Here is a 71,544-nt window from a genome sequence, read left to right as displayed (position 1 = left end):
TTATGTGGGCAGCCTGTAATACACCAGGCTGACAGCCTGTAATACTAAGGGTGGCCTTTAGTGTAGTGGTTAAGGTAAATGACAGGGACACGCAAGGTCGGTGGTTCTAATCCCGGTGTAGCCACAATAAGATCTGCACAGCCGTTGGGCCCTTGAGCAAGGCCCTTAATCCTGCATTGCACCAGGGGAGGACTGTCTCCTGCTTAGTCTAATCAACTGTACGTCGCTCTGGATAAGAGCGTCTGCCAAATGCCAATAATGTAATGTAATGTCATATGTATCAGCAAACCAGACTAAATCGTGTCACAATGACTTTCATGACTGTTTAAGGTTCTGTTCAACTAAAACATTTTTAGTCAAATCCAACTTTTCTGTTTACTGCTGCAAATCATCCTTCAAATATTAAACTTTCAGGATAATACCACCTTTTGAATGATTACGCCATGTGTATGGTGAAATGAGTATAATTATTTACCATTCCTACCGTTGAGTCGATTTTTTCAAAAGCAGATTTTGGACTCTATTACAGGACTCAAGAACCATTTTTCTCAGTGCATAGTAGTCCTATCATCATGGAACTTTGCAAACCTTTCTCATTTCTCATTTAGAATGTGAAATAATGATAACAACATCTTACTTGGTTCAGATTATAGACTGCTACAAAAATGTTCACAAGTATGCAAATGAGCTAATTTACATCATTATAACTGAAGTATGTACCTCTGAAATGATCTGGAAGACCAGCGTTATTGTCTCCTCATTTTGCAATTGTTTAAAATAAATATCACTGATGAATTACTGCATTTGACCCTGTAAACCGATGTTGTGCAGACAAACTGTAGAATAACATAACATAACATAATGGCAAGAACAGGCCATTCAGCCTGATCGCCTTTTCCTACCCCTAAGTGTGCCTGAATAGAATCGAACATCATAGCACATTGACCACTCGCTGGGCCTCATTTATCAATATTTTCGGAAATCTGTGTGCAAATGTATGTGTGATCGGAAACAAACTAAAAATTTGCGCGGGATTCATGAAACAGGAACTCCTGACATCTTCTATGCCATGATGTTTTCTTATAATAAACTTAAACTTGAACTCGACGTTATTGTCCGTAGTTTATTCTGTTCAAAGATGAATGAGGAAATAAAGCTGATTGTCCTGGTGGAGACACATAAAGTGATGTGCCAAAACTGACGAAGATCCCCTGCGATCAAAATGTTGTCTACAATAAAGGTGTGTAAGGAACATATCAGTGTGCAGGCTTCCTTCTTTTCATCCAAACTAACATCTAAATATTAGTAATTGGCCTACATTTGTTTACCAATTGACTTAAGCTGAGGACGGAAAGCACCTGACCATTTTCTGGAAGTAAGCCATGCTTTAATTATTAAAGCAATACATTTAAACGTAATGTAAACAGAGTCTAATGCTGCCTTCACGTCATATCGGATTGACCGAATAGACAGTAGTCGTGAGCGTGAGGTAGAGGTTCAGAGAGGGGGTTCCAAGCGGCCTGTGGAGGCTGAACGAAGAGGTCTGGCAGGGGTTTAGGGTCTGATGATTTTTTGTAGGTAAGCTAGGGAAGACCCCTTAGCTGCTTGGAAGGCTAGCACCAATGTTTTGAATTTGATGCGAGCCATGACAGGCAGCCAGTGGAGGGAAGTAACCAGGGGGGTGACGTGTGAGTATTTGGGAAGGTTGAAGACCAGACGAGCTGCTGCATTCTGGATAAGTTGGAGGGGTCTGATGGTGGACGCTGGGAGGCCAGCCAAGAGGGAATTGCAGTAGTCCAGGCGGGACAGAACCATCGCTTGGACCAGGAGCTGGGTCGAGTAGGGGGTGAGAAAGGGGCGGATTCTCCGTATGTTGTATAGGAAGAACCTCATGACCGGGTCACCGCTGCAATGTTCTCGGAAAGTGACAGTCTGCTGTCCATCACCACGCCGAGGTTCCTTGCACTGGGTGATGGCGTGAGTGTGGTATCCCCAAGGGAAATGGAGAGATCCAGGTGGGGAGAGGTATTAGCAGGGATGAATATCATTTCAGTCTTGCCTGGGTTGAGCTTTATATAGTGGTTGTCCATCCAGCTCTGGATGTCACTCAGGCAAGCATGGCCCACATGCCATGCCACTTCTATACCATGATGTTTGAACGAGAACTCGCCTTTAGTGTTCATTGTTTCTTCTGCGAGCCTTACCAATTGACTTGGTATTTGAATATGCGCTTTTTCCGAAGTAGGCTACACCATGCCCCAAATCTTCTAATAGGCCAAAGTAATGGATAGAGAGGCCAGACGGCCTAAGCAGGCAACGCCCTATTTATAGCAAACTTTTTACGTGTTTTATTGAATTTATATTATACCCCACTTAACCAATAATTAATCAGGTTTACTGGAATGAAACATCACCCATTTTCATGTTGAATTCTGTTGCGTTTTTATATGATATGAATAATTACAACATTCAGTTGGCTTATTAAAATAATTTTGCCTCTCAAAATCAAAATAAAATACAAACGAATGAATGAATAAACGCACAAAGCACTCTTTACAATCGTGCGCTTTCATTTCCGCTTTCATTTTTTCTTCTCTAAATCCCACATTATTTGTGGAAATGCATTTCCGATGGATTTACTGTGAATTTCGTTCGGCCAATTTCCATTTGTGCCCTCTCGTTCTGCTAACCGAACTCAACCAGAAGAATCCCCTATAATTCACTTTGTTAATCCCTTTAATGAATTTAAATGCCTCAATCAAATCCCCCTTAAACCTCCTTTTACTAAACTTAAAGAGATTAAGCATCCTAAGTCTATCCTCGTAACTCTTATCTTTTATACTTGGAATAAACAAATTACCTTGTGCTCGAGCCATTGTAGTATGAAAAACGGTCTGTCAAAGCATGGTACTAAATGGTATGTCCAGTTAAAAGAAAGCCCATAGTATAGCTAACTGTAACCACTCTTCAGTATGGGAGATTAGGTATGGAACCTTCAAATTGCCTGCAGTGGTGAGCATTGAGTCTGTTTTGATGATTTAGGAAAGGTTACTCTCTGTGCTTCAGATCACTGTGTGGACTTCTCCAATCAAAACCTCACTGCAAACTGGACCAACAACTCATCTTCTGCAGCCATCGAGTTTTGGGAGTAAGTCTGCAGACTGACTTCTGTAGGGCTGCACCTCCTACAGCATTCGGGGTTATAGAACTGGGAAACCAGAGATTGTGGGTTCAAATCAAAGGTACTTAGCCTGAATTGCTTCTGAAAATATCCAGTTGTGTAAATGTCTGTAAATTGTATTAATTGTTCTGGATAATATTGTCTGCTAAGATTAATAAATTAGGTGATGTGTAAGGGTATAGCTTGCAAGTATATGTGCGGATGGAGCACATTGGCCTAGTTTCACCTTTTCACATTTATGCTTGCACAATAATAACTGCTTTCTGTCCTTCATTTTCTTGTTCCTTCTTTCTTTCCCTCTCTTCCCCCCTCCCAGGAGACGTGTGCTGCTGATCTCGGGGGGCATTGAGGAGGTGGGCAGCGTGAGGTGGGAGCTGCTCCTGTGCCTCATCACTATGTGGGTCATCTGCTACTTCTGCATCTGGAAGGGGGTGAAGTCTACAGGCAAGGTCTGTCCCGGATTTACTGACAGATAAAAGTAAAGAATTTCCTTAAACAAGGTCCCTCTCAGAAGATTGAGACCAACTAAGTAAAAGGCTTAACACGTAGTGACAGGTGTGGAATTTAACAGACTCAAACAGGGACATACAGTATCAACCAGACTGACATTTTGTATTTATTTTTTCATACTTTTTTATGAATTTATTCATAATATTTCTCCATAGAAATGAACCAGCATTTCTCTCTCTCTTTCTCTCTCTCTTCCATCAGGCAGTTTATTTCACAGCTACATTCCCATACCTGATGCTTTTGGTGTTGTTGATACGAGGGCTAACTCTACCTGGAGCTCTGCAGGGGGTGGAGTTCTACCTGTACCCTGACCCCTCCCGCCTGGCAGACCCACAGGTAAGTACTCCATAACACCAGCTGCACCCCATCACCTTGTCACAGTAAAATGTCTCTTTCCTAATTTCACCCAGCCAGGGAACAAATGAATTTGTTAAGCAACATCCAATATGTTAAACGTTTGTGATGTCACTGCAGGTGTGGATGGAGGCAGGATCTCAGATCTTCTTCTCCTACAGTGTTGGAGTGGGTACTCTGACTGTGCTGGGTAGCTACAACACCTATAACAACAACTGCTACAAGTAAGGCCCAAGCTTCGGGCAGAAACGCAGAGGAAAACAGTCAGGTTCTTAACCATAAATATGCAGCTCTGTCCAGTGTAATACTCAGATACCAACACACATCCTGCATACCACTTAGCAGTGAACACTTAATTTCCTTCACCTTGGAAGAAACTAAATGCAAAAATGAGGGCTGGTCAGAGAATGTTTAGCCTCCTGATGGTATTTCTACAGGGACAGTTTATGGCTGTGTCTGCTGAACAGTGGGACCAGCCTGGTGGCAGGATTTGTGGTCTTTTCTGTGCTGGGGTTCATGGCACATGAGCAGGGTGTCCCCATCGCAGAAGTGGCAGAATCAGGTACTTTGTGCAGTATGTCAAAACAAATTATGAAGATGTAACAAATATATAAAAATACAACAAAACGAGCTGCTGGTTGGATGATTCGGGTGAAGTTCCACACTGGGGTGCATGACTGAGCCTCATGGCTTTGCATTGAATCCAGGTCGTGACCCGTGTCGACTGTGCCCGGTAGTTGCACAGGGTGACACACAGTTGGCTCCCGCATTTCCCAGGGGATGAGCGGGGTCCATCGGGGAGGGATCCACAGTTAATCACTCTTGGCCAAGCCCCGCCGGTCGCTTGTATGACTGCAGGTGTCATGGATGTCCCAGCTCTCCCAAATCCGCACGGTGCCTTCTGCACGCAATGCGGCTGACAGTTGTGTATTCCAGATTTGGGTGAGCATTTGGTACAGCCCCAAGCTGGGTGGCAAAATATACGATGTGCTCCATAACACCTGGGACAAGGACATATTACTCTGTACTCTGCACCTTTGTAATCAAGCAATTCACATGTGGTTAGAGTGCACATTCTCAACTTTCTCAGAGTATTTATACACTTAGTCTATACACCATGTAGACATTTCAGCACGTTTGTATACATTCTCCCATTTCAGGGAAACAGAAAATTTGGGACAGACAGTCGGAGAAGAGTAAGCATTGTATTATTTTTTTTTCTCCAAATCGTTCTTTGTCCTTCAATCTCCTCCTGTCTCTCTTTCCCATGTTCTCCCCTGCTCCCTGCTCCCAGGACCTGGTCTGGCATTCATTGCGTACCCCCAAGCAGTAGCAATGATGCCCCTACCTCAGCTGTGGGCCGCCTGCTTCTTCATTATGATCATCCTGTTGGGCCTGGACACTCAGGTAATCAGTTTCCTGGCTGTGGCTCGCCTCTCCTGGCTGCTGAGTCTGTGATACTGCTGCCACTACTAATGTCTGTGGCCATGTTTACTTCTAGATCCTTCCAGTTTGGTTCTTGCTCGTCATGAAGGAAAGCTGTGCTGAGCAAGCAAGGCATCATGCTGGGTTACAAGAGAGCCCAGCACTTGCCAAGCTAACGGTGCCACAGTTCATAGTTAATTATGAATCATCATTTTCAGAGGAAGAATTGCGTGAGCGATTTTTTCTCCTTTCCTTTCATTTTCTTCTCTTCCCTCGCTCTCCTTTTCTCTCCCTGCCTCTCTCTGGTGAACCCTGGGCTGTCTGTCTGTTTTTAAGTTTGTGATGATGGAGGTGGTGATGACGTCGGTGACAGACCTGTTTCCCAAAGTACTACGGAGGGCTGGGCGCAGAGAGATCTTCCTCCTGCTCTTCTGCCTCACCTGCTTCGTCTTGCAGCTGGTGATGGTCACACAGGTGAGAAGACAGCTGGGATAGAAATACATTCAAATAGACACTATTTTACTATTAATTTCCCTCATTACAGACTCCTTTGGCGTACAGATTACAAAGATAATATCTTAATTACTACCAATTTTTTATAATGCATGATGATAGAAGTAGTCCGGTTTAATTTCCTTGTTCAAGACTACAGGCCATATGAAAGAATATTGCATGATACTAATCATATCCACAATTCCAGATCTCACAAAAAGCACACATCTCAGTCTCTTCCTGACCTTATTTTCCTATATCTGCTCTTGTCATTTCCCGTTCTGTCCAACAGGGGGGGATGTATGTGTTCCAGCTCTTCGACTACTATGCCTTTAATGGGGCCTGTATGTTCTTCCTGTGTGTGTTTGAAGTTCTGCCCATGGGCTGGCTGTTTGGTGAGTGCAGGACTTTGCTCAATGGATTTAGGAAGATAGCTCGCTGTATTAACACATTTCTGCGCAAACAACAAACAGTACCTTTCCAATCCAACACTGTATGGAAATAAAAAAGAAAATAATGGCACCAAATGGGAATGGGTTATGAACAAGAACCGATACAGAGTACTCGTAATGTACAGATGATGATAATGAAAATAGTTGCATATCTAAAATTACTTTTTTTTAAATATATGAAATTTATGAAATTCTAAATATGTACATCACGACAGAGAAATGCATAGCCTACTTAAAAAATTAAGACCATGATTAAAACATTTTTTTACCTTGGCCTGTCAATAGCCAATAAGAAAAAAGTGTTGACACTTAGATGGCAGGCCCAGTTCTACAGGGGGTGCAAAAAACCCTTAGATTATTATTTTGCACCCTCAGTTGAATATTGTAATAACGCTTTAAAAAGCGCTACAAATGTTCAGCAATGGAGCTCATATTATATGCAGCAGGCAGAATTACGTGATGGCATTACATTTGGTGACAATTCTGACCTATGGGGGCCGCAAAGTTACGGTCAGTTAGACTATGTTGCAAACCTTTTTAAAATGTTATCAGAAGAATTCATTATGACTTTGTTTGTTATAAAGAAATGAATAAATAAATAAATAGCAATCCTACAACTTAGCAAAGTACTTATTATCGTAGGTGTATGAAAATGAATAAAAACATTTAGGAAAGTAACCCGGGAACATGAATATTGTTTTACTCTCATAATAATATTGAGCGTAAAATCAAGCGTTGTGCTTTAAGCCAGAGAGCCATGTGAGTAACAAAGGAAAATGCAATTTTCCATTCCCTGGTATTTCATCTTATTTTGTTCCTCAGTTGAGGTTCCCTTTATACACAACACTACACTTGTTTGCCCTGGAGCAGGGGCGGAGCGCATGATGGATGTGATCGAGGACATGACCGGGGAACGGCCCAGCCTCATCTTTAAGCTCTGCTGGCTCTACTTCACCCCACTGGTGACCCTGGTGAGTTTGACTCACCCCCACTGTGGGATGTCTAGAGACAGAGCATCTGCCTGACTCACTTATTACAGGACAACCTCATCATTGCACAACTCAAGCATGTTGCATTTAAGATTTAATAAAACTGCAAATTTTAGTCACATTAATTTGCATGAATGAGAATAGCAGAACTTGTACTCACAAACAAGATGTGTTGTGCATAGGAAAGCTAACATTCACATGTGTAAAGAAAATGTCATATGTAAACTGGGCATTTGTAAACAGATTATAGGTTACGTTTTCCTGCTCTCATCTTAAAAGTGGGATTATTATTATAGTTTGTACATGCAGGCTACTCCATTAAGTCCTCCAGTCTGCGAGTACAGGGCAGACCGGAAATTTGAATTCCTGTGAACTCTGGAGAGGCTAAGGCTGCCGACTTGTATAATTGAAGGGGCCCCATGCTGAGTCTGAATGCACAGCATGTCAAACTTGTGTGTGGATGGGTTATGACAGTAGATGATCAATAAGTAAAAATTAAAGGTCTAGGAAATAATAAACTGGTCACTGAGTGTTTTTGACTGCATAACTGTGTGACCCAGTTTCAATAACTGAACTCAATTTCATGTTATTTCTACTTCTATGACACAATGGCAGTATGTTTGTAACATGTATTAAACCTTCCACTCTTCCTCCTCTCCCGTAGGGATCCTTCATCTTCTCTGTGGTGAAGTACCAGCCCCTGACCTTTAACCGCTGGTATGTGTATCCAGACTGGGCGTACATGCTGGGCTGGCTGCTGGCCCTCTCCTCTGTTGTACTGGTGCCAGGGTGGAGTCTGGTCAAGCTCTCCATCAGCACTGGCACTCTCAGACAGGTGAGGCCTGGATCCCTTGTCTCCACAGCTGTGCAGAAAGCTAGCCTTGTTTTTACTGTCCCACCCCCTTACCCAGGGTGTTTTACCGAATTGCACACAAACACACACATACACACACACACACACACACACACACACACACACACACACACACACACACACACACACACAAACACACACATACACACACACACACACACACACACACACACACACACACACACTCACAACATCAGTAGATATGCAATGAGCCAAATTCAAGGCAGGTGGGTGTGGATAGAGCTGTCTGTCCTGTACAATATGTAGTGAAAAATAGTGTAGAGTCTGTTTCCATTCTGTAGTCTGTTTCCATTCTTACTCCTACTTAGGCAGCACACTATCAGTCTTATCTACTGACAGCTTATGCTAGAAAAGAAAAATGTCCATATTTTGTATTTTTTCTTAAATATATGATGAGTATGCTATGTTATTGTTTTGGTTTGGTGCTGAATGGACCTAGAAGCAGATCCAAACAATAGGTGGAAGTATTTTACAGATCAGTGGTATTATTATGTAATAGTAATTACATTTCATATGTATATTTTATAAAACACTTGCTTAGCAAGATCCCTACCATTATTATTTTTCTGCTGACAGAGATGGTCTGATCTGTGTCACCCTGGTGATGACCTCCCCCTGACCCGGAAGCAAATGGCTGAGCGAGCGCTTGCGACTACTGCCACAGAAATGGAAGAGTTGAAGACCAACTAATTAATTTTGCAGATTTGTTTAGTATTTTTTAATGGGTTACATCCTGGTAACACACCTGATTTTGCTTCCCAACACTCAAAGTTCAGTAACACATTTGGAAAGAAAAAAACAAGAAATGAAATTAACCCTTTGCACTCTGATGAGCCCTTTCTCTAAGAGGCATACAATCAGAATAATAAATATAGCTGCAAGCAGCACCTGACAATGTCTCATTGTTGCTAATTACTAATAAACAGCTGCATATTTGTATGTGTATGTGGATTGCAGAATATAGGCCTATGCATTTTAACAATGCATAAGTATATGCACAATGTATAAGTACAACAACACAGTCCTGACCCAGCGTGCCTTCCCCTGTTCCCAGAGCATCAATGGCAGGTGCTCGTAAAGACTAGATAAGCTCCAATATATTGTACGTCTTTAAGAACTTTAAAATAAAACAAGACACATGTTAACCATGTTAACTCGATCTAATAAGTGCTGCATTCTTGGCTGATGCCGGCCATGTTTTTTTCATATATTGTTGTATATATTGTATATTGTCTCATATATTGCCTGTCTGGACCTGTGGCCAAGACACAAAATACACAATTTTAAGTTACTTAATAACTTGGTTCATTAGTTATAGCAATTTTCACATGTTTCCCTGTAATAGCACCACCTATTCACACAGTAGAACCAGATCTATTTCCAGTTTTGTGAGAATCCCATCTTTTCTGCTCGAAGTTATTTGCATTTATGAAATAAGGCATGCCCATTTCAATTTGCATTGGCTGTTTATTCAGCCATATTGCAACTTAGCTTGCTCTAAAGAGGTTATAAACCAAGCTTTGTGCAAGTTTGATAAATGACTGTAGTGCCCCCGACTGCAGAATCGTGGCAGAAATCACAGTGTGTACCCAGCTTAAGGGCAACAATTTGTATCACAAGCGGGATCCTCAGCCCAGCCGACTCATCAACATTATCAACAGCTGATCAGAATCCTGCAGCGGGACGGCGAGTAGTGTACTACGTCCTTAGTGTGCTGTAACAAAAGGAGGAGGAGGGTTGGGTCAATCTGATCTAAAACGTATTTCACAAGTGAACTGATGTTGTAAACTATGCAGTAAGTATATAAAAGGACACTTAAATATTTCCATCCATCCATCCATCCATTCATCCATTCATTATCTGAACCCGCTTATCCTGAACAGGGTCGTGGGGGGGCTGGAGCCTATCCCAGCATACATTGGGCGAAAGGCAGGAATACACCCTGGACAGGTCGCAGGGCACACATACCATTCACTTACACACTCATACCCACAGGCAATTTAGACTCTCCAATCAGCCTAACCTGCATGTCTTTGGACTGTGGGAGGAAACCGGAATACCCGGAGGACACCCACACAGACACGGGGAGAACATGCAAACTCCGCACAGAGAGGCCCCGGCCGACGGGGATTCGAACCCAGGACCTCCTTGCCGTGAGGCGGCAGTGCTACCCACTGCACCATCCGTGCCGCCCACTTAAATATTCGAAGAATTTAATTGCAAAACACAATAAACACCAAATCTGAAAAATGATTGTTGAACAGTGTAGAAACATCCACGATTCATGGAGCTATCAAGCTCCAAATAAATAGCATGGAGTATATGAACAATGTTCCACAGTCACTGCACAGAATACAGTTTGTTATTGCAAAGCACAATAAACAGCACTTTAATTTTATTGCATATTGTGATAGGCTATATCTGCACTGCCGACGTTCAAGAAAATAATGAACATTATTGACAGTTTGGAGGATAGGATAGTGTCACCTCTCCAAAGGAAGCAAGGAAGGTTGGTAGAGTACCATGACTGAGGAAAACTGAAGAGATTGTGATATTTGGGGGTCAGCAACATACCTATACATACACTGTGAGAGGCAATCAACCCAAACAATGTCAAATTCCTGACAAAGATGAAGAAGCAAGGAAGAACAGAACATTCCCTGGGAAGTATTCAGTATTAACAATGTGAAAGGAAGGTTAAAGTGTGCAAAGCAAGGTTCTTGGTGAGAGGTATTTTTTATCCAGAGATTTTAAAATATCTGAAACCCCCTTTCAGATTTCCCTTCTAATAGGATCCATTAATTTAACGGAAGTAAGATCCATATAGTTAATCGCAAATGATTATAGGATATAATGACAACAAAAATTTGCGTTTTGGCGACGCAGACTCCCCAATGCACAAGTATAAATGTTCTCCATGGCGTAGGGCCTACGCCGTAGCCTCCGCATAGACTCAACACAGAAGTATAAATCAGGCTTTAATTCTGCAAAGTGTTCGCACCTGTTCTCTATAACTACATTCCTTAAGTCTGTGCGATTGTCTACTCCCTAATCCGGAGCCGTTTGTATTACATGTGAGTCTATGTGAATCCAGTCCCGCGTCTTCGTTCCTCCATTATTATTGTATGATTGCCCTTTCATGTGTCTCACCTGATGTCTACTTGTTAGACCGCTCTCACTCCCATACCCATAGGTTGTCTCATTCCCCTGTGTATTTAAACCGGATTTACATGTGGCCCACAGGGCTTCTGAAGTTGAATACCCCTGACCTATGGTATTAATGTTTTAAATGGCTCTTGAATTGATTGTTTTGATCCCTGTAAATGTAAACAAAAACATAAACAAAGGACTGAAATGCCATATATATTTTTGGTCATGATTGCTTGTGGCGTTGCTTGTACAATCTAGGAGGCGCCCGAAGACGCTGATAAAGATAGCCTTGCAAACATGTTCCCTTCAAAATGCTCTTCTTACAATGATAGCGTGTTATTCAGTTTCCCTCCGGGGATCAATAAAGCAATTTCTTTTTCTTTCTATCTATCATTCACCGACAGTAACCTTGCTTACAAAAGTCACGGTAATTTCTGCTGCCCAGGTGGCTTACGTAGGCTGTGTAGGCCTACATGTCATCTTCCTAACTTAACCTTTTATGCTGCGTTCCAGACAACTCGGAAGTCGACCTTCTACTAGGAAAAGTGCAATAGAACGTCACTCAAAGTCAGAATTTCTACTTGTGAACTTGGGGCAAATCCAGCTTCCGCGACTTCACAAGGAGCGGTTGTTTGAACTCACACAACAATGGCAGCACCCATGGAGGCACACATCGTAAACAGCAAACCGTCAACTAAAAGGCAACGCAAAGTTTTTGTTCCTGCATGACATTAAACATACTGTCATATTGTAAAGCATGTTCTGCGTGTGAATTCACATGAAACAATGTTGCCAATGAGATTAGTAAACTGGTTTGGGCAAATTATCTCTGAAAGTTGCTTTGGATAAAAGCATCAGCCAAATGACAATGTAAATGTTTGGCTGCCAAATTCATCAAGCTCAGGCAGACTTCCAGAGAGTCCCCTCGGGTGCCAACCTCATCGGATTTACCAGTGGGAATAGGGTACGGATGTGACAATATAAAAGACGTCAAGGAAGCAAAGGCAAAAAAATGGGACAGTGAAATAATTTTATAACCTGTTCCATAATATGTAGAACCTGAGACAGAGTTACGAAACATTTTAATGTTTGCAAAGACGAGCTGTTACAAAGTAGCTGTAGCACACCTCGTCATATTATAATATTTAAAAAATCAGATCTGTTTAAATTGCCTGAAATGTAATTCTGTGGTCCTTGTAAGGTATTTTTGGGGCGTCAATTTATGGTAATCATAAGTTCAGGACATGCACTTTTTGTTTATGATGGATTGGTATGCGAAGAAACACTATGTTTACTCATTTGATAAATCCAGCGGAATTTGTTAGTCTGTTTCCGAGCACACATAAATTTGCACACAGATTTACAAAAATAAAAATGAAATAAATATTATTACCAGATTGTTGATTAAACATTTAAGTGCCTGCACACACAAAACCTGGAAGTTCTGTAGGTGAAAATGCTTTGTTAGTGAGAGAGGTCAGAGGTCAGCAGTTCAGGCAGACAGGAAAGTGACAGTACCTCAGAAAACCATGCATAACAACAGTTACACATCTCTGCGTAACTGCATACACATGACCCAATTTAAACGACTGAATTCTGCTGTACAGACAATTTAATGTAATTTCTACTTCTATGACACAATGGCAGCATGGTGTGTGTAACATTAATAAAACCTTCCACTCTTCCTCCTCTCCCGTAGGGATCCTTCATCTTCTCTCTGGTGAAGTACCAGCCCCTGACCTTTAACCGCTGGTATGTGTATCCAGACTGGGCGTATGTGCTGGGCTGGCTGCTGGCCCTCTCCTCTGTTGTATTGGTGCCGGGGTGGAGTCTGGTCAAGCTCTCCATCAGCACTGGCACTCTCAGACAGGTGAGGCCTGGATCCCGTGTCTCCACAGCTGTGCAGAAAGGGGTCATTCAAGCAATATCTCTGGGGTTTCTCTTTTTTTTATTAAATGTAATTTTCAATATTTCATAGATCCTTGGCATTGTTATTTATGTAGTAGTTACATTTCATATCTCTTCATATCTCTATTTCATATCTCTATATCTCCATTCTCCTCTGACGTTGCGCATCAAGATCCATACCCTTATTATTTTTCTGCCGAAAGCGATTGTCTCATCTGTGTCACCCTGATGATGACCTGCCCCTGACCCGGAAGCAAATGGCAGAGCGAGGGAATGCAGTTTCTGCTACAGAGTTGGAAGAGTTCAGGTGCTTACCAACACAAAAATGGAAATTGAAGTGTTAAAAGTGTGCATTTGAAAATCATGATCTAGATTACTGATTCTAGAGGGTAGTTCTTCTCAGGTATGGCTTTACAGTAACACAAATAACCAACAGTGGTATGCAGAAGAGCATCTCTGAACACACAACGCATCATAACTTTAAGTGGATAGGCTACAGCAGTAGAAGTCTAATAAATACCTAATAAAGTGCTCGGTATATACCTGTGTATATACCTGTCTGTTTTGTTCATTTGTTGCCATATTGTAATGTGCTCCTGCCATTCCCTCCAGTATTTTTCCTGTCTCATCTTCTTGTGTCCTGACCCCTTTTGTTTCCGACCACTGCCTTTTGCATTTCTCTTCTGATCTGATCAAATAAATACATTGGACTAGATTAGGGGCTAGATAAGGTTGTAAATTGGCCTACTACAAGGTGATATACTTCAGTGGGGGTTGACTGTACTGAAATTGGCTCCCATGTTTTCCAACATTCCCTACTTTTTTTAAATAAAGAGTGTAAAGTACAAATGTACAACAAAATTATTTCTTCATTACTATCAGTGACTTTCTCAGACTGATTTTTCAGATTTTTCAGATTGATTTTTCTCATCTGAGCAGTGTAGACAGACCCAGGGAGCTATTCACACCTCTCATTACATAAAAAAGTCCTGTGAGATGACTCAGAATGCACCAGTGATACTGGCCTGTCACAGGCAGACAATCACAAGTTACAGAATAGGTTGATTTATTAACAGTGTTGTACAGTCAGAACAATGAAATTTGGCCTGACACCTATTCGGTGTTTGCAGAGCAATCCTTTCCTAAGGCTCCCTTTGGGGGATGAACTCAGTTAAGACTCATTCAATGCTGTTAGACAGTCCTGGATCTCTCTGCCTATGTGCCGTCTGGTTGGCTGTGCACTCAATTCCCTATTAAACTGTAATAATAAATGGTGGCAGGTAGGGGAAACACAATCTTAAACTTAATGTTTACTAAACTCCAGAAAATTGGTCATCACCTGCCAGTAGTGCTCTGGCCACTTCACGTCTGCTGCGATTATACACACTGACAAATGGTCCAAGAAAATCAGTGGGATTCTGTCCCTCCGAAGGGACACAATAACCCACAGCTTTGCTTATTAACCTTAATCTTAACCTTCAATTTCCACGACCCTGTACAAATTCGGAATAGTAACCGATTGTCATAATTTACAACAGTCTTTGTCACTTGGTGAGTGCATTCACTGTAGCACTTGCACAATGGCAGTCAGGTCAGTAACTCAATCAACCTGCTGATCTCCACATTCATATGTGATGGCCCCATTAACAGGATTATATGTTTCACTTGTACAAACTCTGTGTGTAATTATTGGTGCTATTTTTGTCCCGAATGATTTAGTTGCTTTTGGTAATCTAGCCCTTCTGGAACAAAGTGAATAGAATAGATGTACTTCACCCTGTCTCCACAGTATGCTCCCCCTCTGAACTTTCATTATCACTTATCATCATCCACATCTAACAAAGGAGCTGCTGTGTTTACCTGTCTGACCCTCCATCCATCATCATCAGAACTGTATTCTGACTTAATCTGCTCCTCCAATGTCCCTAAACCAAGCACTGCCGTTTCATTGCAGATCCCCAAATATACTGGAGGAATGAAAAAATAAATAGAAGGCAACAAATACTAAATTGGAGAATCAGAAAATAAATAAAATAATATACACTCAGTGAGCACTTTATTAGGCATTTATTAGACTTATTTTCTAGACTTCTACTGCTGTAGCCTATCCACTTAGAGTTATGATGTGTTGTTTGTTCAGAGATGCCCTTCTGCATACCACTGTTGTAATGTGTGGTTATTTGTGTTACTGTCACCTTCCTGTCAGCTGAGACAAGTCTGGCTATTCTCCTCTGATGTCTCTCATTAACAAGGCATTTCTGTCTGCAGAACTGCTGCTCACTGGTCTGCTCTTTTTTTTTTTTTTTTTTGCACCATTCTTTGCAAACTCTAGAGACTAGTGTGTGTGAAAATCCCAGGGGATCAGCAGTTTCTGAGATACTGAAACCCTGTCTGCCACCAACAATCATTCCATGGTCAAAGTAACTTTGACCATGGAATGTCTGAGTCTGAATGTTTATGAGCCAGAGTCACTCCCCTGTCTGCGTGCTCCACTATTCGGGTGTCTACGGTAGTTCCGGGGTTCAACCTTCCTCCCAATCTTGCATTCCTTACTTCCTGCATTCTCTCCATTTCATGTTTGTAGATAGCACTAATATACTAATCCCAACTAACATAGAATTGGTACAATACTAATTATACTAACACACTAAAATGCTTGTCAAACTAACAAACTAACTATCACTAGTTTTGGGTATGTGTAATTGAAATCACGTAAATAACTTACTAACGCATCTCCAGTTTAAATTCTGTTCTGTAACTCCACCTCCCTATTCTATCACTGATTACTTGCTTAGTTTCAGCAAAGTGTTCGCACCTGTCTCTACTTATCACTACATCTCCTGATTCTGTGCAATTGTCTACTCCCTTGTCCAGAGCCGTTTGTATTTCATGTGTGTCTTTGTGAATCCAGTCCGCGTTTTTGTTTCCCCCTTGTTATGTGTCACCTGATGTTTATTTGTTAGACCACCCTCACTCCCATGCCCTGCCTAGTATGTCTCATTCCCCTGTGTATTTATACCTGTCCTTTTCAGTTACACCTTGCTAGTTCGTCTTGTCCTGGTTTGAGTCCCGTACCCATTCATTCCTTCCCCCGGTTCTAGCCCCCTTATTCCCGAGTCCTTGTTTCCTGGGACCTTGCCCTTCTGGCATTCTGTCCTGGTATTTTCCTGTCGGTTTGGTTTTGTTTCTGGAATTCCTGTTTATGACCCATGCCTGCTTTTTGGTCTCTTCTTTTGGATCAGCTCTAGTACTTTTGCCTCTGTGGACTGACCCCCTGGTTTTTGATCTTGGCCTGTTTTGGATTACGCTCTGTCTCTCCCTTCATCTGCCAGTAAACCTGCCTTTTTCCACACCCCCGTGTCTGCTTTTGGTTCCTCTGCTCCGCGTAGCATGACATGGTGATTCTTTAATATGGACCTGTCACTCATTAGTAAGGACAAGGCCAGCACCGGAGAGCACCGAAGAAGGGCAGACAGTAAGAGTGGAATATGACAGAGGAAGAAGAGATGAAAAAGGAGAGGAAGACTGCAGAAAGGCCATTGGAGGAGAGGGGTCAGTGGGGGAGTAAGGTGGAGTTCCTCCTGGTGGTGGCAGGGAACATAGTGGGGCTGGGAAAGGTGTGGAGGTTCCCATACCTCTGCTACAAGAACCGCGGTGGTGAGTGGGGATATTAGTGAGAGTAAGAGTGTGAGTGTGAGTATGAGTGAATCTCTGAGTGAGTACGTGTGAGGGTATGAGTGCAAATAACTCAGTGAGCGCTTTATTAGGGATCTTAAGTACACTACATTTAGAGAATATTTCACCTACTTAACAACTTTCTCATCCACTGTACTATGTAAGCATACTCAATCGTAGGCAAGTGCACTGATCCATGCACGGCCATTGTTTCAGATTGTTGGCTTCATGGAAATAAACATATTCATTTCAGTGAAATGTTACCTTTGATTGTGGGTGTATCTGCAGGAGCGTTCCTTGTGCCATATTTGGTGTTTGTGGTGACCTGTGGGATACCCCTGTTCCTGCTGGAGACTGCCATGGGGCAGTACACCCAGGAGGGGGCCATCACCTGCTGGAGGAAGCTGTGCCCATTGGCTGAGGGTGAGAGGCCAGAAACCTCTGGCGTGTCATAACGTTCAAACTTAACATAACATAACATAACATAATGTTCAGCCCAGCAGTGCTCACCGTTTCTTACCCCAAAGTGTATCTACTGCTTAGTTGCCTAAAAGCTCAATTGTATCTAGCAACGTACCAAGCCTCTTGAAAACCCCCAGTATTTCTGCCTCCACTACAACAACAAAGCCCTACATGGTACAGTTGCCAGAAAGAAAGACCTCCACACAAAATTAACCATCTGAAGTATGCAAAAGAAAACATTGAGAAGCCTGAAGACTTCTGGAATAATGTGCTTTGGACTGACAAAACCAAAATTGACCATGTTTACCATGTAGATGGATCCATTATGCTTTGGGGTTGTGTGGCAGCTGAGGGCACAGGAAATATTGTGCGAGTGGAAGGAATAATGGATTCCACCAAATATCATGAAATTGAAAGGTCAGTCCAGACATTGATGTTGAAGAGGTTTGGTATTCCAGCAAGACAATGATCCAAAGCATACCTCGAGAACAACCATCATATGCAAAGAGGTGGACTCTACTCTTGCAGGGAGAAATGGGATAATCATAAAGCAAGAAATAGTCACAATATATTACTGCCATTTGTCAGATGCTCTTGTCCAGAGTGTCTCTCAAAGCAGAATGCATCAGTGTAATAATCAGGAGTACAAATATGAAGAGAACCCACAGCAGGCATGTTCATAACCATTTATTGCACAAAGTAGCTGTTCAAACCAATGATTGGCATTGCCAGCTGTTAATTGAGTTTGTGTATGTGTATATAGCTATGTGTACAGTATCTGTTTGTGTCTCAGGGGTTGGCTATGGAGGTCAGCTGATCCTGATTTACAGTTGCATGTGCTACATCATCATCCTGGCCTGGGCCCTCTTCTACCTGTACTTCTCCTTCAGCTCTGAGCTGCCCTTGGCCAGCTGCTCCAACACCTGGAACTCAGGTAAAGTATGAAATGTGGTGTAAAGTGCTCTAACTCCACCTTCACACTGCAGACACGTAGACAGGAGGTCTCAAACTAAAAAGGGCCATGATTCCTACATAGATCACTTGATATGTCTGTAAATACCCTCAAACTAAAGCTGACCGTCTACATCGTTTCATTTCAAATGCAATGCTCTGGAGCCCCAACTACAAACATTGTGTCACTATCCAAATACTTACGGACTTCACTGTATATGATATACCATATTTGGATAAGAGTATTGATTTTGTAAGATATTAGTTTTGCATTGCTTTCCTTACACTTGTTAAATGTCAATAGCGCCGAACCATCCCACTAGCTGTGCCAATATTCACGATATACCACGGGTTCTTGTTCCATAACGCTTTCATACAACGGTTACCACATTCATCTTTCAAAAATTCACAAAAGAAAGACAATTTTTGTGGAACTACTGAACAGTTTCTTGGTTGCTAAGCAGCGGTATGGCTAAATGATGATAACATTAGGTTAGGTTAATTTTGGGTACAAATTAGATAACGGTGATCTACAAATGCGGAGTAATATTAAATGATTTCTGAACATTCCATTTAACGTGTATTGTGGATATTGGCTCAGCTGGGACACAAACTGACCATTTGAGACAATGGACCGGTCCTATCCATTGTATAAAGCCTGGTTTAATAATGGCTGTCTGCATATACTAAGTACATCAGACTCAACAGTATCAGAATGACTCGTTTGCTGTGACAGTTATGACTGTTTAAAATACCTCAGCTGCAGTGTGTGATGAGTATGTTTGATGATTTAGGAAAGGCTACTCTCTGTGCTTCTCCAATCAAAACCTCATTGCAAACTGGACCAAACAGCCCAACAACTCCTCTTCTGCAGCCACCGAGTTTTGGGAGTAAGTGTGCTGGCTGACATCTGTAACTCTAGAGAAGGGGCACATCGCAAGGGCCAATCCCTTTCAGGATTTTGTGCCAAATTCTGCTGTTCATTATTTAATTAACTAAATAATGTATTGATCAGATATTTGCAAACGTACCAGTTACAGCTTCAGACTGCAAGTGTATCCAAAAGATTATACTGTGCTCAAGTACAGAAGTGAACCAACATCATTTATAGAGCTGTCAGAAAAAGAAATTAAGGTAATTGCTTAGAACAAAAACCAGCTCAGAGACCGACCCTCCAGGAGAGGAGTACCCCTGCACTAGAGACTGTTGTCCGTGAAAATCCCAGGAGATCAACAGCTTCTGTGATACTCAAACCACCCTGTCAGGCACCAACAATCATTCCACAGTCAAAGTCACATTTCTTCCCCTTTCTGACATTTGGACTGAACAACAGATTCATATTTAATAATGACTTAATATTTAATCAGCCAATCATGCATTTAGTTGCTGCCACATGATTGGCTGATTAAATATTTGCATTAACAATCTGGTGTACAGGTCTATCTAATAAAGTGATCACTGAGTGTATATTCCATGTATGCCATGTACTTACTCTGTTATACATAGCACTTGCTCTCATCCATTTCCAGATATTCCCCTAATGAAAAAAATAGCTCAAGCTAGGTTTTGAAACCGCTGGTAGCTGGTTGAGCAATTCAGACCACATCTGTAGTTAACATGGTTTGACCAGCTCAAGATGTTTTGAAACAGCTGGTAGCTGGTCATTTCAAACTGGTCATAGCATTTACACCAGGGTCATCACGCATTAACTGTGTCATATGAGTTTAGTCAGACAACATAGAGACTGTAGACTGTTATATATATATATAGCAAAGACATGTACTGGATCTACTTTGTGGATGAAAGATATTTACTCTAATATACGCGTATATATTTTTATTAAGTGAAAACCTAAACTTGACGTTTGTGCCCTGTCTCCCCCTGAAACACGCCGATCAGAAAGATGATAATTGCCATGGCTAAAATATATGTCAGAAGCCTAATGTGTTCTCAAAAACGGTTCCATTAGGCGAGTGTAAGGAAGTGCTTTGCGATGTAAACCTATTGCAGTCTTTTCATAGGTTTACAGAACCTATGTAAACCTCAATTTATTAAATTTTTTAAAATTTTGGTAATTTATTATCATTTCAATGTTATTTAAGTATTTTGGAATTCTGGGAATCTTTTTTCATTACTGGAATTTCTGTAAGTTTTGTAATTTTCTACATTGAAAATAATAATTCTTTATAAAATTATAATAAAACATTGTTTGTCATTTTTGTCCTTTTTGTAATTTTCTGTAATGTTAGTCTGAGGGTTAGGGTGAGGGTAATGAGTTGAGGCTTAGGGTTAGGTTTTTTTTAGAGAGAATGTTTTATTTCCTAATTTCTTAATATTATTTATTTTAATGAATTTTTGTATTTTGAATTTTTTTTAATAATTTTATAAATTTTTCTAATATTCCTATTTTTTCTGATTATTTTTAAATATTTAAATGTTTGAACTTTTTATTTTTGATAATTAATATAAAATATAGTTTAAGTATTCTGGAATTTTGGGAATTTTTAGTATTTTTTTATTTTTTATGCCTTTGATCATTACAATATAATTTATTTTAATGAATTTTTGTATTATGTAATTTTTTTGTACTTTTTGTAATTTTTGTAATATTCATATTTAATTTAATTTAATTATTCTCTTTTTTACATTTTTAAATATTAAAATGTTCTAACTTTTTTTTATTGTTTAAGTATTCTGGAATTTTGGAAATTTTTCTATTTTTTCATTTCGGGAATTTCTGTAAGTTTGTAATTTTCGACATTAAAATCTTTAAAAAAAAAATTTTCCCTTTTTTTTCTAATTTTTGTAATTCATTATAAAATTATAATATAACATTTTTGTAATTTTCTTAATTTTTGTATTTTTTCATTTCTGGATTTTCCTACATTTTAGTCATTTTCTACATTTTTGATAATAAAAATATAATGTTAGTCTGAGGGTTAGGGTGAGGGTAAATAGGTTTTTTTTTTGATAATTTATATGAGTTATAGTTTAAGTACTCTGGAATTTTAGGAATATTTCGATTTTTTTAATTTCTGGAATTTCTGTAAGTTTTGTAATTTTCTACATTGAAAATTTTGGGGAGAATGTTTTATTTCCTAATTCCTTATTATCATTTATTTCAATGAATTTTAGTATTTTGTAATTTTATTATTGTTGTATTATTGTATTATTGTTATGATTTTATTTTTACATTTTTCATAATTCATATAAATTATAGTTTAAGTATTCTGGAATTTGGGCAATTCATTTTTTCATTTCTGGAATTTCTGTAAGTTTTGTAAGTTTTTAGATAAAAAAAGTTTTGTTTTTGTAATTTTCCTATTTTTTGAATAATTTTTGTAATTCATTATAAAATCATAATATAACATCTTTTTCAACAAATTTTCTTCATTTTTGTATATTTTCATTTCTGGATTTTATTTGTCATTTTCTACATTTTTGATAATTAAAATATAATTTTCAGGGTTAGAGTTGGTTGAGGGTTACAGTTAGGGTTAGGGTTTTTTAGGGAGATGTTAGTGTTAGGGTGAGGTGGGATTAGGGTTACGGTTGGGGGTGAGGGTACGGGTTAGGATTATGGTTTTTTTAGGGTTAATTTCGTAATATAAAATTTGTGTCATTTAAATGAATAAATAAAAATCTTAATTTTTTACATGTAATTTTTCTAATTTCTAAATAAATAAAATTTTTTACATTTTTTTGTAATGTTTCTTTCAATTATAATTTAAATGTCATTAATTATTTTGGAATTTTGGGAATTTCTGTAATTTTCATTTCTGGAATTTCTGGAATTTCTGCCATTTTCGTATATTTTTATTTCTGAATTATTTGTCATTTATGTTATTTTCTACATTGTTGATCATTAAAACATAATGTAAGTGTTAGGGTTAGGCTGAGGGTAATGGGGTTTAGGCTTCGGGTTAGGGGAGGGTTTTTTAAGGAGATTTTTTAGGAATTTTCTCCATTCATTATAATTTAAATGTATTTAAGTATTTTGGAATTTCTAATTTCTAATTTAGAATTCTACATTTATTATAATTAAAACGTAATGTTAGGGTTGGGTGAGGTGGGGTTAGGTTTAGGGTTAGGGTGAGGATAAGGGTAAGGGTTAGGGTTAGGTTTTTTTTAGGGTTCATTTCATAACATTACATTTTTGTACATTTTTAAAATGTCTTTATATGTAATTTTTCTAATTTCCAAATGTTTAACTTTTTTGTAATGTTTCTTTAAATTATAATTTAAATGTAATTAACTATTTTGCAATTTTTGGAATTTCTGTAATTTTCATTTCTGTAATTTCTGTCATTTTCGTATATATGAATTTCTGGATAATTTGTCATTCATGTCATTTTCTACATTTTTAATAATTAAAACATAATGTAAGCGTTAGGGTTAGGGTGAGGGTAATAGGGTTAGGGTTGGAGTGAGGGTAAGGATTATGGTTAGGGTTTTTTAGGGAGAATGTTTGCTATTTTCCTCATACACTTTTTTTTCTTTTAGGAATTTTCGCATTTTGTTCATTTTTGCCTCTTTTGTCATTTTATTCATAATTTTTCTCATTTCTAAATTTACATTTTTTGTAATGTTTTTGTATTTATTATAATTTCAATGTATTTAAAGAATTAGGGAAATTTTCCATTTCTGGAATTTTTGTAATTTTTGTAATTTTCTCCATTCGTTATAATTTAAATGTAATGTTAGGGTTGGGTGAGGTGGGGTTAGGTTTGGGGTGAGAGTAAGGGTTAGGTTTTTTTTTGGGTTAATTTCATAACATTACTTTTTTTAATTTTACATTTTTGCTATTTTTGTAATTTCTTTTTATGTAATTTTTCGAATTTTTTTGCTATGTTTTTTTAAATTATAATTTAAATGTAATTGAATAATTTTGGAATTTTTCCATTTCTGGATTTTTCTGTAATTTCTGCATTTCTACATTTCTACATTTTTGATAATTAAAACATAATGTTAGAATATTGAAAGAATTTTTGAATTTTTGGATTTTTGAATTTTTGAATCTTTGAATTTTTGAAATTTTTGGAATTTAAATGTAATTCACTATTTTGTAATTTCTGTAATTTCTGTACATGTTTTCAAATTTTTGTATATGTTCATTTCTTGTCATTTTTGGAATTTCCAAAAAAGGGTAATGGGGTTTCGGCTTACGGTTGGGTGAGAGTAAGGTTTTTTAGGGAGAATGTTTTATTTCCTAATTTTATAATATAATTTTTTTAATGAATTTTTGGGGTCTAAAAAAATATATATATTCTTAATGTTTCTAATTTCTAAATTTTTTATTTATTTTCATTTGAATGTCATTGAAGTATTTTGGATTTTTTGGAATTTTTCTATTTTTCCATTTCATTAATTTTCTAAATTTTTGTCATTTTCTAAATTTTTGATAATTAAAATATAATGTTATCTGGGTGAGGGTGAGGGTGATGGGGTTTAGGGTAAGGGTTGGTTGAGGGTTAGGGTAAGGGTTTTTTTAGGGAGAATGTTTTATTTCCTAATTTTTTAAATCTTTTGAATTTTTGAAAATTTAAATTTATTTCATTTGTGAAATTTGTGTAATTTGCTTAATTTGCTTAATTTGCTTAATTTTCTACATTTATTATCATTACAATTTAATGTTAGTGTTATGGTTTGGGTGAGGTGGGGCTAGGGTTAAGGTTTTTTCAGAGTTCATTTTGTAATATAACATTTTTCTAATTAATTTTCTCTGCTTCCCTCCCAGGACACGTGTGCTGCTGATCTCGGGGGGCATTGACGAGGTGGGCAGTGTGAGGTGGGAGCTGCTCCTGTGCCTCATCTTTATGTGGGTCATCTGCTACTTCTGCATCTGGAAGGGAGTGAAGTCTACAGGCAAGGTCTGTCCCTGATTTACTGAGAGAGATAAGTAAAGAATTTCCTTACCCAGGCGACTCTCCGCAGAGTGAGACCATGTAAAACGCTCAACATGTAGCGATCGGTGCGGAACTTAACTCAAATCGCCATGATAAAAGGAAACTCCAGAAGATGCGAAAAAAGCGGTTGAAATATATCAGTCTGGGAATGGTTACATTTCTAAGGCTCTGGCACTTCATCAAACCACAGCCAGAACCATTATCTCCAGATGGAGAAGAATTCCAGACGACTGGCTGGCCTGCCATAATTCCTCCAAGGGCATAGTCTGAACTAACCAGAAAGTCACACGTGATCCCAAAATAACATCAAAAGAACCTCTCTAGCATCAGATATGTCGCTGTTCATGACTCTAAAATAACAAAATTTCTGAGTGTAGCAAGATGGAAACCAGTGCTAACCAAGAGAAACACCAAGGGCCATAATTTCTGGCCAGTGCCTGGCGTGTTGTGAGCTGGCCTGATTGATTCATTAATTTTGTATATTCCAGATAATCCAGAAGCTTCTGGCAATTTCGGAACTCTCAGCATGACAAAATGGGAGGAGAGCCACTGCTCATTAGATTACATTATTGGCATTTGGCCAATGTTAAAATTTCAGTATTACACAGCACAAAAAATATTGAAAGGAGGTGTCTCCCAGTTTGCAGGTACATCAGCCTGCTACGTTGCTGTGTCTAGACAGAGAATAAGGTCAGAGAGTATGGAACGGTCAGCAGAAGGGATGAATAAGGAGAGGGAGACCGCAAAAAGGCCATTGGAGGAGAGGGGGCAGTGGGGGAGTAAGGTGGAGTTCCTCCTGGCAGTGGCAGGGAACATTGTGGGGCTGGGAAATGTGTGGAGGTTCCCATACCTCTGCTACAAGAATGGCGGCGGTGAGTGGGAATATAAATGAGTGAGTAGGAGTGTGAATGATCGGGAGAGTGAATAAGTATGAATAAAAGTGGGTCAATGAATTTGAAGGAGCGTGATTAAGGATTTGTTTATGTACATAGTTAGTGATTCTGAATGGTATAATTATTATGTACGGTGCTGAAGACCCAAGCGCATTCCTAAAACGTTGTATTTGTTACAGTCCAAGTCCAAAGCCAAGAGATCACAAGACAACAATGCCAAAACGAGATGCAAAAGAAAAGTCGAAAAAAAAGCAGGGGTCAAAAATCCAGAAAATCAGAAGGCAGAGGTACAGAAGGGCCAGGCAAATTCAAAGTTGATGAAAGCAGAAGAATCAAATCCGAAACCTGCAAACAAATAAAAGGGGCTAGGCAAACTCGAAAAAACAGGCAAAGGGTTGTCGTAGAACATAATAAGGTAATGATACAATAACAAGGAGGAAACAAAAATGCGAACTGGGTACACAGAAACTCGTAATACAGACGGCTCCGGATTAGGGAGTGGACATTTGCATAGAGTTAGGAGACGTGATAGTGAGAGGCTGGTGCGAACACTTTGCTGAAACTAAGCAACTAATCAGGGATAGAATAGAGAGGCAGAGTTACAGAGCATTATTAAAACGGGAGATAATGTTAGTAAGTTAGTTACGTGCTAAAATCTAAATGACCCAAAAAAGTGACTGTTAGTTAATTAGTTAGACAGACAGTTAGTCATTCATTCATTCATTATCCTAACCCGCTTATCCTGAACAGGGTCACAGGGGGCTGGAGCCTATCCCAGCATACATTGGGCGAAAGGCAGGAATACACCCTGGACAGGTCGCCAGTCCATAGCAGGGCACAGACACCATTCAGTCACACACTCATACCTACGGTCAATTTAGACTCTCCAATCCACCTAACCTGCATTTCTTTGGACTGTGGGAGGAAACCGGAGTACCCAGAGGAAACCCACGCAGACACAGGGAGAACATGCAAACTCCACACAGAGAGGCCCCGGTCGACGGGGATTCGAACCCAGGGCCGCTTTGCTGTGAGGCAGCAGTGCTACCCACTGCACCATCCGTGCCGCCACACATCGACATTTAGTCTGATAATATAATTAGTACTGTACAATATCAATGTTAGTTCTTATTACGATTAGTGACATGAACGAGTGAAAAAGCAGGAAGTAAGAAAATGCAAGACTGGGAAGGAATCGTTGAAACCCGGAAATCTCCGAAACCACCCGAATAGTGCAGCACGCAGACAGGGGAGTGACTATGGCTCAAAAACATACAGACACAGACATAACAGGGGATGACGAATGCAATGGGCTGTAATGTATCACAATAAACCAGATATGAAATATTCATAAACAACAAGAATAACAATAAACAAACAGACAAAGTACAGGAACATTACAATATTGTCTGTTTGTGTCCATGTTGCTTACCAGGTTGGAGTGCATTATGGAAAGCTCCCAACCTGAGCGAAACAGACACTCACACTCAATCTCTGGTTTTGGTCAAATACCTGTTGTGAGATCTTATCTCAAATGTTACCTTTGATTGTGGGTGTATCTGCAGGAGCGTTCCTTGTGCCATATCTGGTTTTTGCGGTGACCTGTGGGATACCCCTGTTCCTGCTGGAGACTGCCATGGGGCAGTACACCCAGGAGGGGGCCATCACCTGCTGGAGGAAACTGTGCCCATTGGCTGAGGGTGAGAGGCCAGAAATCTCTGTGGGCAAATTAATAACAATTGAGATCACTTTGGCTTTACCGACAGGGAGCAATGGAGAGAAGAGGCAAGTTCACCAGCTACAAGCCTGTGATTAAATGACCAGCCCTTTCATTTGAAATCTCCCAGTGTGGCTAGGGGTTCATTTGAATGGTTCTCACATGCAAACCTCACTGGGTATTATATGCATAAAATAAAATACCAAAAACAATTCTGAATGAATGCAGAGTAGTTATTAATTGTGACTCTAGGCTGCTGGAGGGGCTCATCGTGTTACCTTACATTACATTATTGGCATTTGGCAGACACTCTTATCCAGAGCGACGTACGGTTGATTAGACTAAGCAGGAGACCTGTACCTTAACCACTATGCTACAGGCTGGCACTATTTTAAGTGTGTGGAATAGCCCAATGTGGATCAGGTCAATTTCTGTTTCTGGGTGTCCAGCATCCTTGCAGGGCAGCTAATAATTTGCTGCAATGTCTACACTCAGTGAGCAAAACAGGTGAACCTCTTGACCACGTCTGCATGCTTTTATGCATTTAGTTGCTGCCTCATGATTGGCTGATTAAATATTTGCATTAACAAGCTGGTGTCCAGGTCTACCAAATAAAGTGCTCAGTGAGTGTATATTACCCAAACCAAAGTTCATCTGGGACAAGTAATTTATAATGACTGTCATTACAATATTGCTTCTACATCAGAATGTAGCTCTCTGAAGCCAAGAGTTTAACTGCTCTTAGGGAAAGTGGGATAATCACACAGAGAAATAGTCATGAAAAATGACTGACTAAAATGGCTCACTAATCCCTATCCCCTAATCCCTATTAAGTGTTTAGGATTGTATGTAAAGTGGGGCAGTCCCCTTAGCTGCCTGAAATGCCAACACTAGGGCCTTGAATCGGATGCGTGCGGCAATAGGAAGCCAGTGGAGGCCAATGAGGAGCGGGGTAACATGAGCCGACCTGGGCTGACTGGTGATCAGGCGGGCTGCAGCATTCTGGACCAGCTGGAGGGGCTTAATGGCACAAGCTGGGAGACCAGTTAGGAAGGAGTTGCAGTAATCCAGGCGGGAAATGACGAGCGCCTGGACTAGGAGCTGGGTGGCTTTCTCCGTTAGGAGATGACGGATACGGCATATATTGTAGACGAAGAACTTTGCCAATGGCAATTTTTTTTTCATACACAGTCGCTAGAAAACCACTGACCATTTAGCTTGTTCATAAATCAAGACTTCTGTAGAGGTTCTGCTTTTGATATAAAATCAAATTATATCACTTAATGCCCAAGAACAAGCATCAGTTCACTTAGAAGATTGCTATTTGAACTTTTGACCAATAGACATGGTAGATGGCGAATTGTAAGTCATGTCAACTATAAGAAGACGCTAGCTAGGAAACTGTGCCACTTACTGTAGTGGAGGAACTGCTTAACGTATATTAAAGTTAAAAAAAAACTTTGTAAACATTAATCATGGTTAACTTTCACCTTTCTAGTAGCCATGGTGGCGGCACGGATGGTGCAGTGGGTAGCACTGCCGCCTCACAGCAAGGAGGTCCTGGGCTCTAATCCCCGTCGGCCGGGGCCTCTCTGTGCGGAGTTTGCATGTTCTCCCCGTGTTTGAGTGGGTTTCCTCCGGGAACTCCGGTTTCCTCTCACAGTCCAAAGACATGCACGTTAGGCTGATTGGAGAGTCTAAATTGCCCATAGGTATGAGTGTATGAGTGTATGAGTGTATGAGTGTGTGAGTGAATGGTGTGTGTGCCCTGCGATGGACTGGCGACCTGTCCAGGCTGTATTCCTGCTTTTCGCCCAATGTATGCTGGGATAGGCTCCAGCCCCCCTGCGACCCTATTCAGGATAAGCGGGTTAAGATAATGGATGGATGGATAGTAGCCATGGTTGCTTGCTAGACATTGTGGGACATTTTTAGTGCCCTAAAATGTATGCCAATTTTGATTTAAGAATTTGGACACTAGACCAAGTTGGCTGATGACCAAAATAGTACACAAAACAGCTCAAGCTAGGTTTTGAAACAGCTGGTGGCTGGCATTTCAAGCTGGTCATAGCTAGATTTTACACCAGGGAGTATATAGGAAATAGGGAGCAATTTTGGAGAAGAAACCACAGCCGGCATTCATAACCAGAAACTACACAAAGCAGCTTTCAAACCAACAACTGCTATTGCCAGCTGCTAAGTGAATGTATGTGTATGTATGTGTGTTTCAGGGGTTGGCTATGGAGGTCAGCTGATCCAGCTTTACAGCTGCATGTCTTACATCATCATCCTGGCCTGGGCCCTCTTCTACCTCTACTTCTCCTTCAGCTCTGAGCTGCCCTGGGCCAGCTGCTCCAACACCTGGAACTCAGGTAAAGTATGACATGTTGTGTAACACTGGGCTGGCTATAATAACAGCTGAAATACAGGCAACATATTCTTTAGCTAAAATCCATGGTAGATAAAGGTACAAAGTCTGTCTCTAAGCTACATTGAGCTGGTTATAATACTCATAACCCCAATTTTAGTTGTGTACCACAGTCGCACAGTCCTTCAGAGTGACAGGAAAAAATAATGTACAGCAAATTCAGATCAATGAAACATGAGAGACATCCATCCATCCATCCATCCATTATCTGAACCCGCTTATCCTGAACAGGGTCGCAGGGGGGCTGGAGCCTATCCCAGCATACATTGGGCGAAAGGCAGGAACACACCCTGGACAGGTCGCCAGTCCATCGCAGGGCATACACACCATTCACTCACACACTCATACCTACGGGCAATTTAGACTCTCCAATCAGCCTAACCTGCATGTCTTTGGACTGTGGGAGGAAACCGGAGTACCCGGAGGAAACCCACGCAGACACGGGGAGAACAAAGCAAACTCCACACAGAGAGGCCCCGGTCAACGGGGATTCGAACCCAGGACGTCCTTGCTGTGAGGCGGCAGTGCTACCCACTGCGCCATCCGTGCTGCCCATGAGAGACATATAATTACAATGCATGCCTGTTATGGCCCAAGAATCCCTCGCATTATAATTACTGGGAGTTGGAATGGCCGAACATAAAAAATTGCCATTAAAGGCATCAAGAAACAACAGAGTTGGGAATAGACATCACAATTATTGAATTTACTGACAGATAAATTTATGTGGGCAGCCTGTAATACACCAGGCTGACAGCCTGTAATACTAAGGGCGGCCTTTAGTGTAGTGGTTAAGGTAAATGACAGGGACACGCAAGATCGGTGGTTCTAATCCCGGTGTAGCCACAATAAGATCTGCACAGCCGTTGGGCCCTTGAGCAAGGCCCTTAATCCTGCATTGCTCCAGGGGAAGATTGTCTCCTGCTTATTCCAATCAACTGTACGTCGCTCTGGATAAGAGCGTCTGCCAAATGCCAATAATGTAATGTAATGTCATATGTATCAGCAAACCAGACTAAATCGTGTCATAATGACTTTACTTTGGAGTGACATTCATGACTGTTTAAGGTTCTGTTCAACTAAAACATTTTTAGTCAAATCCAACTTTTCTGTTTACTGCTGCAAATCATCCTTCAAATATTAAACTTTCAGGATAATACCACCTTTTGAATGATTACGCCATGTGTATGGTGAAATGAGTATAATTATTTACCATTCCTACCGTTGAGTCGATTTTTTCAAAAGCAGATTTTGGACTCTATTACAGGACTCAAGAACCATTTTTCTCAGTGCATAGTAGTCCTATCATCATGGAACTTTGCAAACCTTTCTCATTTCTCATTTAGAATGTGAAATAATGATAACAACATCTTACTTGGTTCAGATTATAGACTGCTACAAAAATGTTCACAAGTATGCAAATGAGCTAATTTACATCATTATAACTGAAGTATGTACCTCTGAAATGATCTGGAAGACCAGCGTTATTGTCTCCTCATTTTGCAATTGTTTAAAATAAATATCACTGATGAATTACTGCATTTGACCCTGTAAACCGATGTTGTGCAGACAAACTGTAGAATAACATAACATAACATAATGGCAAGAACAGGCCATTCAGCCTGATCGCCTTTTCCTACCCCTAAGTGTGCCTGAATAGAATCGAACATCATAGCACATTGACCACTCGCTGGGCCTCATTTATCAATATTTTCGGAAATCTGTGTGCAAATGTATGTGTGATCGGAAACGAACTAAAAATTTACGCGGGATTCATGAAACAGGAACTCATGACATCTTCTATGCCATGATGTTTTCTTATAATAAACTTAAACTTGAACGTTATTGTCCGTAGTTTATTCTGTTCAAAGATGAATGAGGAAATAAAGCTGATTGTCCTGGTGGAGACACATAAAGCGATGTGCCAAAACTGACGAAGATCCCCTGCGATCAAAATGTTGTCTACAATAAAGGTGTGTAAGGAACATATCAGTGTGCAGGCTTCCTTCTTTTCATCCAAACTAACATCTAAATATTAGTAATTGGCCTACATTTGTTTATATAGGCTACATAAACTACGTATATGCCACATAGGACTGGAATAAAACAGTGCAAAATGTGGAACAGGTAAAACAAAAATGGTTTGACATAAAACTGGAGGCATATAATTAAATGAGAGACATTACTGTCTGGGATTATCAAGGAGCGATATATTTTCACTACTCTGTGCCAGTCCACAAGAAGCTGAGGACGGAAAGCACCTGACCATTTTCTGGAAGTAAGCCATGCTTTAATTATTAAAGCAATACATTTAAACGTTATGTAAACAGAGTCTAATGCTGCCTTCACGTCATATCGGATTGACCGAATAGACAGTAGTCGTGAGCGTGAGGTAGAGGTTCAGAGAGGGGGTTCCAAGCGGCCTGTGGAGGCTGAACGAAGAGGTCTGGCAGGGGTTTAGGGTCTGATGATTTTTTGTAGGTAAGCTAGGGAAGACCCCTTAGCTGCTTGGAAGGCTAGCTGTCACGTTTCAGGTCTGTCTCGTCATGTATTATGTTGTCTGGGTTCGTCATGTTGTTTAGTTATGTTTCGTTACGATTTATTTTCTTGTCATGTCTAGTTATGTTTTCGTACGATTTTATTACCTGGTTATGTTGAGTGATTATCGTTTTAGTTTTCGCGTTGTGTCATGTTTTGATTTATGTTTATTGTTAGTTAACTGGTCACGGTTTATGCATACACTTTTACATGTTTTTCCGCAAACCTTGCGTTCCGCCTTTTCTCTCTCTCCTTCTGTCATTCTCTTCCTAATTGTTTCTATTTGTCTATTTACTAAAACTACTAACGCTAGATCAGGATTGGGTAGAGACTAACAAACTAATCATGTGTTCATGTTACCTTACGTTTCTCGTGCATGTCATTTACTAATTTACTAATGCTAGGGCAGGATAGGTTTATTACTGACGATTACTAATCTCCTTGTTAAACTTGTCATCCATCGCACCTGTTTTCCATTTCCTTGCTACGCTCTAACTAATTGTCTACACCTGTCTACACCTGCATTTATAGCCCAGTCACGCAACTGTTCACTGCGAAATTGTCTGCCTCTGTTTTCCACGCAACTCTTGAGCATTTACTGTTTTGATTACACGTTACGATCCAAGCCTGTTTACCGACCATAGTTTATTGTTTTCTGTTTTGTGACCATCGTTTGTTTTTTGACTACGTCCTCGCCTACCGTTTTTGTACTTTTGCCCCGCTGATTGTTTCATGGTTTCGACTCCCACTTCGCCCACGACTACGCCTCTGCCTGCCGTCCGCCTGTTCATCTGCCCCGCTGACAGCTCTCCTGCTACCGGACCTCCCTGCACGTCTACCGACTACGAGATTGCCTCTTCCCTCGGCACCGTGCTTTTTGTTTGTTTTATATTTGTTTGGCTGGATCTTCGTGTATGGACTTTGCTTGTGTTTACTACGCTCCTGGGACTCGTCCCGAATAAAGCCCTAACGGGACTTTATTTAACTATTGTTTCTGAGTCGTGCATTTTGGGTCCAACCCCCACGCACCCGTCTCACTAGCACCAATGTTTTGAATTTGATGCGAGCCATGACAGGCAGCCAGTGGAGGGAAGTAACCAGGGGGGTGACGTGTGAGTATTTGGGAAGGTTGAAGACCAGACGAGCTGCTGCATTCTGGATAAGTTGGAGGGATCTGATGGTGGACGCTGGGAGTCCAGCCAAGAGGGAATTGCAGTAGTCCAGGCGGGACAGAACCATCGCTTGGACCAGGAGCTGGGTCGAGTAGGGGGTGAGAAAGGGGCGGATTCTCCGTATGTTGTATAGGAAGAACCTGCATGACCGGGTCACCGCTGCAATGTTCTCGGAAAGTGACAGTCTGCTGTCCATCACCACGCCGAGGTTCCTTGCACTGGGTGATGGCGTGAGTGTGGTATCCCCAAGGGAAATGGAGAGATCCAGGTGGGGATAGGTATTAGGAGGGATGAATATCATTTCAGTCTTGCCTGGGTTGAGCTTTATATAGTGGTTGTCCATCCAGCTCTGGATGTCACTCAGGCAAGCATGGCCCACATGCAATGCCACTTCTATACCATGATGTTTGAACGAGAACTCGCCTTTAGTGTTCATTGTTTCTTCTGCGAGCCTTACTAATTGACTTGGTATTTGAATATGCGCTTTTTCCGAAGTAGGCTACACCATGCCCCAAATCTTCTAATAGGCCAAAGTAATGGATAGAGAGCAGGCAACGCCCTATTTATAGCAAACTTTTTACGTGTTTTATTGAATTTATATTATACCCCACTTAACCAATAATTAATCAGGTTTACTGGAATGAAACATCACCCATTTTCATGTTGAATTCTGTTGCGTTTTTATATGATATGAATAATTACAACATTCAGTTGGCTTATTAAAATAATTTTGCCTCTCAAAATCAAAATAAAATACAAATGAATGAATGAATAAACGCACAAAGCACTCTTTACAATCGTGCGCTTTCATTTCCGCTTTCATTTTTTCTTCTCTAAATCCCACATTATTTGTGGAAATGCATTTCCGATGGATTTACTGTAAATTTCGTTCGGCCAATTTCCATTTGTGCCCTCTCGTTCTGCTAACCGAACTCAACCAGAAGAATCCCCTATAATTCACTTTGTTAATCCCTTTAATGAATTTAAAAGCCTCAATCAAATCCCCCTTAAACCTCCTTTTACTAAACTTAAAGAGATTAAGCATCCTAAGTCTATCCTCGTAACTCTTATCTTTTATACTTGGAATAAACAAATTACCTTGTGCTCGAGCCATTGTAGTATGAAAAACGGTCTGTCAAAGCATGGTACTAAATGGTATGTCCAGTTAAAAGAAAGCCCATAGTATAGCTAACTGTAACCACTCTTCAGTATGGGAGATTAGGTATGGAACCTTCAAATGGCCTGCAGTGGTGAGCATTGAGTCTGTTTTGATGATTTAGGAAAGGTTACTCTCTGTGCTTCAGATCACTGTGTGGACTTCTCCAATCAAAACCTCACTGCAAACTGGACCAACAACTCATCTTCTGCAGCCATCGAGTTTTGGGAGTAAGTCTGCAGACTGACTTCTGTAGGGCTGCACCTCCTACAGCATTCGGGGTTATAGAACTGGGAAACCAGAGATTGTGGGTTCAAATCAAACAAATCAAAGGTACTTAGCCTGAATTGCTTCTGAAAATATCCAGTTGTGTAAATGTCTGTAAATTGTATTAATTGTTCTGGATAATATTGTCTGCTAAGATTAATAAATTAGGTGATGTGTAAGGGTATAGTTTTCAAGTATATGTGCGGATGGAGCACATTGGCCTAGTTTCACCTTTTCACATTTATGCTTGCACAATAATAACTGCTTTCTGTCCTTTATTTTCTTGTTCCTTCTTTCTTTCCCTCTCTTCCCCCCTCCCAGGAGACGTGTGCTGCTGATCTCGGGGGGCATTGAGGAGGTGGGCAGCGTGAGGTGGGAGCTGCTCCTGTGCCTCATCACTATGTGGGTCATCTGCTACTTCTGCATCTGGAAGGGGGTGAAGTCTACAGGCAAGGTCTGTCCCGGATTTACTGACAGATAAAAGTAAAGAATTTCCTTAAACAAGGTCCCTCTCAGAAGATTTAGACCAACTAAGTAAAAGGCTTAACACGTAGTGACAGGTGTGCAATTTAACAGACTCAAACAGGGACATACAGTATCAACCAGACTGACATTTTGTATTTATTTTTTCATACTTTTTTATGAATTTATTTATAATATTTCTCCATAGAAATGAACCAGCATTTCTCTCTCTCTTTCTCTCTCTCTTCCATCAGGCAGTTTATTTCACAGCTACATTCCCATACCTGATGCTTTTGGTGTTGTTGATACGAGGGCTAACTCTACCTGGAGCTCTGCAGGGGGTGGAGTTCTACCTGTACCCTGACCCCTCCCGCCTGGCAGACCCACAGGTAAGTACTCCATAACACCAGCTGCACCCCATCACCAGTAAAATGTCTCTTTCCTAATTTCACCCAGCCAGGGAACAAATGAATTTGTTAAGCAACATCCAATATGTTAAACGTTTGTGATGTCACTGCAGGTGTGGATGGAGGCAGGATCTCAGATCTTCTTCTCCTACAGTGTTGGAGTGGGTACTCTGACTGTGCTGGGTAGCTACAACACCTATAACAACAACTGCTACAAGTAAGGCCCAAGCTTAGGGCAGAAACGCAGAGGAAACAGTCAGGTTCTTAACCATAAATATGCAGCTCTGTCCAGTGTAATACTCAGATACCAACACACATCCTGCATGCCATTTAGCAGTGAACACTTAATTTCCTTCACCTTGGAAGAAACTAAATGCAAAAATGAGGGCTGGTCAGAGAATGTTTAGCCTCCTGATGGTGTTTCTACAGGGACAGTTTATGGCTGTGTCTGCTGAACAGTGGGACCAGCCTGGTGGCAGGATTTGTGGTCTTTTCTGTGCTGGGGTTCATGGCACATGAGCAGGGTGTCCCCATCGCAGAAGTGGCAGAATCAGGTACTTTGTGCAGTATGTCAAAACAAATTATGAAGATGTAACAAATATATAAAAATACAACAAAACGAGCTGCTGGTTGGATCATTCGGGTGAAGTTCCACACTGGGGTGCATGACTGAGCCTCATGGCTTTGCATTGAATCCAGGCCGTGACCCGTGTCGACTGTGCCCGGTAGTTGCACAGGGTGACACACAGTTGGCTCCCGCATTTCCCAGGGGATGAGCGGGGTCCATCGGGGAGGGATCCACAGTTAATCACTCTTGGCCAAGCCCCGCCGGTCGCTTGTATGACTGCAGGTGTCATGGATGTCCCAGCTCTCCCAAATCCGCACGGTGCCTTCTGCACGCAATGCGGCTGACAGTTGTGTATTCCAGATTTGGGTGAGCATTTGGTACAGCCCCAAGCTAGGTGGCAAAATATATGATGTGCTCCATAACACCTGGGACAAAGACATATTACTCTGTACTCTGCACCTTTGTAATCAAGCAATTCACATGTGGTTAGAGTGCACATTCTCAACTTTCTCAGAGTATTTATACACTTAGTCTATACACCATGTAGACATTTCAGCACATTTGTATACATTTTCCCATTTCAGGGAAACAGAAAATTTGGGACAGACAGCCAGAGAAGAGTAAGCATTGGATTATTTATTTTTCTCCAAATCCTTCTTTGTCCTTCAATCTCCTCCTGTCTCTCTTTCCCATGTTCTCCCCTGCTCCCAGGACCTGGTCTGGCATTCATTGCGTACCCCCAAGCAGTAGCAATGATGCCCCTATCTCAGCTGTGGGCCGCCTGCTTCTTCATTATGATCATCCTGTTGGGCCTGGACACTCAGGTAATCAGTTTCCTGGCTGTGGCTCGCCTCTCCTGGCTGCTGAGTCTGTGATACTGCTGCCACTACTAATGCCTGTGGCCCTGCTTACTTCTAGATCCTTCCAGTTTGGTTCTTGCTCGTCATGAAGGAAAGCTGTGCTGAGCAAGCAAGGCATCATGCTGGGTTACAAGAGAGCACAGCACTTGCCAAGCTACCGGTGCCAAGCACAGTTCATAGTTAATTATGAATCATAATTTTCAGAGGAAGAATTGCGTGAGCGATTTTTTCTCCTTTCCTTTCATTTTCTTCTCTTCCCTCGCTCTCCTTTTCTCTCCCTGCCTCTCTCTGGTGAACCCTGGGCTGTCTGTCTGTTTTTAAGTTTGTGATGATGGAGGTGGTGATGACGTCGGTGACAGACCTGTTTCCCAAAGTACTACGGAGGGCTGGGCGCAGAGAGATCTTCCTCCTGCTCTTCTGCCTCACCTGCTTCGTCTTGCAGCTGGTGATGGTCACACAGGTGAGAAGACAGCTGGGATAGAAATAGATGGAAATACATTCAAATATACACTATTTTACTATTAATTTCCCTCATTACAGACTCCTTTGGCGTACAGATTACAAATATAATATCTTAATTACTACCAATTTTAAATAATGCATGATGATAGAAGTAGTCCGGTTTAATTTCCTTGTTCAAGACTACAGGCCATATGAAAGAATATTGCATGATACTAATCATATCCACAATTCCAGACCTCACACAAAGCACACATCTCAGTCTCTTCCTGACCTTATTTTCCTATATCTACTCTTGTCATTTCCCGTTCTGTCCAACAGGGGGGGATGTATGTGTTCCAGCTCTTCGACTACTATGCCTGTAATGGGGCCTGTATGTTCTTCCTGTGTGTGTTTGAAGTTCTGCCCATGGGCTGGCTGTTTGGTGAGTGCAGGACTTTGCTGAATGGATTTAGGAAGATAGCTGGCTGTATTAACACATTACTGCGCAAACAACAAACTGTACCTTTCCAATCCAACACTGTATGGAAATAAAAAAGAAAATAATGGCACCAAATGGGAATGGGTTATGAACAAGAACCGATACAGAGTACTCGTAATGTACAGATGATGATAATGAAAATAGTTGCATATCTAAAATTCCTTTTTTTTAAATCTATGAAATTTATGAAATTCTAAATATGTACATCACGGCAGAGAAATGCATAGCCTACTTAAAAAATTAAGACCATGATTAAAACTTTTTTTTACCTTGGCCTGTCAATAGCCAATAAGAAAAAAGTGTTGACACTTAGATGGCAGGCCCAGTTCTACAGGGGGTGCAAAAAACCCTTAGATTATTATTTTGCACCCTCAGTTGAATATTGTAATAACGCTTTAAAAAGCGCTACAAATGTTCAGCACTGGAGCTCATATTACATGCAGCAGGCAGAATTACGTGATGGCATTACATTTGGTGACAATTTTGACCTATGGGGGCCGCAAAGTTACGGTCAGTTAGACTATGTTGCCAACCGTTTTAAAATGTTATCAGAAGAATGAATTATGACTTTGTTTGTTATAAAGAAATGAATAAATAAATAAATAGCAATCCTACAACTTAGCAAAGTACTTATTATCGTAGGTGTATGAAAATGAATAAAAACATTTAGGAAAGTAACCCGGGAACATGAATATTGTTTTACTCTCATAATAATATTGAGCGTAAAATCAAGCGTTGTGCTTTAAGCCAGAGAGCCATGTGAATAACAAAGGAAAATGCAATTTTCCATTCCCTGGTATTTCATCTTATTTTGTTCCTCAGTTGAGGTTCCCTTTATACACAACACTACACTTGTTTGCCCTGGAGCAGGGGCGGAGCGCATGATGGATGTGATCGAGGACATGACCGGGGAACGGCCCAGCCTCATCTTTAAGCTCTGCTGGCTCTACTTCACCCCACTGGTGACCCTGGTGAGTTTGACTCACCCCCACGGTGGGATGTCCAGAGACAGAGCATCTGCCTGACTCACTTATTACAGGAAAACATCATCATTGCACAACTCAAGCATGTTGCAATTCAGATTTAATAAAACTGCAAACTTCAGCTAAATTCATACAAATGAATGGGAATTACAGCACTTGTAACCTGTCCGGTCACAAGCAAGATGTTTGGTGCAGAGGAAAACTAGATTTCATTGGCTGAAGCTTAATTGAATTCAACTGTCTTGTGAATGAAGTGGGCTAGATATTCCAGGATTTTGTTCCTCCAACAATGAATAAATACATGTAAAATGGCTTGTCATTTGCGAAGTTGTAATTTTACTTCATCTGATGCAATTATAAACTCATTCACACATATATATTCACACAATAAGCTAGCTGCCAAAGTGACCAAAGATCATGTGAAAGTTTATTTTTCATGTCAGAAAACCACAATTTCACATTAATATATTTATATATTCATATCTGAAAAGAAAATGTATTTTGTGAATTGGGAATTTTCACACGTGATTGGCTTTTTTGTGCATATGAATGAAATAGGTTACCCTTTCCTGCTCTCATCTTATAAGTGGGATTATTTATCATTCATATGTGTAGGCTACTTTGCCAGTCTCCAAGTGCAGGGAAGAACAGACATTTGGATTCAGCCCAAATGTCGAGTGTTCCTCGCACTTGCAGACTGACTGACTGGCTTAATGGGCACGCTCCCGTGAAGTCCGTAGTGGCTAAGGCTGCCAAATTCAAGCTTAGGCACAGTTTCATGCAGACTTCCAGAGAGTCCACTCGGGTGCCAACCTCATCAGATATACCAGTGGGAATAGGGTACGGATGTGACGATATAAAAGACGTCAAGGAAGCAAAGGCAAAAAAATGGGACAGTGGGGACAGTGAAATAATTTTAAAACCTGTTCCATAATATGTAGAACCTGAGACAGAGTTACAAAACATTTTAATGTTTGCAAAGACGAGCTGTTACAAAGTAGCTGTAGCACACCTAGTCATATAATAATATTAAAAAAATCAGATCATGTATAGGCTACACAGCATAAAGCAAAGTTTTTTCATCCTTTCTCGGCCATCTGTTTAAATTGCCTGAAATGTAATTCTGTGGTCCTTGTAAGGTATTTTCGGGGTGTCAATTTATGGTAACCATAAGTTCAGGACATGCACTTTTTGTTTATGATCGATTGGTATGCAAAGAAACACTATGTTTACTCATTTGATAAATCCAGCGGAATTTGTTAGTTTGTTTCCAACCACACATAAATTTGCACACAGATGTACAAAAATATTGATAAATGAGGCCCAAGGTGTGCATATTATTACCAGATTGTTGATTAAACATTTAAGTGCCTGCACACACAAAACCTGGCAGTTCTGTAGGTGAAAATGCTTTGTTAGTGAGAGAGGTCAGAGGTCAGCAGTTCAAGCAGACAGGAAAGTGACAGTACCTCAGATAACCATGCATAACAACAGTTACGCATCTCTGCGTAACTGCGTAAACATGACCCAATTTAAACGACTGAATTCTGCTGTACAGACAATTTAATGTAATTTCTACTTCTATGACACAATGGCAGCATGGTGTGTGTAACATTAATAAAACCTTCCACTCTTCCTCCTCTCCCGTAGGGATCCTTCATCTTCTCTCTGGTGAAGTACCAGCCCCTGACCTTTAACCACTGGTATGTGTATCCAGACTGGGCGTATGTGCTGGGCTGGCTGCTGGCCCTCTCCTCTGTTGTACTGGTGCCGGGGTGGAGTCTGGTCAAGCTCTCCATCAGCACTGGCACTCTCAGACAGGTGAGGCCTGGATCCCATGTCTCCACAGCTATGCAGAAAGGGGTCATTCAAGCAATATTTCTGGGGTTTCTCTTTTTTTTATGAAATGTAATTTTCAATATTTCATAGATCCTTGGCATTGTTATTTATGTAGTAGTTACATTTCATATCTCTTCATATCTCTATTTCATATCTCTATATCTCCATTCTCCTCTGACGTTGCGCCTCAGACCGTTATTATTTTTCTGCCGACAGCGATTGTCTCATCTGTGTCACCCTGATGATGACCTGCCCCTGACCCGGAAGCAAATGGCAGAGCGGGGGAATGCAGTTTCTGCTACAGAGCTGGAAGAGTTCAGGACCGACTAATTCATACTTGGCACACAAAGCATGGGGGGGTGCTTACCAACACACAATTGGAAATTGAAGTGTTATAAGTGTGCATTTGAAAATCATGATCTAGATTACTGATTCTAGAGGGTAGTTCTTCTCAGGTATGGCTTTACAGTAACACAAATAACCAACAGTGGTATGCAGAAGAGCATCTCTGAACACACAACGCATCATAACTTTAAGTGGATAGGCTACAGCAGTAGAAGTCTAATAAATACCTCAAAGTGCTCGGTATATACCTGTGTATATACCTGTCTGTTTTGTTCATTTGTTGCCAGATTGTAATGTGCTCCTGCCATTCCCTCCAGTATTTTTCCTGTCTCATCTTCTCGTGTCCTGACCCCTTTTGTTTCCGACCGCTGCCTTTTGGATTTCCCTTCGTGTTTGTGTTTGACCCACTGTGCTTGGACTCTGTTTGGATTAGCGGCTTGTGCTTTCGGATTTTGCTTCTGTTTATCTGCCTGTTTGGACTGCCTTACTGTTATCAACCTTCTGCTTGTGACCACGACTATGTTTTGCTTTGTTACATCTGCCTGCTTCATTACCAAACCTCTGCCTCTATATCGTTTAAGAACTGCCTAGTTGGCTCTATACCTGGTTGCCAGAGTTAATAAAGACTTTGATTGGAACTCCTGTGGGTTCGCGCTGGGTTCATTGTTCTGAAGCCTGATACTTAAATAGTGACCTGGACCACTGGCAGCAAAACATAAAAAAAAAAAAATCAATGACCCACCTCCATATTTGTGAGTAGGTATGAGGTTATTCTCCTGATATGCATTTTCCTCCAGTCCTCATTTTGGTAAGGGGGAGAAACAAGGTGTGGGGAATTGGACTGAGGGAGGGGTTAGAGGATACAGGCAATGATCAAAGAAATACATTTGACTATTAGGGGCTAGATAAGGTTGTAAATTACAATTATCACTACAATGTGATATACTTCAGTGGGGGTTGACTGTACTGCATTTGGCCCCAATGTTTTCCAAAATTCCCTACTTTTTTTAAATGAAGAGTGTAAGAATATTGAGAGGTTAACGTAAAGAAAATTTACGACAAAAACATTATGCAGTTCAAAGTTATTTCTTCACTACTATCAGTGACTTTCTCCAACTGATTTGTCTGTTCATGCCACCAACAGCACTGTATATACCAATATTTTCGAATATCCAGATCATCCATATTGCTTCAGGACTGTGGCCTCTGCCTGGACCAAGTTCACCTCCACTTTATTTTTCAGTAGTGTTGACCTGCTTTCTTCACCTGGAGCATGGATACCAGTAATCAAATTTAAGTCATTCAGGAGCCAGGGAGTTATTTATACCTTTCATTACGTAAAAAAGTCTTGTGAGATGATTCCAGTGATACTGGCCTGTCACAGGCAGACAATCACAAATTACAGAATAGGTTGATTTATTAACAGTGTTGTACAAGGTCCCACAGTTGGAACAATGAAATTTGGCCTGACACGTATTCAGTGTGTTCGGGAAAAATGCCCTTTTTAACATTTCACAGGTGAGCATTGTCTGATGAAACAGATCCCAGTAAAAACAATGATCGCTGTACTTGAGTTTAACCTTCGTATTCGTAAGAAATGACAGAAAGTGACAAACTCTTACCGGCTTTCTGATTTGAATCAGACATAGTAACATTATACACACTTTTCCAGAAGCGGCGGCTTTACCAAAACAAAAAGACATGAAGCTGGCCATGAACATTTATCAGTATTTTGTCTTCTGAATACCCCTTGTTGATCTTGCTGTAAGATCGGAATGTGCTAGCTGAGAAGCAGAGACTTAAGGTCAAAGGCTATCTGCTGGGAGAGACACAGAGAAAGGCTCCTAGTAAGCATTTAATTCACCAAGTGATCTAATAGTAATACGGATTAACACTAAAAGGTTATTTGTAATCATGTGATTGTCTTTTTGTGAACACACATTGTCTATTAAGAATCAATTAAGAAAATTGCCCTTACTGTTTGCAGAGCAATCGTCTCCTAAGGCTCTCTTTGAACTCAGTTAAGTCTCATTCAATGCCGTTAAACAGTCCTGGATCTCTCTGCCTATGTGCCATCTGGATGGCTGTGCACTCAATTCCCTACTAAACTGTAATAATAAATGTTGGCAGGTAGGGGAAACACAATCTTTATGTCACGTTTCAGGTCTGTCTCACCATGTTTTATGTTGATTTATGTTTATTCATGTTGTCTTAGTCACGTAGTGTCTTATCATGTATTATGTTAGTCTAGGTTTGTCATGTTGTTTAGTTATTTCTTGTTACGATTTATTTTCTCGTCATGTCTAGTTATGTCTTGTTACGATTTATTTTCTTGTCATGTCTAGTTATGTTTTCGTACGATTATATTACCTGGTTATGTTGAGTGATTATCGTCTTAGTTCCGCTTTGTGTTATGTTTCGATGTATGTTTAGTGTTACGTTACTGGTCGTTGTTATGCATACACTTTTACATGTTTTTCCGCAAACCTTGCGTTCCGCCTTTTCTCTCTCTCTCTCTCTCGTTCTGTCCTTCACTCCCCTAATGTTCTATTTGTCTATTTACTAAAACTACTAACGCTAGATCAGGATTGGGTAGAAACTAACAAGACTAATCATGTGTTCATGTTACCTTATGTTTCTCGTGCATGTCATTTACTAATTTACTAATGCTAGGGCAGGATAGGTTTATTACTAACGATTACTAATCTCCTTGTTAAACTTGTCATCCATCGCACCTGTTTTCCATTTCCTTGCTACGCTCTTACTAATTGTCTACACCTGTCTACACCTGCATTTATAGCCCAGTCGCGCTACTGTTCACTGCGAAATTGTCTGCCTCTGTCTTTTCACGCAACTCTTGAGCATTACTTACAGTTTGATTACACGTTACGATCCACGCCTGTTTACTGACCATCGACTATTGATTTCTGTTTTGTGACCTTCGTTTTGTTTCTCGACTACGTCCCCGCCTACCGTTTTTGTACTTTTGCCCCGCTGATTGTTTCATGGTTTCGACTCCCGCTTCGCCCACGACTACGCCTCTGCCTGCCGTCCGCCTGTTCATCTGCCCCGCTGACTGCTCTCCTGCTACCGGACCTCCCTGCACGCCTACCGACTACGAGATTGCCTCTTCCCTCGGCACCGTGCTTTTTGTTTGTTTTGTATTTGTTTGGCTGGATCTTCGTGTATGGACTTTGCTTGTATTGACTACGCTCCTGGGACTCGTCCCGAATAAAGCCCTAATGGGACTTTATTTTACTATTGTTTCTGAGTCGTGCATTTTGGGTCCAACCCCCACGCACCCGTCTCAGAACAATTTCGCCACTATGGACCCTGCTGACTCAACTGCCATGTTCCACGCCCTCCAGGAACAAGGAGCCATCGTCCGGCAGCATTCACAAGGAATCTCCGAGCTTCACCTAGAGATTCGTGAACTGTGTGCAGAGATGAGGAGGCTCGCCGTTGCGGTCCTGCCACAACCACGGGAGGAACCCACCCACCCACTTCCCCGGCGGTCAACCCCTCGGGAGCCTGGCAATTCCGGGAGCCCCAACAACCCCCCCCGGAGAGGTTCGGTGGAGAACCTGAGAGGTGCAAGGCGTTCCTACTCCAGTGCGAGTTTGTATTCAGACAACAGCCCCAGACCTACAACAGCGACGACCGTCGGATTGGCTATGTGATGGGACTACTCAAGGGGAGGGCGTTGGATTGGGCTACGGCGGTGTGGTCCGGGGGTTCTTTCCCTCCCCGTTACCCAGCCTTCGCCGACGAGATTCGTAAGGTGTTCCAACACGCATCCAGTGACCAGGAGCCATCCCAGAGACTGATTGCTCTGCGCCAGGGACGGAAGACCGCGGCAGACCACTCCATCGACTTCCGCACCCTCGCAGCAGCTACTAGTTGGAACGATGCAGCTTTGGCGAATCTCTTCCTGGCCAGCCTGAGCGAGACGCTCCAGGACGAGTTGGCGCGACTGGACCCCATCACCCAGCTCGACCAACTCGTGCGCACCACAATCCGCCTGGACAACCGCGCCAGACAACGCCGGTCGGAGAGACCGATCCTTCCCGGCAACCCGTACCCCAGGCAGGGCCCAAGTCCTCGACGTGAGGAGCAGCAGTCGGAGGGACCCGAACCCATGGACCTGTCCCGGGCCGGTACCAGGGTCTCGACCGAGGAACGAGCACGCCGCAGAACCACCGGTTCGTGCTTCTACTGTGGGAGGCCGGGTCACACCCAGGCTCGGTGCTCCTTCAGGACCAGGCGACCAGTAGAGGTGAGAGCAGTCGACAGGCATGAGGGTGTTGACAGAGAGAACCATCGTCCCACGCTCACCACGCTGTTGATTCTTCCCGACAGAACAACCCGGATTAACGCGTTGGTGGATTCTGGAGCGGACGCCAATCTCATCGACGAAGTGTTGGTGTCCGAACTGAACATTCCCACCCTCCCTCTACCCCACCCTGAGAATGCGCGGTTGCTGGATGGAAGGACTTTCTGCCGCATGACGCACATTACCATTCCCTGTCAACTGGTCATTTCTGGGAACCATCGAGAGATGATCCAGTTCCGCGTCATCCAGTCCCCCAATGACCAACTCATCTTGGGATTACCCTGGCTCCAGAAACACAACCCCACGATCAACTGGAGTTCCAATCAAGTTCAAGCCTGGGATTCTAGATGTCATCTGTCCTGCTTGCGTTCCGCTCCACCACCAGCAGAGGGAGCACCAGCTCCACCACAGACTCCCAAGCCCTCCCTGGAAAGGGTTCCCACACCTTACCATGACCTGGGCGCAGTATTCTCCAAGATACAAGCTCAGTCTCTGCCGCCTCATCGACCCTACGACTGCGCCATCAAGCTCCTTCCTGGTTCGTCACTTCCCTCAAGTCGCCTTTACAACGTCTCCAGACCTGAAAGGGAGGCTATGGAGACATACATCCGTGACTGCCTGGCTAACGGACTAATTCGCCCTTCTTCCTCTCCCGTCGGTGCGGGATTCTTCTTCGTCCAGAAGAAGGATGGCTCCCTACGCCCGTGCATCGACTACAGGGAGCTGAACAACATCACGGTGAGGAACAAGTATCCTCTGCCCCTGATGGACTCCGCGTTCCACCCACTTCACGAGGCCACCATCTTCACCAAGCTGGATCTTCGCAACGCGTACCACCTGGTCCGGATCCGTGAGGGCGATGAATGGAAGACCGCCTTCAATACCTCTCTCGGACACTTTGAATACCTGGTCATGCCATTCGGCCTCACCAATGCTCCTGCTGTGTTCCAGGCCCTGGTGAATGACGTTCTTCGGGACTTGTTGGGTCGCCATGTGTTCGTCTACCTGGATGACATCTTGATCTACTCCACTAATGCCAAGGATCATGAAAACCACGTCAGGCAAGTTCTACAAAGGCTTCTAGAGAACAAATTGTTTGTCAAGGCAGAGAAGTGCGTCTTCCACTCCGACACAGTTGAGTTCCTTGGGTTTATCCTGGAGAGGGGACAGATCAGGGCGGATCCCAAGAAGATTCTGGCGGTCACCGACTGGCCCACACCCACCTCACGCAAGCAACTCCAGCGCTTCTTGGGATTCGCCAATTTCTACCGTAGGTTCATCCGTTCCTATAGTCAAGTGGTCTCTCCCCTAACCAAGCTCACGTCCCCAGCGGTGCCATTCCGATGGAGCCCCGAAGCTGAGACGGCCTTCTCCAAGGTCAAGAGACTGTTTGCTTCCGCTCCCATCCTGGTACACCCCGACCCCACCCGCCAGTTTGTGGTCGAGACGGATGCTTCCGACACAGGGGTGGGAGCAGTGCTCTCTCAGGTGGCGGCCGCTGACAACCGACTACACCCCTGCGCCTTCTTCTCCAAGAAGCTGTCCCCGGCGGAGAGGAACTACGACGTTGGAAACCGTGAGCTGCTGGCAGTCAAACTGGCGCTGGAGGAGTGGAGACATTGGCTGGAGGGGGCCGAGAAGCCGTTCATCGTTTGGACCGACCACAAGAACCTGGCATACCTCCAGACAGCCAAAAGGCTGAATTCTCGACAGGCAAGATGGGCGCTGTTCTTCGGGAGGTTCAACTTCTCTCTCACCTACCGTCCAGGTTCGAAGAACGTTAAGCCCGATGCCCTGTCCCGTCAATTCAACACCTGTTCTGAGCGTGAGATCCCCGAAAACATCCTTCCTACCTCCTGCACCATCGGATCCGTCACATGGAAGATCGAGGCGGTGATCCAGAGGGCTCTACGGGAGGAGCCCGATCCCAGGTCCAACCCCGGATTACGCCTATACGTCCCCTCAGCCGCTCGGACACAGGTGCTGCAATGGGCCCATTCATCCCTCCTTTCCTGCCATCCCGGCTTTACCCGCACCTTGGCGGTGCTGAAGCGGAGATTCTGGTGGAGTGCCATGATCCCCGACACCAGACGCTTCATCAAGGCCTGTACCACCTGTGCCAGAAGCAAGGCCTCCCACCAAGCCCCTGCTGGCTTACTCCAACCTCTGCCTGTGCCCAGCCGACCCTGGAGCCACATCGGCGTGGACTTTGTTACCGGACTTCCCCCTTCCGAAGGTAACACCACCATCCTCACTGTGGTGGACCGATTCAGCAAAGCGGCACACTTCATCCCCCTGGCTGGATTGCCCACCGCCCAAGAGACCGCAGAGGTTCTGGTGAGAGAAGTATTCCGCATTCACGGACTTCCCTCGGACATCGTTTCTGACCGCGGCCCCCAATTCATCTCCCAAGTTTGGAAGGCATTCTGCGTGGCCCTCGGGGCCACAGCTAGCCTCTCTTCGGGCTACCACCCTCAGTCCAATGGCCAAACGGAGAGGGCCAATCAGGACCTGGGGGCCGCTCTACGCTGCGTATCGGCAAAAAATCCAGCCGGCTGGAGCAAGATGCTAACCTGGGTGGAATACGCACACAACACCTTACCCTGCGCCGCCACCGGGAAATCTCCGTTTGAGGTCTCCCTGGGCTACCAACCTCCACTGTTTCCTGACCAGGAGGCCGAGATCGCTGTTCCCTCCCTTGCCATCCACATGAAACGGTGCTCCAAGGTTTGGAGGGATGCCAAGGCCGCGCTGCTAAGCACGGCAGATCGTAATCGGCGTTTTGCTGATCGCCACCGCACTCCAGCTCCGGCCTACAAACCAGGCGACTCCGTCTGGCTGTCCACTAAGGACATTCCCCTCCAAGCCACTTCCCACAAACTGCAACCCCGCTTTATTGGTCCCTTTAAAATCCACAAAATCATCAATCCTTCCTCTGTTAAACTGTCACTCCCTGCTTCCCTTAAGATTCACCCCACATTCCATGTTTCATGTATTAAGCCCGTATCCTCTCACCCCATATGTCCCCCGGATCCCCCACCACCTCCCCCCCGCATTATTGACAACCACCCCGCATTCACGGTTAAGAAACTCTTGAACATTCGTAAGAGGGGCCGTGGGGTGCAATACTTGGTTGACTGGGAGGGCTATGGCCCTGAGGAGCGTTCCTGGGTCGCTCCCAGTCTCATTCTGGACAAATCGCTCATCAGAGACTTCCATCGTGACCACCCTGATAAATTCCAAGGACCGCCAGGAGTCGGTCGTTAAGGGGGGGGTCCTGTCACGTTTCAGGTCTGTCTCACCATGTTTTATGTTGATTTATGTTTATTCATGTTGTCTTAGTCACGTAGTGTCTTATCATGTATTATGTTAGTCTAGGTTTGTCATGTTGTTTAGTTATTTCTTGTTACGATTTATTTTCTCGTCATGTCTAGTTATGTCTTGTTACGATTTATTTTCTTGTCATGTCTAGTTATGTTTTCGTACGATTATATTACCTGGTTATGTTGAGTGATTATCGTCTTAGTTCCGCTTTGTGTTATGTTTCGATGTATGTTTAGTGTTACGTTACTGGTCGTTGTTATGCATACACTTTTACATGTTTTTCCGCAAACCTTGCGTTCCGCCTTTTCTCTCTCTCTCTCTCTCTCGTTCTGTCCTTCACTCCCCTAATGTTCTATTTGTCTATTTACTAAAACTACTAACGCTAGATCAGGATTGGGTAGAAACTAACAAGACTAATCATGTGTTCATGTTACCTTATGTTTCTCGTGCATGTCATTTACTAATTTACTAATGCTAGGGCAGGATAGGTTTATTACTAACGATTACTAATCTCCTTGTTAAACTTGTCATCCATCGCACCTGTTTTCCATTTCCTTGCTACGCTCTTACTAATTGTCTACACCTGTCTACACCTGCATTTATAGCCCAGTCGCGCTACTGTTCACTGCGAAATTGTCTGCCTCTGTCTTTTCACGCAACTCTTGAGCATTACTTACAGTTTGATTACACGTTACGATCCACGCCTGTTTACTGACCATCGACTATTGATTTCTGTTTTGTGACCTTCGTTTTGTTTCTCGACTACGTCCCCGCCTACCGTTTTTGTACTTTTGCCCCGCTGATTGTTTCATGGTTTCGACTCCCGCTTCGCCCACGACTACGCCTCTGCCTGCCGTCCGCCTGTTCATCTGCCCCGCTGACTGCTCTCCTGCTACCGGACCTCCCTGCACGCCTACCGACTACGAGATTGCCTCTTCCCTCGGCACCGTGCTTTTTGTTTGTTTTGTATTTGTTTGGCTGGATCTTCGTGTATGGACTTTGCTTGTATTGACTACGCTCCTGGGACTCGTCCCGAATAAAGCCCTAACGGGACTTTATTTTACTATTGTTTCTGAGTCGTGCATTTTGGGTCCAACCCCCACGCACCCGTCTCACTTTATACTTAATGTTTACCAAACTTCAGACAATTGGGTCATCACCTGCCAGTAGTGCTCTGGCCCCGCCACCTCTGTTGCGATTGTACACACCTACAAATGGTCAAAGAAAATCAGTGGGATTCTGTCCCTCCTAAGGTACAAACAGAAGAATTTTATATTCATGTCAGCAATAACACAATAACCCACAGCTTTGCTTATTAACCTTAATCTTAACCTTCAATTTCCATGACCCTGTACAAATTCTAACGGAATAGTAACCGATTGTAATAATTTACAACAGTCTTTGTCACTTGGTGAGTGCATTCACTGTAGCACTTGCACAATGGCAATCAGGTCAGTAAATCAATAAACCTGCTGATCTCCACATTCATATGTGATGGCCCCATTAACAGGATTATGTGTTCCACTTGTACAAACTCTGTGTGTAATTGTTGGTGCGATTTATGTCCCGAATGATTTAGTTGTGGATGGTGCAGTGAGTAGCACTGCCGCCTCACAGCAAGGAGGTCCTGGGTTCGAATCCCCGTCGGCCGGGGCCTCTCTGTGCGGAGTTTGCATGTTCTCCCCGTGTCTGCGTGGGTTTCCTCCCACAGTCCAAAGACATGCAGGTTAGGCCGATTGGAGAGTAAATTGCCCGTAGGCATGAGTGTGTGAGTGAATGGTGCGTGTGCCCTGCGATGGACTGGTGTAGGAGGGGGGCAAAGTGTGACGGCCATCTGTGAGGAGCCTGGGAGCTGGGGGTTGACTCTGCCATTTGTGAGGCGGGGGTTCTGGTGTGTGTCAAAAGGGACAAAGGACAATACTGTTTGAAGTACCTTTTGAGGAGTTCCAGACCAGTGACGCCAAGAGGATAAAGAATAGATATATGGTGGGTGGATGAGCGGTTCCCGGGCAATTAGGCCATGTGGGCCATTAAAACTCCTGGGAAAAGGATGTGCCTAAAAACTTATGACCCCACACCTGGTCACTTCCAGGGGGAAAGACTCCGGGCAGTACCACAGTGCCCTCCTTTGGGCACTGCTGTCATTACCCCAGGGACTACTCTCTTGGATGAAAACCTCAAAACTGTTGTTTAGATGGTCAATAGACCCGGTAAAATATTGTAAACATTGCCCATGTGATCCTGGTTGTATTGCATTATGCCCAGTGTTGTAATAACAGGAATTACATGTAAAATGGATACACAGGAGGGAGGTTTCATGATAACTGCACCATAACAAAACATTAGGATAATCTGTTTGGTATGGATGTGATCCAGTAAAGTCAAGGAATCAGATGAGATACATTTCATACCAAATGGATTTTAATAAACCTTAGTTTCAATAACTCAAGGGAAAACCTACACGTCCTCTCTTGGTAATCATCTAATTTTCCCTACACAACAACCCCCAACAGTGGGGGTCTAAATTCCAGATTCGACAACCCCACCAGGCTAATTTATGGCACTGCCGCCTGGATCAAACACATGATTTGGCATAAAAGCCAGGGAGACGAGCCTATCAGGGAAGATCGCACTCGATTTCCCACACTGTGCATACTTTGTATATGTGTGTAGCGAAAGCAGGCTGGGTAAGATTTCACTCTATTCTATTTATCTTTAATTTGTCTATTTGACTGAAATTGACTGTTTTATTCTACGCTAACTGCCTACTCGTCTGAAAATAAATTATTTTGTTTGTAACTTGCGTGATCTCCATGACTCTAATTCATCTTGTACCTTTTCAGCCTAAATTACAACTGAATATTGAGGGGGACAATGGGGACCAAGGACTGACCGATCGGCAGTCCCGTGGTACAGGTGATAGTTCTAAGCTGTGAGGCCAGCAAGTTTCTGCCACCGTAAAGGGTCAGCTATGCAAGGCTCTTGTGGTTTGACGTGAAGGGAACCCATGGGCGTTAATGCGCCGGTTCCTGTCGAACTATCTCTAAGGAGCCCAGTTAATGCTACGCCGACCTGGGCTCACAACTATCATGACTGTGTTGCATGTATTGTGTTGACTGGACCCTCAGCCTCTGAGTTCTACACCGAACTGAGAGCTTGGTACCCATGTGATAGTTCTAAGCTGTGAGGCCAGCAAGTTTCGGCCAACGTAAAGGGTCGGTTAGGCATGGCTCTTGTGATTGGACGCGAAGGGAACCCATGGGCGTTAATGCGCCGGTTCCTGTCGAATTAGCTCTAAGGAGCCCAGTTAATGCTGCGCCGACCTGGGCTCGCAACTATCATGACAGTGTTGCATGTATTGTGTTGACTGGACCCTCAGCCTCTGAGTTCTACACCGAACTGAGATATTCAGCAATAATGTTAAATCGCGAGAACATATATTGAGTAATGGTGGCGCAGGTACGAGTCGAGTGTAATCACTCCCGAGGTTCGCGTAAATTCCAAACCCAAATTTCTAAATTGTATATCTTAAAATGGAGTCAGATGAACGAGTGGAATGAGAGTAACCACTAAGCTTTCAAAACGGCCCCGTTTACGAACGGAGAATATTAGGAATATTACTGATCTGTTTCAGGCCAGTTGTAAGTGGGATATGGGGCAGGTCAATCCATATCCGACCCGTGGCAACAGACCCAGTATATTCCTAAACATAATTGTGCTCTGTTCGTGTGCAGAGTTTGATAATTCAAAATCTTTTTCATTCACTTCTAAACAGCCAGGAAAGAACACGTCGTCCCTTCACCTCCAGCTATTCCCTCATTGGACTAGCTGTGCAGGTTCTACACTGGCGACCTGTCCAGGGTGTATTCCTGCCTTTCGCCCAATGTATGCTGGGATAGGCTCCAGCCCCCCTGCGACCCTGATCAGGATAAGCGGGTTCAGATAATGGATGGATGGATGGATGGATGGATGGAATTTCTGTCATTTTTAGAATTTTAGAATTCTACATTTATTATAATTAAAACGTAATGTTAGGGTGAGGTGGGGTTAGGTTCAGGGTTGGGGTGAGGATAAGGGTTAGGGTTAGGGTTTTTTTAGGGTTAATTTCATAACATTACATTTTTGTACATTTTTCAAATGTCTTTATATGTAATTTTTCTAATTTCCAAATGTTTTACTTTTTTGTAATGTTTCTTTAAATTATAATTTAAATGTAATTAACTATTTTTTGAATTTCTGGAATTTTCATTTCTGTAATTTCTGGAATTTCTGTCATTTTTCGTATATATGAATTTCTGGATAATTTGTCATTCATGTCATTTTCTACATTTTTAATAATTAAAACATAATGTAAGCGTTAGGGTTAGGGTGAGGGTAATGGGGGTTAGGGTTGGTGTGAGGGTAAGGATTATGGTTAGGGTTTTTTAGGGAGAATGTTTGCTATTTTCCTCATACACTTTTTTTTCTTTTAGGAATTTTCGCATTTTGTTCATTTTTGCCTCTTTTGTCATTTTATTCATAATTTTTCTCATTTCTAAATTTTCATTTTTTGTAATGTTTTTTGTATTTATTATAATTTCAATTTATTTAAAGAATTAGGGAAATTTTCCATTTCTGGAATTTTTGTAATTTTTGTAATTTTCTCCATTCATTATAATTTAAATGTAATGTTAGGGTTGGGTGAGGTTTCTAAATTTTTGATAATTAAAATATAATGTTATCTGGGTGAGGGTGAGGGTGATGGGGTTTAGGCTAAGGGTTGGTTGAGGGTTAGGGTAAGGGTTTTTTTAGGGAGAATGTTTTATTTCCTAATTTAGAATTTTTCATAATTTAAGTATTTATTTCATTTGTGAAATTTGTGTAATTTGTTTAATTTGCTTAATTTGCTTAATTTTCTACATTTAGTATCATTAAAATGTAATGTTAGTGTTATGGTTTGGGTGAGGTGGGGCTAGGGATAAGGTTTTTTAAGGGTTAATTTTGTAATATAACATTTTTCTAATTAATTTTCTCTGCTTCCCTCCCAGGAGACGTGTGCTGCTGATCTCGGGGGGCATTGAGTGTAGCAAGATGGAAACCAGTGCTAACCAAGAGAAACACCAAGGGCCATAATTTCTGGCCAGTGCCTGGCGTGGTGTGAGCTGGCCTGATTGATTCATAAATTTTGTATATTCCAGAAGCCTCTGGCAATTTCGGGACTCTCGGCATGACAAAATGGGAGGAGAGCCACTGCTCATTACATTACATTATTGGCATTTGGCAGACGCTCTTATCGAGAGCAGCATACAGTTCATTTGACTAAGCAGGAGACAATCCCCCCCTGGAGCAATGCAGGGTTAAGGGCTCAATGGCTGTGCGGATCTTATTGTGGCTACACTGGGATTCGAACCACAGACCTTGCGTGTCCCAGTTATTTACCTTGACCACTACACTACAGGCCGCCCCGCTCAGGGTGTGTCAGTCAAGAGTGAGCAGCTCACTGCCAATTTGGTGTAGCGTATTTTTATTTTCCAGTCAGACAGGTCCCAGGACTAAGGCACAAGTTGCAGCCCAGTCTATGGTATATTGCTCATTTTGGGGCATTCATTCATGCAATGCATGCATGTCCAGCCTACTTAAAATGAACTACAATTTCTTGGCATAATAAGTGTAATAAATGTGATATATGCAGTTTAATAGCCTGTGTTATGATCTTCCCTGGTTTTATTTTCTTTATTAAAATAAGTGTGAAGTGAGAGATAATGTCATAATGTTTGGCAAAAGCTGAAAAAGACAGGTGATTCACACGAGCACCAAGACCATCTATCTTGACCTATGCACTGACAAGGCTTCCAACACACAATGCATTAATACCTGCTACAGGTAATGTAACTATGGTGGTCTACGTCAAACAACATGTACGACTGGGCAGGCTGCTGAGGATTCAATCAAATGTTCTCTTTGAATCAACAACCAAATTGATTATTTTCAGAGGAACAGTACATAAGGAGTACATAAGGAATGAGCACTTTATTAGGAAAATTTGTACTTTATTCCACCAATTTATTCATGTGATTATGTAATCAGCCAATTACGTGGCAGCAGTGCAATGCATACAATCATGTAGATACGACTGAGAAGCTTCAGTTAATGTTCACATCAACCATCAGAATGAGGAAAAAATTTGATCTAAGTGACTTTGACCATGGAATGATGGTTCTGGCCATGGGCTGGCTGTTTGGTGAGTGCAGGACTTGCCTCATTGGACTGCTTTCCATGGCAGAACATGCAAATTTCAGTATTACACAGCACAAAAAATATTGAAAGTGGTAACTTGTCACTAATTGGCCCAGTATCACAGAAACAAATTCTGCACATGCGGTCTCCCAGTTTGCAGGTACATCAGCCTGCTACATTGCTGTGTCTAGACAGAGAATAAGGTCAGAGAGTGTAGAACGGACAGCAGGAGGGATGAAGAAGAAGAGGGAGACCGCAGAAAGGCCATTGGAGGAGAGGGGGCAGTGGGGGAGTAAGGTGGAGTTCCTCCTGGCAGTGGCAGGGAACATGGTGGGGCTGGGAAACGTGTGGAGGTTCCCATACCTCTGCTACAAGAACGGCGGCGGTGAGTGGGAATATAAATGAGTGAGTAGCAGTGTGAATGATCGGGAGAGTGAATAAGTATGAATAAAAGTGGGTCAATGAATTTAAAGGAGCGTGAGTAAGGATTTGTTTATGTACATAGTTAGTGATTCTGAATGGTATAATTATTATGTACGGTGCTGAAGACCCAAGCGCATTTCTAAAACGTTGTATTTGTTACAGTCCAAGTCCAAAGCCAAGAGATCACAAGGCAACAATGCCAAAACGAGATGCAAAAGAAAAGTAAAAAAAAAACCAGGGGTCAAAAATCCAGAAAAACAGAAGGCAGAGGTACAGAAGGGCCAGGCAAAATCAAAGTTGATGAAAGCAGAAGAATCAAATCCGAAACCTGCAAACAAATCAAAGGGGCTAGGCAAACTCGAAAAAACAGGCAAAGGGTTGTCGTAGAACATAATAAGGTAATGATACAATAACAAGGAGGAAACAAAAATGCGAACTGGGTACACAAACAAACTCGTAATACAGACGGCTCCGGATTAGGGAGTGGACATTTGCATAGAGTTAGGAGACGTGATAGTGAGAGGCTGGTGCGAACACTTTGCTGAAACTAAGCAACTAATCAGGGATAGAATAGAGAGGCAGAGTTACAGAGCATTATTAAAACGGGAGATAATGTTAGTAAGTTAGTTACATGCTAAAATCTAAATGACCCAAAAAAGTGACTGTTAGTTAATTAGTTAGACAGACACTTAGTCATTCATTCATTCATTATCCTAACCCGCTTATCCTGAACAGGGTCGCAGGGGGCTGGAGCCTAACCCAGCAAACATTGGGCGAAAGGCAGGAATACACCCTGGACAGGTCGCCAGTCCAACGCAGGGCACAGACACCATTCAGTCACACACTCATACCTACGGTCAATTTAGACTCTCCAATCCGCCTAACCTGCATTTCTTTGGACTGTGGGAGGAAACCAGAGTACCCGGAGGAAACCCACACAGACACGGGGAGAACAAAGCAAACTCCACACAGAGAGGCCCCGGTCGACGGGGATTCGAACCCAGGGCCGCTTTGCTGTGAGGTAGCAGTGCTACCCACTGCACCATCCGTGCCACCACAGACAGTTAGTCTGATAATATAATTAGTACTGTACAATATCGATGTTAGTTCTTATTAATACGATTAGTGCTATACAACATGAACGAGTGAAAAAGCAGGAAGTAAGAAAATGCGAGACTGGGAAGGAATCGTTGAAACCCGGAAATCTCCAAAACCACCCGAATAGTGCAGCACGCAGACAGGGGAGTGACTATGGCTCAAAAACATACAGACACAGACATAACAGGGGATGACGAATGCAATGGGCTGTAATGTATCACAATAAACCAGATATGAAATATTCATGAACAACAAGAATAACAATAAACAAACAGACAAAGTACAGGAACATTACAATATTGTCTGTTTGTGTCCATGTTGCTTACCAGGTTGGAGTGCATTATGGAAAGCTCCCAACCTGAGCGAAACAGACACTCACACTCAGTCTCTGGTTTTGGTCAAATACCTGTTGTGAGATCTTATCTCAAATGTTACCTTTGATTGTGGGTGTACCTGCAGGAGCGTTCCTTGTGCCATATCTGGTTTTTGCGGTGACCAGTGGGATACCCCTGTTCCTGCTGGAGACTGCCATGGGGCAGTACACCCAGGAGGGGGCCATCACCTGCTGGAGGAAACTGTGCCCATTGGCTGAGGGTGAGAGGCCAGAAACCTCTGTGGGCAAATTAATAACAATTGAGATCACTTTGGCTTTACCGACAGGGAGCAATGGAGAGAAGAGGCAAGTTCACCAGCTACAAGCCTGTGATTAAATGACCAGCCTGTCACGTTTCAGGTCTGTCTCACCATGTTTTATGTTGATTTATGTTTATTCATGTTGTCTTAGTCACGTAGTGTTTTATCATGTATTATGTTGTCTAGGTTCGTCATGTTGTTTAGTTATGTTTCGTTACGATTTATTTTCTTGTCATGTTTGGTTATGTTGAGTGATTATCGTCTTAGTTTCGCTTTGTGTTATGTTTCGATGCATGTTTATTGTTTAGTTAACTGGTCGTTGTTATGCATACACTTTTACATGTTTTTCCGCAAACCTTGCGTTCCGCCTTCTCTCTCTCTCTCTCTCTCTCGTTCTGTCCTTCACTCCCCTTATGTTCTATTTGTCTATTTACTAAAACTACTAACGCTAGATCAGGATTGGGTAGAAACTAACAAGACTAATCATGTGTTCATGTTACCTTACGTTTCTCGTGCATGTCATTTACTAATTTACTAATGCTAGGGCAGGATAGGTTTATTACTAACGATTACTAATCTCCTTGTTAAACTTGTCATCCATCGCACCTGTTTTCCATTTCCTTGCTACGCTCTTACTAATTGTCTACACCTGTCTACACCTGCATTTATAGCCCAGTCGCGCAACTGTTCACTGCGAAATTGTCTGCCTCTGTCTTTTCACGCAACTCTTGAGCATTACTTACTGTCTTGATTACACGTTACGATCCACGCCTGTTACTGACCATCGACCATTGATTTCTGTTTTGTGACCTTCGTTTTGTTTTTCGACTACGTCCCCGCCTACCGTTTATGTACTTTTGCCCCGCTGATTGTTTCATGGTTTCGACTCCCGCTTCGCCCACGACTACGCCTCTGCCTGCCGTCCGCCTGTTCATCTGCCCCGCTGACTGCTCTCCTGCTACCGGACCTCCCTGCACGCCTACCGACTACGAGATTGCCTCTTCCCTCGGCACCGTGCTTTTTGTTCGTTTTGTATTTGTTTGGCTGGATCTTCGTGTATGGACTTTGCTTGTATTGACTACGCTCCTGGGACTCGTCCCGAATAAAGCCCTAACGGGACTTTATTTTACTATTGTTTCTGAGTCGTGCATTTTGGGTCCAACCCCCACGCACCCGTCTCAGAACAATTTCGCCACCATGGACCCTGCTGACTCAACTGCCATGTTCCACGCCCTCCAGGAACAAGGAGCCATCGTCCGGCAGCATTCACAAGGAATCTCCGAGCTTCACCTAGAGATTCGTGAACTGTGTGCAGAGATGAGGAGGCTCGCCGTTGCGGTCCTGCCACAACCACGGGAGGAACCCACCCACCCACCCACTTCCCCGGCGGTCAACCCCTCGGGAGCCTGGCAATTCCGGGAGCCCCAACAATCCCCCCCGGAGAGGTTCGGTGGAGAACCTGAGAGGTGCAAGGCGTTCCTACTCCAGTGCGAGTTTGTATTCAGACAACAGCCCCAGACCTACAACAGCGACGACCGTCGGATTGGCTATGTGATGGGACTACTCAAGGGGAGGGCGTTGGATTGGGCTACGGCGGTGTGGTCCGGGGGTTCTTTCCCTCCCCGTTACCCAGCCTTCGCCGACGAGATTCGTAAGGTGTTCCAACACGCATCCAGTGACCAGGAGCCATCCCAGAGACTGATTGCTCTGCGCCAGGGACGGAAGACCGCGGCAGACCACTCTATCGACTTCCGCACCCTCGCAGCAGCTACTAGTTGGAACGATGCAGCTTTGGCGAATCTCTTCCTGGCCAGCCTGAGCGAGACGCTCCAGGACGAGTTGGCGCGACTGGACCCCATCACCCAGCTCGACCAACTCGTGCGCACCACAATCCGCCTGGACAACCGCGCCAGACAACGCCGATCGGAGAGACCGATCCTCCTCGGCAACCCGTACCCCAGGCAGGGCCCAAGTCCTCGACGTGAGGAGCAGCAGTCGGAGGGACCCGAACCCATGGACCTGTCCCGGGCCGGTACCAGGGTCTCGACCGAGGAACGAGCACGCCGCAGAACCACCGGTTCGTGCTTCTACTGTGGGAGGCCGGGTCACACCCAGGCTCGGTGCTCCTTCAGGACCAGGCGACCAGTAGAGGTGAGAGCAGTCGACAGGCATGAGGGTGTTGACAGAGAGAACCATCGTCCCACGCTCACCACGCTGTTGATTCTTCCCGACAGAACAACCCGGATTAACGCGTTGGTGGATTCTGGAGCGGACGCCAATCTCATCGACGAAGTGTTGGTGTCCGAACTGAACATTCCCACCCTCCCTCTACCCCACCCTGAGAATGCGCGGTCGCTGGATGGAAGGACTTTCTGCCGCATGACGCACATTACCATTCCCTGTCAACTGGTCATTTCTGGGAACCATCGAGAGATGATCCAGTTCCGCGTCATCCAGTCCCCCAATGACCAACTCATCTTGGGATTACCCTGGCTCCAGAAACACAACCCCACGATCAACTGGAGTTCCAATCAAGTTCAAGCCTGGGATTCTAGATGTTATCTGTCCTGCTTGCGTTCCTCTCCACCACCAGCTGAGGGAGCACCAGCTCCACCACAGACTCCCAAGCCCTCCCTGGAAAGGGTTCCCACACCTTACCATGACCTGGGCGCAGTATTCTCCAAGATTCAAGCTCAGTCTCTGCCGCCTCATCGACCCTACGACTGCGCCATCGAGCTCCTTCCTGGGTCGTCACTTCCCTCAAGTCGCCTTTACAACGTCTCCAGACCTGAAAGGGAGGCTATGGAGACATACATCCGTGACTGCCTGGCTAACGGACTAATTCGCCCTTCTTCCTCTCCCGTCGGTGCGGGATTCTTCTTCGTCCAGAAGAAGGATGGCTCCCTACGCCCGTGCATCGACTACAGGGAGCTGAACAACATCATGGTGAGGAACAAGTATCCTCTGCCCCTGATGGACTCCGCGTTCCACCCACTTCACGAGCCCACCATCTTCACCAAGCTGGATCTTCGCAACGCGTACCACCTGGTCCGGATCCGTGAGGGCGATGAATGGAAGACCGCCTTCAATACCTCTCTCGGACACTTTGAATACCTGGTCATGCCATTCGGCCTCACCAATGCTCCTGCTGTGTTCCAGGCCCTGGTGAATGACGTTCTTCGGGACTTGTTGGGTCGCCATGTGTTCGTCTACCTGGATGACATCTTGATCTACTCCACTAATGCCAAGGATCATGAGAACCACGTCAGGCAAGTTCTACAAAGGCTTCTAGAGAACAAATTGTTTGTCAAGGCAGAGAAGTGCGTCTTCCACTCCGACACAGTTGAGTTCCTTGGGTTTATCCTGGAGAGGGGACAGATCAGGGCGGATCCCAAGAAGATTCTGGCGGTCACCGACTGGCCCACACCCACCTCACGCAAGCAACTCCAACGCTTCTTGGGATTCGCCAATTTCTACCGTAGGTTCATCCGTTCCTATAGTCAAGTGGTCTCTCCCCTAACCAAGCTCACGTCCCCAGCGGTGCCATTCCGATGGAGCCCCGAAGCTGAGACGGCCTTCACCAAGGTCAAGAGACTGTTCGCTTCCGCTCCCATCCTGGTACACCCCGACCCCACCCGCCAGTTTGTGGTCGAGACGGATGCTTCCGACACAGGGGTGGGAGCAGTGCTCTCTCAGGTGGCGGCCGCTGACAACCGACTACACCCCTGCGCCTTCTTCTCCAAGAAGCTGTCCCCGGCGGAGAGGAACTACGACGTTGGAAACCGTGAGCTGCTGGCAGTCAAACTGGCGCTGGAGGAGTGGAGACATTGGCTGGAGGGGGCCGAGAAGCCGTTCATCGTTTGGACCGACCACAAGAACCTGGCATACCTCCAGACAGCCAAAAGGCTGAATTCTCGACAGGCAAGATGGGCGCTGTTCTTCGGGAGGTTCAACTTCTCTCTCACCTACCGTCCAGGTTCGAAGAACGTTAAGCCCGATGCCCTGTCCCGTCAATTCAACACCTGTTCTGTGCGTGAGATCCCCGAAAACATCCTTCCTACCTCCTGCACCATCGGATCCGTCACATGGAAGATCGAGGCGGTGATCCAGAGGGCTCTACGGGAGGAGCCCGATCCCAGGTCCAACCCCGGATTACGCCTATACGTCCCCTCAGCCGCTCGGACACAGGTGCTGCAATGGGCCCATTCATCCCTCCTTTCCTGCCATCCCGGCTTTACCCGCACCTTGGCGGTGCTGAAGCGGAGATTCTGGTGGAGTGCCATGATCCCCGACACCAGACGCTTCATCAAGGCCTGTACCACCTGTGCCAGAAGCAAGGCCTCCCACCAAGCCCCTGCTGGCTTACTCCAACCTCTGCCTGTGCCCAGCCGACCCTGGAGCCACATCGGCGTGGACTTTGTTACCGGACTTCCCCCTTCCGAAGGTAACACCACCATCCTCACTGTGGTGGACCGATTCAGCAAAGCGGCACACTTCATCCCCCTGGCTGGATTGCCCACCGCCCAAGAGACCGCAGAGGTTCTGGTGAGAGAAGTATTCCGCATTCACGGACTTCCCTCGGACATCGTTTCTGACCGCGGCCCCCAATTCATCTCCCAAGTTTGGAAGGCATTCTGCGTGGCCCTCGGGGCCACAGCTAGCCTCTCTTCGGGCTACCACCCTCAGTCCAATGGCCAAACGGAGAGGGCCAATCAGGATCTGGGGGCCGCTCTACGCTGCGTATCGGCAAAGAATCCAGCCGGCTGGAGCAAGATGCTAACCTGGGTGGAATACGCACACAACACCCTACCCTGCGCTGCCACCGGAAAATCACCTTTTGAGGTCTCCCTGGGCTACCAACCTCCACTGTTCCCTGACCAAGAAGCCGAGATCGCTGTTCCCTCCCTCGCCATCCACATGAAACGGTGCGCCAAGGTTTGGAGGGATGCCAAGGCCGCGCTGCTAAGCACGGCAGACCGTAATCGGCGTTTTGCTGATCGCCACCGCACTCCAGCTCCGGCCTACAAACCAGGTGACTCCGTCTGGCTGTCCACTAAGGACATTCCCCTCCAAACCACTTCCCACAAACTGCAACCCCGCTTTATTGGTCCCTTTAAGATCCACAAAATCATCAATCCTTCCTCCGTTAAACTGTCACTCCCTGCTTCCCTTAAGATTCACCCCACATTCCATGTTTCATGTATTAAGCCCGTATCCTCTCACCCCATATGTCCCCCGGATCCCCCACCACCTCCCCCCCGCATTATTGACAACCACCCCGCATTCACGGTTAAGAAACTCTTGAACATTCGTAAGAGGGGCCGTGGGGTGCAATACTTGGTTGACTGGGAGGGCTATGGCCCTGAGGAGCGTTCCTGGGTCGCTCCCAGTCTCATTCTGGACAAATCGCTTATCAGAGACTTCCATCGTGACCACCCTGATAAATTCCAAGGACCGCCAGGAGTCGGTCATTAAGGGGGGGGTCCTGTCACGTTTCAGGTCTGTCTCACCATGTTTTATGTTGATTTATGTTTATTCATGTTGTCTTAGTCACGTAGTGTTTTATCATGTATTATGTTGTCTAGGTTCGTCATGTTGTTTAGTTATGTTTCGTTACGATTTATTTTCTTGTCATGTTTGGTTATGTTGAGTGATTATCGTCTTAGTTTCGCTTTGATTTATGTTTCGATGCATGTTTATTGTTTAGTTAACTGGTCGTTGTTATGCATACACTTTTACATGTTTTTCCGCAAACCTTGCGTTCCGCCTTCTCTCTCTCTCTCTCTCTCTCGTTCTGTCCTTCACTCCCCTTATGTTCTATTTGTCTATTTACTAAAACTACTAACGCTAGATCAGGATTGGGTAGAAACTAACAAGACTAATCATGTGTTCATGTTACCTTACGTTTCTCGTGCATGTCATTTACTAATTTACTAATGCTAGGGCAGGATAAGTTTATTACTAACGATTACTAATCTCCTTGTTAAACTTGTCATCCATCGCACCTGTTTTCCATTTCCTTGCTACGCTCTTACTAATTGTCTACACCTGTCTACACCTGCATTTATAGCCCAGTCGCGCAACTGTTCACTGTGAAATTGTCTGCCTCTGTCTTTTCACGCAACTCTTGAGCATTACTTACTGTCTTGATTACACGTTACGATCCACGCCTGTTACTGACCATCGACCATTGATTTCTGTTTTGTGACCTTCGTTTTGTTTTTCGACTACGTCCCCGCCTACCGTTTATGTACTTTTGCCCCGCTGATTGTTTCATGGTTTCGACTCCCGCTTCGCCCACGACTACGCCTCTGCCTGCCGTCCGCCTGTTCATCTGCCCCGCTGACTGCTCTCCTGCTACCGGACCTCCCTGCACGCCTACCGACTACGAGATTGCCTCTTCCCTCGGCACCGTGCTTTTTGTTCGTTTTGTATTTGTTTGGCTGGATCTTCGTGTATGGACTTTGCTTGTATTGACTACGCTCCTGGGACTCGTCCCGAATAAAGCCCTAACGGGACTTTATTTTACTATTGTTTCTGAGTCGTGCATTTTGGGTCCAACCCCCACGCACCCGTCTCACAGCCCTTTCATTTGAAATCTCCCAGTGTGGCTAGGGGTTCATTTGAATGTTTCTCACATGCAAACCTCACTGGGTATTATATGCAAACTGCGTTGGCATAAAATAAAATACCAAAAACAATTCTGAAGGGCACTGTTGAATGAATGCAGAGTTGTTATTAATTGTGACTCTAGGCTGCTGGAGGGGCTCATCGTGTTACATTACATTACATTATTGGCATTTGGCAGACGCCTTTATCCATGAGCGACGTACGGTTGATTAGACTAAGCAGGAGACCTGTACCTTAACCACTATGCTACAGGCTGGCACTATTTTAAGTGTGTGGAATAGCCCAATGTGGATCAGGTCAATTTCTGTTTCTGGGTGTCCAGCATCCTTGCAGGGCAGCTAATAATTTGCTGCAATGTCTACACTCAGTGAGCAAAACAGGTGAACCTCTTGACCACGTCTGCATGCTTTTATGCATTTAGTTGCTGCCTCATGATTGGCTGATTAAATATTTGCATTAACAAGCTGGTGTCCAGGTCTACCAAATAAAGTGCTCAGTGAGTGTATATTACCCAAACCAAAGTTCATCTGGGACAAGTAATTTATAATGACTGTCATTACAATATTGCTTCTACATCAGAATGTAGCTCTCTGAAGCCAAGAGTTTAACTGCTTCGGGAAAGTGGGATAATCACACAGAGAAATAGTCATGAAAAATGACTGACTAAAATGGCTCACTAATCCCTATCCCCTAATCCCTATTAAGTGTTAAGGATTGTATGTAAGGTGGGGCAGTCCCCTTAGCAGCCTGAAATGCCAACACTAGGGCCTTGAATCGGATGCGTGCGGAAATAGGAAGCCAGTGGAGGCCAATGAGGTGCGGGGTGACATGAGCCGACCTGGGCTGACTGGTGATCAGGCAGGCTGCAGCATTCTGGACCAGCTGGATGGGCTTAATGGCACAAGCTGGGAGACCAGTTAGGAAGGAGTTGCAGTAATCCAGGCGGGAAATGACGAGCGCCTGGACTAGGAGCTGGGTGGCTTTCTCCGTTAGGAGATGACGGATACGGCGTATATTGTAGAGGAAGAACTTTGCGAATGGCAATTTTTTTTTTCATACACAGTCTCTAGAAAACCACTGACATACCATTTAGCTTGTTCATAAATCAAGACTTCTGTAGAGGTTCTGCTTTTGATATAAAATCAAATTATATCACTTAATGCCCAAGAACAAGCATCAGTTCACTTAGAAGATTGCTATTTGAACTTTTGACCAATAGACATGGTAGATGGCGAATTGTAAGTCATGTCAACTATAAGAAGACGCTAGCTAGGAAACTGTGCCACTTACTGTAGTGGAGGAACTGCTTAACGTATATTAATGTAAAAAAAAACTTTCACCTTTCTAGTAGCCATGGTTGCTTGCTAGACATTATGGTACATTGTGGGACATTTTTAGTGCCCTAAAATGTATGCCAATTTTGATTTAAGAATTTGGACACTAGACCAAGTTGGCTGATGACCAAAATAGTACACAAAACAGCTCAAGCTAGGTTTTGAAACAGCTGGTGGCTGGCATTTCAAGCTGGTCATAGCTAGATTTTACACCAGGGAGTATATAGGAAATAGGGAGCAATTTTGGAGAAGAAACCACAGCCGGCATTCATAACCAGAAACTACACAAAGCAGCTTTCAAACCAACAACTGCTATTGCCAGCTGCTAAGTGAATGTATGTGTATGTATATATGTTTCAGGGGTTGGCTATGGAAGTCAGCTGATCCTGATTTACAGCTGCATGTCTTACATCATCATCCTGGCCTGGGCCCTCTTCTACCTCTACTTCTCCTTCAGCTCTGAGCTGCCCTGGGCCAGCTGCTCCAATACCTGGAACTCAGGTAAAGTATGAAATGTTGTGTAACACTGGGCTGGCTATAATAACAGCTGAAATACAGGCAACATATTCTTTAGCTAAAATCCATGGTAGATAAAGGTACAAAGTCTGTCTCTAAGCTACATTGAGCTGGTTATAATACTCATAACCCCAATTTTAGTTGTGTACCACAGTCGCACAGTCCTTCAGAGTGACAGGAAAAAATAATGTACAGCAAATTCAGATCAATGAAACATGAGAGACATATTATTGTAATTACAATGCATGCCTGTTATGGCCCAAGAATCCCTCGCATTATAATTACTGGGAGTTGGAATGGCCGAACATAAAAAATTGCCATTAAAGGCATCAAGAAACAACAGAGTTGGGAATAGACATCACAATTATTGAATTTACTGACAGATAAATTTATGTGGGCAGCCTGTAATAGACCAGGCTGACAGCCTGTAATACTAAGGGCGGCCTTTAGTGTAGTGGTTAAGGTAAATGACAGGGACACGCAAGGTCGGTGGTTCTAATCCCGGTGTAGCCACAATAAGATCTGCACAGCCGTTGGGCCCTTGAGCAAGGCCCTTAATCCTGCATTGGGGGAAGATTGTCTCCTGCTTTTTCCAATCAACTGTACGTCGCTCTGGATAAGAGCGTCTGCCAAATGCCAATAATGTAATGTAATGTAATATGTATCAGCAAACCAGACTAAATAGTGTCATAATGACTTTACTTTGGAGTGACATTCATGACTGTTTAAGGTTCTGTTCAACTAAAACATTTTTAGTCAAATCCAACTTTTCTGTTTACTGCTGCAAATCATCCTTCAAATATTAAACTTTCAGGATAATACCACCTTTTGAATGATTACGCCATGTGTATGGTGAAATGAGTATAATTATTTACCATGCCTACCGTTGAGTCGATTTTTTCAAAAGCAGATTTTGGACTCTATTACAGGACTCAAGAACCATTTTTCTCAGTGCATAGTAGTCCTATCATCATGGAACTTTGCAAACCTTTCTCATCTCTCATTTAGAATGTGAAATAATGATAACAACATCTTACTTGGTTCAGATTATAGACTGCTACAAAAATGTTCACAAGTATGCAAATGAGCTAATTTACATCATTATAACTGAAGTATGTACCTCTGAAATGATCTGGAAGACCAGCGTTATTTTCTCCTCATTTTGCAATTGTTTAAAATAAATATCACTGATGAACTACTGCATTTGACCCTGTAAACCGATGTTGTGCAGACAAACTGTAGAATAACATAACATAACATAATGGCAAGAACAGGCCATTCAGCCTGATCGCCTTTTCCTACCCCTAAGTGTGCCTGAATAGAATCGAACATCATAGCACATTGACCACTCGCTGGGCCTCATTTATCAATATCTTCGGAAATCTGTGTGCAAATGTATGTGTGATCGGAAACGAACTAAAAATTCGCGCGGGATTCATGAAACAGGAACTCATGACATCTTCTATGCCATGATGTTTTCTTATAATGGATTGACCGAATTACCCTGCACCTTCCAATTGGGAAAAACGTTCACGTCAATCTCGGAAATGAACTGCGAGGAAAAAAACAAAACTCATGAACAAATGAAGCGCTCACATGCCATGCCACTTCTATACCATGATGTTTGAACGAGAACTCGCCTTTAGTGTTCATTGTTTCTTCTGCGAGCCTTACCAATTGACTTGGTATTTGAATATGCGCTTTTTCCGAAGTAGGCTACACCATGCCCCAAATCTTCTAATAGGCCAAAGTAATGGATAGAGAGGCCAGACGGCCTAAGCAGGCAACGCCCTATTTATAGCAAACTTTTTACGTGTTTTATTGAATTTATATTATACCCCACTTAACCAATAATTAATCAGGTTTACTGGAATGAAACATCACCCATTTTCATGTTGAATTCTGTTGCGTTTTTATATGATATGAATAATTACAACATTCAGTTGGCTTATTAAAATAATTTTGCCTCTCAAAATCAAAATAAAATACAAACGAATGAATGAATAAACGCACAAAGCACTCTTTACAATCGTGCGCTTTCATTTCCGCTTTCATTTTTTCTTCTCTAAATCCCACATTATTTGTGGAAATGCATTTCCGATGGATTTACTGTGAATTTCGTTCGGCCAATTTCCATTTGTGCCCTCTCGTTCTGCTAACCGAACTCAACCAGAAGAATCCCCTATAATTCACTTTGTTAATCCCTTTAATGAATTTAAATGCCTCAATCAAATCCCCCTTAAACCTCCTTTTACTAAACTTAAAGAGATTAAGCATCCTAAGTCTATCCTCGTAACTCTTATCTTTTATACTTGGAATAAACAAATTACCTTGTGCTCGAGCCATTGTAGTATGAAAAACGGTCTGTCAAAGCATGGTACTAAATGGTATGTCCAGTTAAAAGAAAGCCCATAGTATAGCTAACTGTAACCACTCTTCAGTATGGGAGATTAGGTATGGAACCTTCAAATGGCCTGCAGTGGTGAGCATTGAGTCTGTTTTGATGATTTAGGAAAGGTTACTCTCTGTGCTTCAGATCACTGTGTGGACTTCTCCAATCAAAACCTCACTGCAAACTGGACCAACAACTCATCTTCTGCAGCCATCGAGTTTTGGGAGTAAGTCTGCAGACTGACTTCTGTAGGGCTGCACCTCCTACAGCATTCGGGGTTATAGAACTGGGAAACCAGAGATTGTGGGTTCAAATCAAAGGTACTTAGCCTGAATTGCTTCTGAAAATATCCAGTTGTGTAAATGTCTGTAAATTGTATTAATTGTTCTGGATAATATTGTCTGCTAAGATTAATAAATTAGGTGATGTGTAAGGGTATAGTTTGCAAGTATATGTGCGGATGGAGCACATTGGCCTAGTTTCACCTTTTCACATTTATGCTTGCACAATAATAACTGCTTTCTGTCCTTCATTTTCTTGTTCCTTCTTTCTTTCCCTCTCTTCCCCCCTCCCAGGAGACGTGTGCTGCTGATCTCGGGGGGCATTGAGGAGGTGGGCAGCGTGAGGTGGGAGCTGCTCCTGTGCCTCATCACTATGTGGGTCATCTGCTACTTCTGCATCTGGAAGGGGGTGAAGTCTACAGGCAAGGTCTGTCCCGGATTTACTGACAGATAAAAGTAAAGAATTTCCTTAAACAAGGTCCCTCTCAGAAGATTGAGACCAACTAAGTAAAAGGCTTAACACGTTGTGACAGGTCTGGAATTTAACAGACTCAAACAGGGACATACAGTATCAACCAGACTGACATTTTGTATTTATTTTTTCATACTTTTTTATGAATTTATTTATAATATTTCTCCATAGAAATGAACCAGCATTTCTCTCTCTCTTTCTCTCTCTCTTCCATCAGGCAGTTTATTTCACAGCTACATTCCCATACGTGATGCTTTTGGTGTTGTTGATACGAGGGCTAACTCTACCTGGAGCTCTGCAGGGGGTGGAGTTCTACCTGTACCCTGACCCCTCCCGCCTGGCAGACCCACAGGTAAGTACTCCATAACACCAGCTGCACCCCATCACCTTGTCACAGTAAAATGTCTCTTTCCTAATTTCACCCAGCCAGGGAACAAATGAATTTGTTAAGCAACATCCAATATGTTAAACGTTTGTGATGTCACTGCAGGTGTGGATGGAGGCAGGATCTCAGATCTTCTTCTCCTACAGTGTTGGAGTGGGTACTCTGACTGTGCTGGGTAGCTACAACACCTATAACAACAACTGCTACAAGTAAGGCCCAAGCTTCGGGCAGAAACGCAGAGGAAAACAGTCAGGTTCTTAACCATAAATATGCAGCTCTGTCCGGTGTAATACTCAGATACCAACACACATCCTGCATGCCACTTAGCAGTGAACACTTAATTTCCTTCACCTTGGAAGAAACTAAATGCATAAATGAGGGCTGGTCAGAGAATGTTTAGCCTCCTGATGGTGTTTCTACAGGGACAGTTTATGGCTGTGTCTGCTGAACAGTGGGACCAGCCTGGTGGCAGGATTTGTGGTCTTTTCTGTGCTGGGGTTCATGGCACATGAGCAGGGTGTCCCCATCGCAGAAGTGGCAGAATCAGGTACTTTGTGCAGTATGTCAAAACAAATTATGAAGATGTAACAAATATATAAAAATACAACAAAACGAGCTGCTGGTTGGATGATTCGGGTGAAGTTCCACACTGGGGTGCATGACTGAGCCTCATGGCTTTGCATTGAATCCAGGCCGTGACCCGTGTCGACTGTGCCCGGTAGTTGCACAGGGTGACACACAGTTGGCTCCCGCATTTCCCAGGGGATGAGCGGGGTCCATCGGGGAGGGATCCACAGTTAATCACTCTTGGCCAAGCCCCGCCGGTCGCTTGTATGACTGCAGGTGTCATGGATGTCCCAGCTCTCCCAAATCCGCACGGTGCCTTCTGCATGCAATGCGGCTGACAGTTGTGTATTCCAGATTTGGGTGAGCATTTGGTACAGCCCCAAGCTGGGTGGCAAAATATACGATGTGCTCCATAACACCTGGGACAAGGACATATTACTCTGTACTCTGCACCTTTGTAATCAAGCAATTCACATGTGGTTAGAGTGCACATTCTCAACTTTCTCAGAGTATTTATACACTTAGTCTATACACCATGTAGACATTTCAGCACGTTTGTATACATTCTCCCATTTCAGGGAAACAGAAAATTTGGGACAGACAGCCGGAGAAGAGTAAGCATTGTATTATTTTTTTTCCTCCAAATCGTTCTTTGTCCTTCAATCTCCTCCTGTCTCTCTTTCCCATGTTCTCCCCTGCTCCCTGCTCCCAGGACCTGGTCTGGCATTCATTGCGTACCCCCAAGCAGTAGCAATGATGCCCCTATCTCAGCTGTGGGCCGCCTGCTTCTTCATTATGATCATCCTGTTGGGCCTGGACACTCAGGTAATCAGTTTCCTGGCTGCGGCTCGCCTCTCCTGGCTGCTGAGTCTGTGATACTGCTGCCACTACTAATGTCTGTGGCCATGTTTACTTCTAGATCCTTCCAGTTTGGTTCTTGCTCGTCATGAAGGAAAGCTGTGCTGAGCTTGCAAGGCATCATGCTGGGTTACAAGAGAGCCCAGCACTTGCCAAGCTAACGGTGCCACAGTTCATAGTTAATTATGAATCATAATTTTCAGAGGAAGAATTGCGTGAGCGATTTTTTTCTCTTTCCTTTCATTTTCTTCTCTTCCCTCGCTCTCCTTTTCTCTCCCTGCCTCTCTCTGGTGAACCCTGGGCTGTCTGTCTGTTTTTAAGTTTGTGATGATGGAGGTAGTGATGACGTCGGTGACAGACCTGTTTCCCAAAGTACTCCGGAGGGCTGGGCGCAGAGAGATCTTCCTCCTGCTCTTCTGCCTCACCTGCTTCGTCTTGCAGCTGGTGATGGTCACACAGGTGAGAAGACAGCTGGGATAGAAATAGATAGAAATACATTCAAATAGACACTATTTTACTATTAATTTCCCTCATTACTGACTCCTTTGGCGTACAGATTACAAAGATAATATCTTAATTACTACCAATTTTTAATAATGCATGATGATAGAAGTAGTCCAGTTTAATTTCCTTGTTCAAGACTACAGGCCATATGAAAGAATATTGCATGATACTAATCATATCCACAATTCCAGATCTCACACAAAGCACACATCTCAGTCTCTTCCTGACCTTATTTTCCTATATCTGCTCTTGTCATTTCCCGTTCTGTCCAACAGGGGGGGATGTATGTGTTCCAGCTCTTCGACTACTATGCCTTTAATGGGGCCTGTATGTTCTTCCTGTGTGTGTTTGAAGTTCTGCCCATGGGCTGGCTGTTTGGTGAGTGCAGGACTTTGCTCAACGGATTTAGGAAGATAGCTCGCTGTATTAACACATTACTGCGCAAACAACAAACTGTACCTTTCCAATCCAACACTGTATGGAAATAAAAAAGAAAATAATGGCACCAAATGGGAATGGGTTATGAACAAGAACTGATTCAGAGTACTCGTAATGTACAGATGATAATGAAAATAGTTGCATATCTAAAATTACTTTTTTTTTTAATTTATGAAATTCGAAATATGTACATCACGGCAGAGAAATGCATAGCC

The 71,544-nt window shown here is 43.2% G+C and overlaps 4 protein-coding genes across 4 annotated transcripts in view; all 4 read left to right on the top strand.

The window, feature by feature from the left end:
- The window catches only part of LOC133107638 (sodium- and chloride-dependent GABA transporter 2-like), a 13,662-nt gene extending 4,285 nt beyond the window's left edge, over positions 1–9,377 (top strand). Inside the window, exons 4-14 of the mRNA XM_061216664.1 lie at positions 3,067–3,148; positions 3,498–3,630; positions 3,893–4,027; positions 4,166–4,269; positions 4,483–4,607; positions 5,340–5,452; positions 5,807–5,944; positions 6,255–6,357; positions 7,285–7,385; positions 8,068–8,238; positions 8,875–9,377. Of these exons, the coding sequence (XP_061072648.1) occupies positions 3,067–3,148; positions 3,498–3,630; positions 3,893–4,027; positions 4,166–4,269; positions 4,483–4,607; positions 5,340–5,452; positions 5,807–5,944; positions 6,255–6,357; positions 7,285–7,385; positions 8,068–8,238; positions 8,875–8,988 (1,319 nt within the window). The 3' untranslated portion in view covers positions 8,989–9,377. The remainder of the gene's footprint in view (positions 1–3,066; positions 3,149–3,497; positions 3,631–3,892; positions 4,028–4,165; positions 4,270–4,482; positions 4,608–5,339; positions 5,453–5,806; positions 5,945–6,254; positions 6,358–7,284; positions 7,386–8,067; positions 8,239–8,874) is intronic.
- Positions 9,378–16,844: 7,467 nt separating this feature from the next.
- LOC133108230 (sodium- and chloride-dependent GABA transporter 2-like) lies at positions 16,845–25,242 on the top strand. The gene is made up of 6 exons (XM_061217699.1): positions 16,845–17,013; positions 17,320–17,454; positions 18,287–18,427; positions 19,244–19,334; positions 24,182–24,314; positions 25,033–25,242. The coding sequence occupies exons 1-6, from the start codon at positions 16,845–16,847 to the stop codon at positions 25,240–25,242; spliced, it is 879 nt and encodes a 292-aa protein (XP_061073683.1).
- Positions 25,084–40,910, top strand: LOC133108229 (sodium- and chloride-dependent GABA transporter 2-like). Its single transcript, XM_061217698.1, has 14 exons — positions 25,084–25,222; positions 26,809–26,943; positions 29,192–29,332; positions 34,403–34,484; positions 34,843–34,975; positions 35,238–35,372; positions 35,504–35,607; positions 35,820–35,944; positions 36,670–36,782; positions 37,141–37,278; positions 37,599–37,701; positions 38,629–38,729; positions 40,392–40,562; positions 40,797–40,910. Exons 2-14 carry the CDS (start codon positions 26,880–26,882, stop codon positions 40,908–40,910), a joined length of 1,524 nt encoding a protein of 507 aa, XP_061073682.1. The 5' UTR covers positions 25,084–25,222; positions 26,809–26,879.
- Positions 40,911–46,664: 5,754 nt separating this feature from the next.
- LOC133108228 (sodium- and chloride-dependent GABA transporter 2-like) overlaps positions 46,665–71,544 on the top strand; it is a 29,696-nt gene continuing 4,816 nt past the window's right edge. The window contains exons 1-12 of the mRNA XM_061217697.1: positions 46,665–47,443; positions 55,070–55,183; positions 56,779–56,913; positions 65,277–65,417; positions 67,969–68,050; positions 68,400–68,532; positions 68,795–68,929; positions 69,068–69,171; positions 69,385–69,509; positions 70,242–70,354; positions 70,709–70,846; positions 71,167–71,269. Of these exons, the coding sequence (XP_061073681.1) occupies positions 47,332–47,443; positions 55,070–55,183; positions 56,779–56,913; positions 65,277–65,417; positions 67,969–68,050; positions 68,400–68,532; positions 68,795–68,929; positions 69,068–69,171; positions 69,385–69,509; positions 70,242–70,354; positions 70,709–70,846; positions 71,167–71,269 (1,435 nt within the window). The 5' untranslated portion in view covers positions 46,665–47,331. The remainder of the gene's footprint in view (positions 47,444–55,069; positions 55,184–56,778; positions 56,914–65,276; positions 65,418–67,968; positions 68,051–68,399; positions 68,533–68,794; positions 68,930–69,067; positions 69,172–69,384; positions 69,510–70,241; positions 70,355–70,708; positions 70,847–71,166; positions 71,270–71,544) is intronic.

Source organism: Conger conger, chromosome 13 (assembly GCF_963514075.1).
Source record: "Conger conger chromosome 13, fConCon1.1, whole genome shotgun sequence".
In the NCBI taxonomy this organism is placed as follows: Eukaryota; Metazoa; Chordata; class Actinopteri; order Anguilliformes; family Congridae; genus Conger; species Conger conger.
Note: the sequence above shows the minus strand (reverse complement) of the source record. Positions and strands in the feature narration are given on the sequence as shown.

Excerpts from the sequence above, each read along its gene's own strand:
- LOC133108230 (XM_061217699.1), top strand. The coding sequence starts at position 16,845 with ATGACAGAGGAAGAAGAGATGAAAAAGGAGAGGAAGACTGCAGAAAGG. Across the intron at positions 17,014-17,319 it reads CTGCTACAAGAACCGCGGTG|GAGCGTTCCTTGTGCCATAT; the intron begins GTGAGTGGGGAT and ends GTGTATCTGCAG. Across the intron at positions 24,315-25,032 it reads GAGTGAAGTCTACAGGCAAG|AGAATAAGGTCAGAGAGTAT; the intron begins GTCTGTCCCTGA and ends GTGTCTAGACAG.
- LOC133108229 (XM_061217698.1), top strand. The coding sequence starts at position 26,880 with ATGGGGCAGTACACCCAGGAGGGGGCCATCACCTGCTGGAGGAAACTG. Across the intron at positions 35,945-36,669 it reads CGCAGAAGTGGCAGAATCAG|GACCTGGTCTGGCATTCATT; the intron begins GTACTTTGTGCA and ends CCCTGCTCCCAG. Across the intron at positions 36,783-37,140 it reads TGTTGGGCCTGGACACTCAG|TTTGTGATGATGGAGGTGGT; the intron begins GTAATCAGTTTC and ends TCTGTTTTTAAG.